We start from the raw sequence: 72,089 nt of genomic DNA on the forward strand, positions 1-72,089 counted from the left end.
TAGTAGCTAATTAAAAAAAATGTTTATGTACTGCTTTCACATGTTAAATGCAAATTGGTAACAGTGGGGATCAAACCAGGGAATGGTACATACATATATATAATAAAACACTGAATCCTCCAAACAGCAAATGCAAAAAGAGCAGTCTTTTTAGGGCATATCTAAAAAAGACTGAAAAAAATTGTTTTTTGCAGTGCCTTTTCTTTGTCTCCTCTCACCTCCTCCCTGGGAAAGGGCAAATTCCCAGATCCCACTGTACCACAGTCTCCCTTGCAAAGCAGCATGAAAATATGTAAAAAAAATAATAAATAATATCTAAAGACAAAATATCAACAGAAATTGAACACATCCAAAACCAGTTTTTGCAGGGGATGGGGACTTGCTCCATAATTCCTGTTACTTAAATATACCAACTCCAAGATCACACTACAGTGGAGAAAGGTCATATATCTTTCCCTGCTGTAACATTCATTTTGTTCATAGTTTGCTTTTTAGATTTTTTCATTAGATATTTTCATGTCATTATTATTATTATTATTATTATTATTATTATTATTATTATTATTAGATCAACTTAGGTAGGCCCATATATATATATAAAAGGTAGTATTTGGTATGCTATATGTGATATAAATAATGTAAAAAAAATGTTATGTTTGTAACTGTTTTGGTTTTAAAGCATTGCTAATATACTCTGTAATGTAAATATCATTGGAATAATAAAATACAAAAATATATAGTACAGAATTCTGTGGACATAAGACTGGTAGAATATATATAAATATATACGTAAATTGATCGGTGCCATAATCAGTTTTACTATATTTACACTGATCAACAGTAAACAAAAGCACTTCCAAATAAGAGAATAAACTGGAAAGATAAACAGAGAAGGGAAGGTAGATCTTAGGAGTAGACGAGGTAATGATGGCAGAAACAGTAAGTAGTAAATAAAGATACAGTTATGCACTATGTAGTGCAGTACAAGGTTGAGTAACAGTAGTCCATAAGTTGTTTACAGTGTTCTGTCCAAATGTACATCAAAGAACACAGATTCATTATTATGCAGATCATATAGTATATCTTGCATTCAACTGCCCAATGATTTTTAAACACTTCAGTGTTTCTTTATCCATGATTATTTTAAGGCAATTCCTTTCACAACATTACCATTGTTTGATTAAAATAATTACCTTGTGCATTTGTTCTTGATATCTCCTTTGTAGAATTTCACATAACTACTGTATATCTATACATGTTCATTATTGTATTTTTCCATATTTAATAAGATTTGTAGTACTGGATCTCTAAACCCTTGGTAAATCATAATTAATTTTCTTCTGATGTACCTATAATGAAGAATGTATGCATTTAAATGTTTATATCCATCCCCGAAACGTAAATCTTTAATTAATACATTTTTTGTGAATTTCCTTTGGACTCTTTCAAGACAGTGCCAATACTATTGTATTATGTACAACATGTGTTGTTATGCTCTATTGTGAGTGTTACATATGCTTTATATAAAGAAATAAATCATTGTTCATCTCTAGTAGACAGTTTCTTCAAGGGGTATCCTATTTCTTTCATTGCTTTGTGTTCCTAGCCATTATTGCATGCATACTAAAAGATAATGTAGATGTAATAGTAATTCCTAAAGCTCTGTATTCATTTACCTCTTCTAATGGTTGTGAGAGTAAATACACAATCTGATGATGTTAATACTCGTTATTCCTGACACATGGGTATCGGTTCCGACCTTGGAACCGAGCCGACCATTTCCCAAGCTCGCATCAGCCACAAACTCTCGAGCTAAACTCTTACCCATAATTCCCCTCTCCCTGTTACCTCAGATTTTGTTTGTCACATTGCAGTTAGGTCGTGTCAGGCTACTTCTGAGCTAAGTACACATTTTTGATCTTTTCAAAAATTTGACTAAACTTTTTGCGGAAAAAAAGTAGTTATTTAGTTATCTCTTACCTTATCACACCTAGCGACTACTCCTTGTGCTCTTATTTTGTTTTTTTCTTTCTCTTACTGGCGAGCTATTTTTTCCCTTTACCATCATTGGTAAATCTTTCTGGGCCTTACCTTTGGGTAATTCCTTTTTGGTAACCCTTCTTTCCCTTTCTTTACTATGACAGATAAAAAAGGCAGTCCAGGGTTTAAAAGATGTGTGGAATGTGGCCATAAATTGCCTGTCTCTGATGCACATTCTTTGTGTTTATTGTTTGGGTGTGCCTCATTTAACAGTTGACCCTCCTTGCAGGATTTGTAAGAATTTCACTAATAGGACTGTCATTGAAAGAAAGAATAAGTTGATTTTAAAGGGGCTATTTAAATCTTCCTTTTCAGAGGCTATTTCTGGAATGGAAGTCTCATCCCCTCCAAGCTCCCACAAGAAAAGGAGTGATGATTATAAAAAAATCTAAGTCTCTTCCATCCTCTCCGGCTGGAGGCCCTATGAAACCGAGACCAAAAAAACCTAAGCTTTCCACTACGGATTTGGCCTCTTCGGTGCCTCATACAGCATCAGAACCGAGGGGCTCCTCAGTTCAGACTCCTTCATCGGCACCGACAGTACAGTCCATGCAGTTTTTGTCGGCGCCGATAGGTGTGTCAACGGCAGTCTCCCTCTCGGTTCAGACCATCGATTCAGCACTGACTACTTGCTCTGCACTGATCATTCCCTTTCTGTTGCAGACTCTCTCAACACTGCCACTTACCACTTCAGTACTAACCTCGTCGGTGCAGACATTACCTTCGGCACCGATGATTCGCTCAGGGCACACTACTGTTGTTCAGGCCATGCCAACTCCTCTTTTTGAGGTACAGACTCCCACTGTTGTGGACACCGAACTTGTTCCGACTTTGAATAGACCTGATTCCCCTTCAGCTATGTCTGTGAGATCCACTAGAAGCATCTCTGAGTACGATGTGCTGCGTCTTGTGGATCAATTGCTTTTGGCTAGAGATATTCTTCCTCCCAGGACCTGTACTTCCTCGGGAGGTGACCATTCTTCATCAGAGCCCCTGTCACTGTCTTGGAAGCCCCTTACTATAACACAGTCTTCACCTGTGGTTCCCCTTTTGGATCTTACTAAGGAGCCTCAGTTGCATTTGTGGCAGGATTCTCTTGCCACTACCCAGGATGCTAACTGTGGTGCCTCTTCTTCAGCTTTCCACAGCCATCCAGGGACTCTGAATCAGGAGAAGACTATTGTGTCAGCTGACATTTCTATACTATTAGCACCTCCACTTTTTACACAAGAACACCGAGCACGAGAGCCTCAGGACTTACCCCCACAGGAGGCCCCTGTTGAGCTGTCTTCCCCAGTTCCTCCCTCTGATGAAGTTCATTGGAAGTGTTCGTGTAAGAGGAAACACATGGACTCCACTGAGGAGTCCCTCACCGAAGACACAGACTTGGATGATGGGGAAAGGTCCTCTAGGTCACCCTCTGAGGTATTCTTTGGAGATATCCTAGAAATCCTGAAACAGAGATGTGATTGGCAGCCCTCTGTACCTTTGCATCAGGGACTTTTGCAATCAGGGCTCTGAACTACATGGCACATTTTAGCAGGCTTCAAAGAGACTTAAGCTCTAAGCTCTCTGAAACTTTGGCTGGTGCTGGGTCTGATGAGGTCCGTGACAAAGTGGCCTCTCAATTAGCCACCATTGAATCTATTTCTAACTCCTCCATGCATCTCATTTCTCATGCATCAGAAGGAGCAGCTAGGGCAGCGGGTGCAGGCATTGTTCTGTGACGACTTGCTTGGATGCGCTTGTGCGATTTTGCAGAACCCTTCAAACCTTCCTTTATCAACGCTCCAAGTGTAGCCTTTTCGTTGTTTGGTCCCAAAGTTAAAAGTACACTGGCTAGATGTGAACAGGACAGTAAGACCCTTTCTGCCATGGGTGTCTGTTATTCTTCCCCTCAACGGGCTTTCTCCAGAAACCAAAAGAGTGGGAAGATATGGCACAAAAAATCTCAGGGCTCCTTCTGTGACACACAGGCCAATTTTCCCCTAGAGGTAGAGGGGAAAATTCTCAGGGAAGACGCCCCTTTCGGGGCAGAAGAGGTCTGCATAACCAGGGTTCCAGGGATTCTTTCACTGGCCAACCCTACCAGCGCTCCTGAGGAGCGGCCCAGCTGCTTTCCTCTGGAAGTGGTTGGGGGTCATTTCTCTTTGCACCCTTCTGCCTGGCTAACTGTCACCACCGATTCTTGGGTACAAAAGATAATAACCAGAGGTTACCATATCCCATTCGATCTTTATCCCACCACCTTAAGGAAATTAGCCGACGTGCCATCCAGTCAAAGGGTACAGGCAGCATTAGAGATTGCAAAACTGCTAAGCAAAAGAGTCATCCAAACAGTCCCACCAGACCAGATACAATCCGGATTCTACTCAAGACTATTTTTGGTGCCAAAAAGACCAGAGACTGGAGACCAGTTTTGGATCTCAGTGTGTTAAACAAATTCGTGAAGGTACAGAAATTCTGGATGGTCACGATACAGTCTATCCTCCCACTTTTGGAAAAAGACGATTGGATGTGCTCTATAGATCTTCAAGACACGTACTACCACATAAAAGTGGACAAACAGTCTAGGAGGTTCCTTCGCTTCCGTGCGGGAATCAGTCATTATCAGTTCCGAGTACTGCCCTTTGGACTCTCTACAGCCCCCAGAGTGTTCACAAAGTGCATGGCAGTCATCACAGCGTTCCTACGACTACAGGGATTCCAGGTTTTTCCATACTTAGACGACTGACACATCACCACCTCCACCAGTCATCTATTAGAAAAAGCCCTGGCTTTCTCTCTTCACATCGCAGAAAGGCCAGGCATAACCATAAATTGGCAAAAATCCAATCTCACCCCATCTCAATCCTCAGAGTTCATAGGGGTCCTCCTGAACACAAAGAACTGCAGAGCATCCATTCCGGAGCACAGAATTCAGAGATTGAGACAACAATTGATTCCAGTCCTCTCAAAGGAGAAATCCTCAGCTCACTCGATTCTACAGCTGTTGGGTTTCATGGCAGCCTCCATTACAATTGTGCCCCTGGCCAGGTTTCACATGAGGCTTCTGCAGTGGTTACTACTCACTCAGTGGTACCCTTTTCAGCTCCCTCCTTCAGCCGAGTTTCAGATAACTCACAGGTGCAAACAGGAATTAAATCGGTGGTTGTCTCGCAATCTGCTTCAATGGTCCTGTACCTTCTCCCCCCAATAGCCCATGGCCACACTGACCACGGATGCCTCCCTGATGGGGTGAGGGGCCTATTTCAGGGAAAGATTGTCCAAGGTACATGGCCCGAAATGGAGGCCCATCTGCATATAAATGTTCTGGAGTTGAGGGCTGTGCTTTTGGTCTTGCAAGCATTTCATCCCCTATTGCCATCTGGGACCATTGCGATTCAATCAGACAACATGGCGGTGGTCTGGTACATCAACAAGCAAGGTGGAACGAAGTCTTATCCCCTTTGCCAGGAGGCCATGAGATTATGGCAATGGGCGATGGCTACCAAACGCTTTCTTCTAGCAACGCACATTCCCGGGAGTTCCAATGTGATAGCAGACAGACTCAGCAGGTTCATTCTTCAACCTCACGAGTAGTCCCTGAATCCCTTGATAGTGGCGGAGATTTTCAACTGCTGGGGTCTTCCTTGGTGAGACCTCTTTGATTCCCCAATCAGCTACAGATACAGCAATTTTTTCGCCCTGATTTCCCCTCGGGAACAGTCATCCAGGGACGCTCTAGTCCACGATTGGCCCTCGGGTCTACTTTATGCATTTCCTCCTCTTTTCCTCATTCCCCAGGTCCTGAAGAAAGCCCGCTGGTTGAAGAGCAAATTAATCCTCATAGTGCCATTTTGGCCTTGTCAGATTTGGTTCCCCTTCATGTGACCTCACCTGCTAGATCAACCGTGGACTCTCGATCGAACCCCAGACTTGATCTTCTATCCGCAGAACCTGATTCACCCCAACCTAAACAGCCTAAAGCTCACAGCTTGGCTCCTCTACTTCCAGTGATTGCTAGGCAGAATGATCTATCCTTACCTGTACGTGACATTCTCATTGCATCTCATAAGCCGTCTACCAGAAATACATACCTCAGCAAGTGGAAGAGGTTTACTATCTGGCTAAAAGAAAAACAGATAGATCCTTTCTCAGCACCAATGCCTGTAATGCTAGAATATTTGTCTGATTTATTCCAGTCTGGTCTTTCTGCTTCCACGATCAGAGTTCACTTGGCCGCCATTTCTAATTTCCACAATGGGGTCCAGGATTCTTCTCTCATGTCTCACAAATTATGCAGGACTTTCATAAAAGATGTTTTTCATCTAAAACCTCCCTTTAGAGAACCCACTCAACCATGGGATTTGGCTTTATTCTTACAAGCTTTGACAACGTCACCCTTCAAACCTGCTTCTTCTTGCAACTTCAAATACTTGTCCTGGAAGACTTTATTCTTAGTTGCCATTACTTCTGCCAGACATCTCCATACTTCAAGCCTTGTTCATCAAGAAGCCATATCTGACCTTTCATAAGGACAGAGTGTCACTGAGAACTAATCCTACCTTTTTGCCCAAAGTGATTTCTATCATGTCCATTAACCAAACCATTGAATTGCCAGTTTTCTTTCCCGATCATTCAAACATAGGAAAGTACTGCCTACATACCCTAGACATTCACAGACAACTTTGTTTCTACTTGGACAGAACTAAAGTTCCTCTCAAGTCAGATCAGCTTTTTTGGCCTTTTCTGGACCTAGATTAGGATGTGCTGATTCCAAGGTCACATTAGCTAAGTGGTTGAAAGACTGCATGACCTTTATTTACAGCAAGCATAATGTTCAGTTAACTACCACTGTCAAGGCTCATTCTACTTGGTCAGTAGCAACCTCAGCTGTTTTCCATGCTAGGGCTTCTTTATATGACATTTGTGCAGCTGCTACGTGGGCTAGACCACATACCTTCATCAGCCATTACAAATTAGATCTGGCTTACAGGGGAAGAACATCATTTGGCTCTATGGTGCTCAGGGACATCCTTCCATGAGGGCCTCCCAAGAAATAAGGTATCTGGGGACTCTGTCCCATGTGTAAGGCATGAATAAGGATTAACATCATCAGATAAAGAAGTTATGTCTTACCATAACGTTTTTATGGGTAAGAGTTTAGCTCGAGAGTTTGTGGCCAACACGAGCTTGAAAAATGGCCGGCTCGGTACTGAGGTCGGAACTGATACCCATGTGTATTGACTGAACGAGGATCAACATCACAGATGGAATGTTATGGTAAGACGTAACTTCTTTTTTCCCTTATAGCATTTTTTCTAAAATGCATAACGTTCCATTTTTTAAAACTGATCCCATTATTTTTAGCCCATGTGCAAATTTATTCCATGAAATTATCTATATCTGTCTCTTTCTGTATCACAAATCTAATTTTGCACTCATCTGCATATTTTAAAATGCAAAATTTGTTATTCTTTGATATTGCTGCATAAGCTATGTTAAAAAAAATGTCGGTCCTAATACAGACCCCTGTGGTACTTCTTGTTTAATCAAAATGCATTCTAGTTGTATTCCTTAAATAATAGCACTTTGGCTTCTTTCATATAACCAAGACATAATCCATTTTGCTAAGAAGGGGTTGAGCTTAAATTGTGTTAGACATCTGTGAATAGTTTCATGAGGCTATGTGTTGAAAGCTTTTGGCCAAATCTAAATATATAACTGCTTGTGTTGACCCACGTTCTAATGCTAATGTGATTTGGTAGTAAAGGTTTATTAGATTGGTCAACATTGATCTGTCTTTTACAAGTCCATGTTTTGTTTCTAGGGTTATAATATTTGTACTTGTTCGATAAAACATTCATAACTTTTTCCAGTAATAGAAAATATGACTGATAGATCTATATTTTTATAGCATAGATGTTATCCTTTTTGCATACTAGGATAACATGAGATTGTTTCCATGAAGATGCTACCTTTTTTTTTTTTTTTTTTTTGCAATAGCATATCAGATGTTGGTAGAAATATAGGGACAGTTATGTCATTTATAGAAAGCAAAATATCCCTGGTATTCTATCTGGACCTACAGGTGCATTGTTTGTCTTATGCATGACTTTTTTAAAATCTGTAGAATCATAACTGGACATCTGTAAATTCTGTATATTCCATTGATATTTATTTATATGAATATTTTCCCCATTACCCGTATTACCAGTGTTAGTAAAATATTAAGTTCTTTAATTATTTTGATATTACTTATCAGGTGTAAATTAATGATATGTTAATGACTATGCGTCATGATCTGTTTTCCCCTCTGCTCAAGTGGATGTCATTATGCACCCAGACTACATTTCTTCATTTTATTGTGTGTTAAATTGCATAACCTTTTTTTCTTTGCATTTAGGGCAGTTGGCCCGTAGTGCTAGATGATTCTATGAATCAGCACCTAGCTACTTGTTCTGTTCTTTGGCACAAGAATGTACTGCAAACTTCACTGCTTGTATGTGAATACCCGCCCCCCATTTACTTTTGGTATCATTGTACGTCACTATATACACTACACATGATGAATGTCATTATTTGTTGTCTTTCTTCACATTATGTACATTGTACCTCTGCTCTTGTTGTTGCTTACATTTTATATCATTATGTACAGACATTAAAGTTATAGATGTCAGTAGGTAATTATTGTGTACACCAATGTTTTCAACTTTTGATTACTTTGTGTTGACATAGGTACCTGTTTTATTGCCATAGTGCTCCCTTTATATTGCAGGGTGATTAATCATTGTCTTTGTAGATGTATTTATATTGCAATTTATATATCTGTGTATGTTTTATAGATATATATATATGTGTGTGTGTACATATAATTAAAGAGTCAAAGATCTATATGTAACTAAGAATTATGTGAGGGTCTGAAGATTATTAAACATCTTGTACTGTAGATTTAGGAACACATTTTATGATGAGTGAGAAAATTCACTAGTTCTGAGCCAATTTCCTTAATCCTACAGTACAAGATATTTCATTTATGGCACAAATCACGGACCCATATGTTTGATTTCTGTTTCCATTTTTTTATTACTTACTGTCCATCCATTTATTTTCTAAACTACTTGTCCTGATGAGAGCTGTAGTGGTAGCAAGCTGGGCAGGGTATACCAGACTTCCCTATCTCCACCATTCTTTGAGATCCCAGGCATGCTGAAAATTATAATCCCTTTATCATATCCTAGGTATGCCTTGTGACCTCCTCCTGTTGGGTGAGAGGAGGTACATTTTCAGTGAGAGATGCCCAGCGAGCATCATTAGAATTTCCCAAGCCATCTCTACTAAATTCTTTCAACATGGAGGAGAAGTGCCCATATTAAGATCCTCTCAGATTGCTTAGCTCCTTACTCTCTGTTAGACAGTACAGAGTGAGGTCAATTACCTTGAGAAGGAATCTTATTTCTTTTGCTTGCACCCATGAGCTCATCCTTCCCCTCGCCTCCTTAAAAAAACTATAAATATAGTTGGAAATGGAGATACAGACTTCACTGTTAAACAAATAGCTTCCTAAGGCTCATACAGCATCTACTGTATTGTCACTATGTCCATATGCTGGACAATCTCCTGATCCCCTCTAGATTCACTCTTGAAAAAGACTGCAAATCCTTAAATTCCTCCATATGAGTTAGCTACAGCCCTCACCTGCAGTGAGTGAGCTAGCTTACCCAAGACACAACTAGAAGGAGGTGCTGAATTCCATTCTAGTATGTTTCAAACATAGCAGAAAACCACGGCAGTGCATGCTGTAGGTCACAGTCACTTATCTAACAGCAAAAATGCTATGCGTATATTCTCAAAGTAGATGTTTCCCAGGCCTTGGCTGTGCCTTGATATATTGCCTTACAAATTGTAAACATGAGGGGAGACAAGGCATATACTGATGGTGAGTTCCTATACCCACTTTGAACAGATCCACTGACAAGAATGTGGCCAAAACTCTTGTTCCCCAAATACATAGACCATAGTGCATGCAGCAGTGGAGAACCTGTGCATATGTCTTCTTTATGTCCACAAAACAAATGAAAAACCTTAAAAGAAAACTCACATTAACCACCCAATATGTGTGCAAGTACAAACAGCTGATCTACTGTTTCACAGCCAAGAAGGAAACCCCACTGCTTCTCTGCACCAGAGGTTCAGCTAATGGACAAAAGTCTCCTGTCCAGCACCCTGTGATAAGCTTTCCCAGAGAAGCTGATGGTTATGACCCCTCCATAACTGAACCATACCCTCGTGTTCCCTTTGCAAAAATGGAGAGCATTTCGCTAGTCAGCCAGTATAGAGGTATTGCCCCAGCATGTCATACAACATAAAATTTATTATTTATTTATTTATTTTACATTTGTTAACCGGGATGGTCCGACTGGATACATGTCCTTTTTCAGCGGAGGCCCGGGGAGAAAAGCTCCAACAGAGTTACATTGATAATTAGGTACAGTAAATGAGCTGAAAGAACTTAACAAAAACATAGGCTATTTACATACAAGTACAAGACTGCCATTACTATTTTTGAGATTACTACAAATGTAACATTAATAACATATTAGCAAGGACGGTAGGCAGTATAATGACATAGAGTTATACAGGATACATATTTCTTTATCACAGTATACAAAGTACTTATCATCTTAGCTAGTTGTTTATGTTTTAGTTAATGGCACAGAGCAAGTCTGGGTTTGAGCAAGGACATAGCCAGTGTGACTTGAAGTGGAGTTTTAGACTATTTTTGAATTGACTTAGAGAAGTTGCAAGTGTGATGTTATTTGGGAGAGAGTTCCATATTTTACCAGTGGTGTTGGCAAATAGCACGTCACCACCTAGTTTGAGAGATTTAGTTGTTTGGACAAGGAGTCTGTTTGCTGAGCGAAGGCAGCTTAGATTGGAGTAGGGAGTCATTAAGTTTTTTAGTGCTGGGGTATTCTCAGGTTTTTTAAGGGTTTTGAAGGCCTCTATGAGTTGGGACTGGTGAAGAAGGTGTGGGAATTCTATCCATCCAAGCTTTTTCAGGTTAGTACAGTGGTGTGTTCTGTAGGGTAGGCCTGTAACGAACCTGGCAATGTGATTATAGCAGGATGAGAGCTTGGCCAGATCAGATTTGTTAAGGTGGGTGAGGACAGGAGAGGCATATAGTAGGGTAGAGAGAAGGTGTGAACGGGCTGTGGCTGCCCTGGCATTCGGGGTAAGGAAGGCTTTAATTCTATATAGGGTCCCAAGTTTCTTGTTGACTGACTTAATGGCTTGGTTGATATGTATATCAAATCTGAGTTTATTGTCAATGTTTACTCCTAAACATTGAACATGTTAAAAAACATGTTAATCATGGCACCCCAACAATGTCTAGCACCACCAGCATTTCCAGATGGATTTTATCTTCTCTTATATCCTTGCCATAGTGTTCATTACTACGATGTCCTCAAGTACAGAAATAAATCAAATCTCACCATATGTTCTAGCAAGGAGTTCCTTAAATTGTTCCATCTATCTTTAAACAATGTTTTTTTTTTTTCAAAGTTACTGTGTTTCTTCATCTTTGGTGAGAACAATTTCAGCAATATTCTGATTTCCCTTTCTGAATTAACAGATGGTTTTCCAGAATATTTTTGAGGTAATCTGAAAGTCATTTTCCATGGGCTTACCAAACTCCTGCCATACCTTTCAACTGCCCAGATTTTGTGGGTCTGCCCATTACTTGTTTCTTGGACTTTTGTTCTTTCCCTCCTAAAATTGTAAATTATTTTGAGAAGTTCTAAGCTTATAGCACCACCCTTTAACAAATTTCCCTAGTTAGGGGCAAAGTAAAAAACTACATATGGTAAAGGCCACAAATTAGGGAAACTTTTTAAAAGGTGGTGCTATTAACTTAGAACGTCTCAAAATAACTTTTAAATATATGCCTCCCACACCCAAGCATGTGTTACACTGACTGCTACAGCTGCTGTCTTCCTGGCCTGTTGGCATCTATCAGTTAAGTCTGTAAACCACCTCCTGTTATTCTTTTAACCTACTGGTTTCCATCTTTCCTGGTATCCAACAGTGAATCCCTAGGTTGCTGCCATAACAAATTCCAACTAACTTTTAGCCACACCCTCTTTTACCACTTCTACTACTGACATCTTCAATAGGTTCCTTTCAAACTCCATGCCCCCTGGCTCCCCAAGAAATTGTGGGAGAAATTTTCTAGAAGCATAAAAGCTTTTGTTAGGCACTATACACATCTGGATTATCCATGTCTTACAAGTTACTGGCCAGCCTGCGTCCATCCACCCAATGCGATCAAAACACATCCAGCTCCTACAGCAACCCCATGAATAGCTTCCTCCATCCACAAAGTTTATTAGGAAAGTAGAGAATTGAAGGTGATTTGCAGGCCTTTCTTCTGTATTTCATACACATACACACTATGGACAGTTTAAATTTGCCAGTCCACCTCCTTCATCCTCTTGGGACGTGGGAGAAAACTCAACTACCTGGAGAAAACCTATAAGAAGACAGGACATGCAGACTGTACACAGAAGGACCTCAGCTGAGAAATGAACCAGATAACCTCTTGCTGTGAATTGACAATGCTACCTATTGTGTCACTCTACCATCTGCCTACTTGCCACCAAATGATAGTCGGTTGACGTTTCAATATCTCTCTTGACCTGAGTGTCCAAAGATATGACCTCAACTTTGATAACATGACTGCAAAGTCAGTCATTAACTTTTGGCTCTAAATTCTTTGGTATCAATTACTCTTATACCTGTCCTCCTACATGATATTTGTTATGGGCAATCCATAATTGGCACTGAAGTTCAGTAACAATTTACCACTCTATTTTAGATCTGATAAACTCCTCAAAACTCCAAAACATGGCCCGTTTATCTCCATAGTCTGTGTGGAGACCTACAGACTCAGTATTTGGTACCCTAACAAGCACTTGATCCCATTTTCTCTAAGAAAGCTAAGTGTTCTGAACAAATTTCAACCTCCCACCCAAACTCTACCTCCCTCTCCAGCAGAGAGGTGTTAGTCTGTGTCTCTAGAGTCAGCTTCTGTTGTCAGGGTCTATTCCATCTTAATTCATCTTTCTCATATCCGCCACTTTACTGGCATTCACACTTTGCTTTGCAATGCATGTGGTGAACCCAAAGAGTGGCTCCATGCAGCATTTTAGGGCATAACTCAAAATCACAACATGGGTTACATAGCCACCAGTTGCTATCCAGGGAGCACCTCCTCTGTGCTTGGCTCCAGGTGTGGGTCCATGTATCCTTGTTTTCAATGGGGTCCTGTTTGAATCATCATGGGGCACTATGAATCACTAACTGCCTGGACCCTCCTCTCAGACCAATCTGTTAATAGTGTCCCTGCACAGGAGCATAAGCTCCAGACCTTATAGCTCAATAGCATGCAAGCACCTCCAGTCTTACTGTAGATGGTGGATTTATTTCAGCCCATATAAATATAGGCTTCCCCCGTGTCCTCAGTATGTAGAGCTTGAGACCACTATGAGCTGTTATGGGAAGTTTCTCCCTTCTGCAATATTGTATGATGAAGTCTTTTATACACAGAGGGTAGTTTTTTAAGATGAAAGTGCTGATTTAATTGTTTATGACAGTGGAATAAAGTTGTATTCATCTCCATTGGCGTATTCCTGTTTGCATATTTCAGTAGACTTATTTGACGCGAATACTGTATTTTTGTTGAAAAAAAAACTTGTTTGAAATTGTCCCATTGCTTTGAATGTAATGGGTAGCTTTTAGCTTTTGAAGATTTGTAATTGAAAAAATATGAACTGAGCTCTTCCTTATTATCCGCTTAAAATATGTGATGTAATGTTATAATGTTCCCCTTTGATTATCGTTAGGAGAAAGGGGCACAATAATTGATAAAATACAGTGGACCGAATCTTAAATGGAACCTTGATGGAAATGTGATGCAAGAATGATTCTGAGGCAGGGTTCGTGGCACACAGTGCATGAGTTACAGTGACAGAATACTGATCAATAACAGTTATTTTAAGGTAGGGCTCTTGATATGCAGTGTATGAGTTATGACAGCAGAAGGCTGATCAAATAACCGTGATTTGAAGATCGGGTTCTTGTTACACAATGGATGAGTTGCAACAACTCAGTGCTGATTGATTGCTGAGATTGGGTTCTTTATACACAATGTATGAATTACAGCTCCACAATGCTAATCAATAGCAGTGATGTCAAGACAGTGTTCCTGGTACACAATGTGAGTTACACTGATTTAATGCTGATACACAAGAATGATTCAGAGAATGGGATTCTCAGTATACAGTCAGTAAGTGAGTTATGCCAGTGTAATTCAGATACAGGTCTCTTGGTCCTCAGTGTAATGTCAATCCATAAAAGGTAGTAAGAGACAGATAGTCAGATGGCAGTGTGTTCATGCAGACACTATAAGAATTTAGGGTGCAGAGTGCTGCCTTTTACATTGCTGTCCTGCTGTCTATGCTCAGTATATCATTCATTAACTTGTATGTTATTTGCATACAGGATATACACTTCTCCCTGTAGTGTACCACTCAGTATATACCCGAAGGTTGCTCTTCTACTTTAAACTTCTTTGTTGCACCCCCTGCACTCCACCCCCCCAAAGTTGTATATACTAACAGTGAGATCACCATATTTGAAGAAACAGGAATACTTTGAGAAATATCCATGCTGGACTTAGTATATTTAAGTCCATTTTTTTGGCCATTCAGTCTCCATTTTTTGTGATTCGCTCTAGTGGGTTTCAACATTTCAAATGGTTACCACACTGTAGGAGATAAATTCTCCCCCCAGATCCCTCCTTCCTGTTCAAGATGACCCCTCACTAATCTGTGATTTGATCATGTGACCGTATCACATTGTGCCCTCCATCCATTTCTAGTGAAAGGAGCACTGCGTCTTCAAATCTCTGGTCATATCCTCTCCCCTCTGGTGGCTTTCATATGGAAGTCTTTCAGCAGCCTAATGTTCCTTCTCTTGTATGGACTCCAGAACTGCAGACAATACCCAAAGTTTTGGCTGCAGGACCTGAAAGAATGGAAACGTTACCTTTTTGCTTCTTTAGTCTATCCTCTTGGAATACCCTAGTATTATAACTGCTGTTGCTGGAACTGCCCTTTCAGTCTGCTTTTGTTGGTCTATTCCCAGTGTGAGCAACGCTCTCACAACAAGTTCTTAGTCTATCGTTGCACTCTTCTAGCCAAGCCTGTCAACCTACAGAAACTAAAGACAGGAACAAAGACCCCTGAAAAAAAAGGAACATCCAGCTAAAAATCTGGACATCAAATTAGCATAAAATCGAATACCAAATAGCATATAATTCTTCCTGTTTCCAAGAGAAATATGGGGTACTACTCAGAAACACATTAAAAAAACAGAGTGACAAAATACAAGCACATTATCAATGACACAGTGTAAAATCTGTAGATTTTAATGAACTGTATTGTAAAATTCTATCATACAAGGTCATTTGTTTTAACTTCTGAAAAAGAGAGATATAAGACGTGTCTTTCTTTAAATAACTGATGGCACTAATGTGTTGGTCATGTAGTATGGTTTTCTGTGTACTAGACAGCTTCAGAAATCATGTCTGTTGAGGGGGATTCAGAAAAATGTCTGAATGGGTATGTCAAGCCTTAAAATAGGGAGATATCTCCAAAAATAGGCACATTATCTGTAAGGGTAAATCAAATCTGGAAATGGGTACATTCCTCCAAAACAGGGGCATTTGAGAGGTCTACTCCTAGCTGATACTGACCAGATTGTTGTGGACTAGGAACAGTACTTGGCATTTGCCTGCCCTGAACCTCAAATCTCACTTCTTTGAGCCCATTGTCAGCCTTTCCATATCCTTCCTTAGACTCTTCCTACCATCGTGTACTGCTGCACGACTGTGTCATCAGCAATAAGGTTGCACTTGTTCTTTAATCCATCACGTAGGTCTGAAACAAGCACACACACAGGAGTACGAGCCCTAAGACTAACACTTGAGATATACCACCAGTAAGTTGTTATTCCTGACAGTTACCCCTTCCCATAGCCCTTTGTGTCTTACCTTTAAAATAAAGTGATCCATTTCCTCAATCTTTGTCCTACCTACAACCCCTTCAGTTTTCCTATCAGTCACAAGTAACCTTGGTGAAGTCCAGTTAGACTTTACCAGTAGGGCCTTGTGAAGTCCACCCTTAAACTTAAAAAAAAACAGATCAATAGCGCCTTCCATCCATGAACACCTGTTGGCTACTAATTTAGAGATGATTTTCATTAGGAAAATAACCATCTAACCATCCTTTCCTTCAGGTTTCTCTCTGTGAATTTCTCTGCTATTGTTATGCTAATAGGCCTATAGTTCCCTCAGTTTGTCTGGATCTCCCTGCCTTTGTAGGATGGAACTACACTTGCTGTCTTGTGACCTTCAGACACTTCAGCACTGGACTATGTTCTGCAGAAAACTATAGATTCTTGATAACTCCAGGAGGCAGCCCATCTGGTTGGTCCTTGTACTTTGTATTCACAAAAGGCAGTCAGTTCCCTGTCCAGCTCCTCCTTCTTTATGCTGGTGTCTGCCTACTGCTATCCCATGTGTGTCCTGCCCCACTTCCAGCATGACACCCATCCCTTGTTTTCCTTTATGAGGCATGCAATAGTGTGTGCATTCATTCTGTCTGCTTTTTCTCTAGTCATGTATGAGTTCAGTCTTACCTTTACTCACTCTGGCTGGCTGTCCCTCCCCCTCATTTCTACAGTATACCAAAATTCAGTGTTCCCCTTTCTGATATCTACTACCAGCTGTCATTTACCATGTCCCTTTGCTGCCCTCACCACCTTTGTGGACATTCTGTGATCCTCCTAATACTAAGCCTCATCCTTCTCTCAACACTCACCTTATTACATCTTGTATGCACTAGTTTTGACTTATTAGACAGCCTCATGTTCCTACATAGCCACATGGGTATCCTCCTTTTGTTGCTCCTTCCTCAAACCCTGCCCACAGCCCTGAGTCCTCCATCCCAGACACATCCCCATGTCTTAATACTCTATTTATTACTCATTTTATTACTCTGTTTATTTGATCTCAGTTTTCTAAGTCATCTTTAAACTTCTGTCTGAAGTCTGCATAATTCACTCTTGTAAAGCCTCGTTGCATCTGTTATTTATACCCTTCCTGATTGGCTAATAGTAACTTCACATGGAGATCCATGACTCCCCTTTGCCTTACTTAGAGCCACATTCAGAATCCTATCCTTTTGGGTACAGTATGCACTAGTTGGCTGAACCCTTCATGGCCCAAGATCCCATTCACCTCCCACTCCCTTGTCTATTCTGAAGTTTGGAATCTAACAGTCAGCCATGTATACACTAGTTAACTCAACACTGTAGTCAACTTTTACAAAAATCGAGCTATGTCTGGAAGACCTTTTTCTCATAATGGCTGGGTCAATTGGATTGCAAATTGACACCTCATTTTACATACATTTTAGCTAATGCCTCGTAATCGAGCAGCTTTTTGTGAAACAAGCAAAGAAATGAAAGCAAGGGGAAATGTATTTGTTCTCAGCTAACTTATGTAATGATGTTCTGAAAATAATGTTTCATTTTACTAAGCTACTTTTCAAAGAAACCAAGTGAATAAATGGCTGAAAGATATGTTTCCATTCCACCTAACAAATAATGTTTTCATCATTACCAATTGCATCATCGTATGCAATGTGTACTGGGAAGAGTAGTACAATTTCCTGTCAAGTCACTGCATTTTCCTTTGCACCAAGACCGCCCTCCAAATTCTTTTTGCTTTGAAACATGCTTTCTTTTAAGTTACTAATATCTTACACATTTCCAAATACTGTGCCTGCGCACAGGTGCAGCTAATCCTATAATTCTCCTAAACATGTTATCCTTTCTTACTTTATGAAATTATAGTTCTTATACAGTACTATTCAGAATGCAACACTTATTTGACATTTGTTCACTAGGAAAGTCCAACTGGACAAAAAGTCCATTTTCAGTGGAGGCCCAAGAAGAAAAGCTCCACTTACTACAAAAATTAATAAGTACATGTATACAGTTTTTTTTTTTTAATATAAAGACAAAAAATGTGTATAACACAGTGAGATGAGCAGTAGAGAAGTAAGCGGCATATATAGTAGAGCATGTGTAATAGTATAAGTCAACAGTATTCAAGTACAAGGAATAAGTAACGTATGAAGCAGTTCAATTAGATGATAATGTTTTAATCAGGAATTTGTGAACAAAGTTTATCCTGGGAGAGACCAAAAACACAGAAGGCTTATTTCCTTAATATGAGACATATTTTATTGGTAAAATGATGAAACCCTAAATATATAAAACACCAGTAAGCACTTTCATTCTGAGAACTTCAACAGATTGTTGCTACTGTTCTCTGCAACAACTTTTAAGGTGGTAAGTATTACCATATGAACCAGTCAGCAAGAATAACTTGTTAAAACAACTTAAACCTAAAAGTTCCTAAAAATTGTATTCTTTTCATTTAAATCTAGCAAAATGTAAAAGCTCTGTATGCTTAAAATATAATTAGCAATAAACTTTCAACCACTATGAATAAATAAGCATAAAAGAGAACTATGTTAAAATATAAATTAATGTCAATAGTTATTTAAAAATAAGATATGATAAAATGAATGGTTAAAGGATTGTCTCTGAGCACTCATTTGAAATTGTGTTTCATTATATGGCTATGTATTCATTGTCTTAAAAGTTTAGGTCTGCCGGCTTGTCTTTGACATTTTTCAATGTATATTCTGTGCATTTGGTTTCTACATTTGGGAGGTTTATTTTTCTTTGAGATAAGTCCTTTGTGTCTGAGGGTACCAGATTATGGGTTCATTGTTCAATTTGAAGCTATTGGGCTGCTGATCCAAATTATGTCCATTCATATTTCTAAAGTCACATGCCCTTGTAACACTGCCTTCTGTTTAGGTCTTTGCTGTGGCTGAGGGACATGTTTCAAACTGGATAGAATTGGATGACCTTGTGATGAGACTGGTTTATTTTTCCTAACTTGAGTTGAGCCTGCATAAACAAAAAAAATAACACTTCAGAAAACCATGCAATCAAATGTCACTTTTAACATTACTGAAATACATACACTCATGTCTTAGTAGCTTCCATTAAAACCCCACTTATGTGATATCTTTGCAAAGATCAAAATGGCTAAGTACACAGTTTGCCTGTGTCTGTAGATTGTCAGATGCACTGGGTTATCACAATATCTTCAGTGACATTAATTCTCCTATCAGTCTTCATGTGAGGTACCCAGCTTTAATAATTTCAGTTGTCTCATACATGGCAGAAAATACACATCATCAATACTGTCTGCAGGTTAAGAAATAGACACGAATACACATCAACTTTTCTGTAGGGTTGCCACCTTTTCAAGTGCCCTAAGTGGGACATTTTTTGTAGAAACATGAGATTTTGCAGGATAAATCATACCCGCGGCCAGTACAAAGGACAGAACTTCACTTTTTTGCCAAAATAAAAGCTTATTTTTATAACATTTACATTGTTTATGCTATTGCATATAATATTTATGTTTCAGATACAAAATAATCGGTTTATGCAACTATTTTAGAAAATTTAAGAAATATATTTTGTCTTAAAAATCTCACAACATTTGTCATTTTTTTAGTTTTTTTCACAGGACACAATTCCCCAAAGTGGGACTGTCCCTCGCAAAGAGAGACAGGTGCTAACCCTACTTTTCTGCACAAGGAAAAAATTGTTCCACAGGCTTGCTTCCTAACAGATTTTCCAAACAAAAGTGGATGGTCTCAAATGAGCCACCAACATAATCTGCATTGAAACTTGTATGCAACAGCATGCAATTGCATCATAACTGTGGACATCATACCCGCTTTCATCATTGATGAAGCAGCAAATGTTGCTCCATGCAACAGCTGGGATTATCATCTTGGGGTTGTTGTACTGCAGTGATTTAATATAGTTTTGTGGTGCTGGTGTTTAGTTATACGTAATCTGTTCTGGGTTTTCCATATTCCTGATCTGAATAAGTAGATTATCCAAAAATAAATAAACCTTGTTATAGTATTGTCCCTTTTGTCCGTTAAAAGAATAGTCTTTTTCTCCATGATTGTGTCTCCAAGCAGTTAGGGTATTGGGGAGCAAGGAGGTTTACCATCCTGTAAATACGCTGAATTGTGTCTAGAACACTGGTGCAGCAAAATGGAGTTTGGACTGCAACTCAGAGGGTACAGGGTTTGATTAGAGGCCCTGACACTGGAGGAGCTGGGCAAGAATGGGCATATCCTATGTGCTTCTCTCAGGATGCATGGAAACACTCACTGTCACAAAGAGTGATCTAGATGAAGGAAACCACTGCTCATGCTTTAAGGGGAGAGACAGGGCATCTTACAAGTCAGTGGACAACCTCACTGGTCAGCCCACTGCATATCCCTCCTTGGTGCTTCCTCAGGGGTGTACAGGGGATCAGGCTACAATACAGAAAAACTTGAACCACTTCTAATGACTGTCTATATGATAGCTCCTCCTAACTGATTCTTTCCCCAGTGATAGGGAACAAATAGACATATGGTGCTAATGATTACCAGACAGAGGGGACAAAGAGTGCAAAAGAATGCTAATTTACTGTTTTGCTGGATGTCAGTATTTCAGCCAGCTGCAGCAGTACTGATGTTACATTGCGCTAACATACAGATAATCGGGGTCTAGTACATGTAACTCTAGTGCATCATTCCGGAACATTATTTTAGTGTCCGTTAGGCTGATATGAATTCCCTTCTTATCAATTTCCTCATATGAAATAATTATCACATTTGGTTTCAGAGTCTTCCAGTCGTCTTTCATGTGTAGGGGCAGCTGGTCACTCTACAGAAAGATGGGGTTGTGTGCAACAGCTGACAGAGTAGAACTAACTGGAATGGAGTGGGTTAACTTTGAGCAGGGTTAACGTTTTATATAAATAATTAACCATATACCATGCACATGCTCAGTAGCTATCCTGAAACTGCAGTCTTTAGTCTCCATGCTAGACGTATACACAATTTGTCCTTCAAATCATAATGCCTGACTTAAAATTGACATAAGGTCATCCACTTACATACCTTCATGAGCAACCAGAAATTGTCACAGACAGTGACATTCTTATTGTACATGCTGTGCATATTATGAACACCTAATGCTCCAAAATGTCATAGTTACAGTAATAACAATTGTAAATATATTGTCAGATGTAGATTCTCATGTAGACAGCTTAAGAATTACAAATGCATTTGTACCTTTGATCTCAGATGTGGTTAAAAGGAATCCACAAACTAGTCCCCTTTTGTTGGTTAATCAACGTTAAACTGATTTGCAGACGTTTTTAAATGTACCTTAGCACCACAGAATGCAATGCATAAACTCCTGAACAGCACTTTCCCCCCATCAGGAATTGTTTTGTTCATCCCATTCCTATACAAAATTAATTTTAAAATTTGTAGTTTCCTTGCACTGACATAATTAAAATCAAGGAAGTTTAACCTCAGTGATGTACATACAGGCAAAGTGTCTGCTGTACAATAGACTTGAATGGGCACGCCAAGTTGCCCTATTAAAGTCAACTGATGTAGCTCACATATCCTATAGTAATGTCAGAACTACAAAAACTAAATTTTTTTGTAAACATTTTATTAAACCATGGTCCAAAGCTTTTAATTAAATTGGCCCAAAAAAGTAACAAAAGACAGGCTGCAAACTAAACTGCAGTACTTAACTCATCAAAATCTGCAAAGTATCTTGAAATGTTGGCAAATCACTTTAAATAAAAAAATATATAAAGTGTATCTTTGCAGTTATGTAATTCTCCCTCATTTTATATTATGTATGTGTGTGTGTGTGTATATATATATATATATATATATATATATATATATATATATATAAAATGTATATTATATATGTATACATACACACGTGTGTAAGGACACTTCTGTTATAAAATAATCTGTTACTGGAACTGTGTTACAACACTGAGCAATTCAGATAATGAAACAATGAAGCAACTAAAGTAAAGAAAAACTAATGTTAAGAACTTTAAAACTATTAAAGCTATTTAAAAAGGAACTGAACTAAAATAAGTGAGAGTTACTTGATAGTTAGCAAAGTGAATCAGTAATCTTATATAAACTCATTTGCCATTTACACTCCTAATCCATTTCGTTGTTATGGGAAAGCTAAAGACTGAACCTACAAGTAATCTGTGCAAGAAAACGAAACTAATCCTAGATGAGGCACAGAGGTGCACACACACATGTATGCGTGTCATACCTCTCAGCCTCTTAAGCAAGAAATCTGGACAAAGCCATAAGTAAAAGTGGGACAAAGGACCAAAAATGCAGACAATTTTTAGATAGTGCTCTTACAAACTTAGAAAGTTGATAGAGTAACAGGTTTTTGTATTAGCATGAATTTTCTGAAGGGTATGAAGTCTGAAATTCAAATGTCTCATTATTTTCCAACTTCAGTCTTTAATGATTGGCCAATAATTTGCCAGGAAACCATAATGGGTGCTATTGAATATATCAGGTATGTGGTCAACACCTATGTATTCAAATGGTTGACTAGCAGTTGAACAACAGGTATAGGAGATTGCACAAACTGAGGGTTTGGGAAATTTGCCCCTACCCCAAATTTGTGCAATCTCAGAGTTAGTAAATATAATTATCAAGGGATGTAGGGAGTGCAGATATACATAGTATCATGTCGGTTATCTTGTTTTCCACCTTTTTCAGTCGATATTTTTGCAGTCACTGTTGAGTGTTGTAGACTAAATGTGGTACATATATATATATATATATATATATATATATATATATATATATATATATATATATGTATGTAAAATATGTATACACACACACATATGTATATTTATAGATGGTTAGAGATGGTACTTATGAAAGTACTTAGTACTTATACAGTAATTTGCAGGATTGCCAAGTCACCTATAGTTTTTTTTTTTTTAATCTGTAGAAAGAAATTGGAGCACCCAGCAAAAACCCATGTAGACACAGGTAGAAAACGGATTCCACACAGAAGGCATCACAACTGAGAAGTAAATTGAAGAATCACATAGATCAAACTAACAATGCTAACCAATGTATCATCTATTGAGTTTAGTAGGCAACATGTCCATGTGTCACCATTGATTTTATCCCTGCTCTCTGTGAGCTTTCATCAATGTGGCCATGTAGAAGATGTCCTTAAGCTTTGGAAGATGGCCAGCTATTATATTGTTTTCAATAACTGCGCTAAACATGCATGCGTATATATATATATATATATATATATATATATGTGTGTGTGTGTGTGTGTGTGTGTGTGTGTGTGTGTGTGTGTGTGTTGCTTATCTGAGCCTGCCTTAAGAGGGAGACTATTTTGTTGAAAGTGCACAGTAAATAGATAGTCCCTGTGTGAAGTCTGTTGGGGGACAAGTCCCATACTATTGTTGCATGGAGCTTCACCCCCCCCTTCCCCGAACTTTTACTTAATATAATCTTTTCTGAGGTCATGTTTGAAACAATGGTCTACCACTGAAGATGGACTTAAATACATGTGCAGACACTTGTTGCAAACTATGAAGGATCAGTCAAGAAGTGGCAACCTGGGGCTTCAGTTGCTTCTTTCCCAAGGTAAAGTGATTTTTACTCATTGAAAAGAACTCTGACCATTTAGGATGTGAATTGATAGAACAGAACTTAGCCTGAAAATGGCCGCTGGGCTCAGAACTCTACAGTCACTGTATAATTTCACATACACGTATCTTCAAATTTGGCAATGAAACAGGAAGAGAGAAAATGGAAGAAGTGCTGCAAATTGTTAAAATAATCCATTATACTTTGAATGTACTTCTTTTGATTCGGTCACTACCAAAATTCTGGAATGTTCTTAAGGAAGAGGTTGATCCATCTCTTTATTCTCACTGATCCCATCCCGTCATATAAATAATATATAAGGAAGCCTCCTTATGCATGATAAAGTTTTATGCAGAAATATGCAGAGAGTCAAACCACTTCATCTGATAGGTCATGGGAGACTAGCAAATGAATTATCTTCAGGTGGGGAGAGAACTGCGAAAAAAAAGGAAATAAAACTATTCTACTGAATATTTCAGATGAAAACATTCAGGTTTTGACATTTTAATAGATAAAGTGTTTATAGTTGCTGAACTTGATGAACAATCACCTGCAAGATATCAGGGATTATCATTTATATTTTATCCTGCAAAAACAATATTTATAGTATAGTGAAATACTATTATAGACAACTTACAAAGCTGTGCACTGTGGAAGCATGTCAGACCATTGTAACGCAGGACAGTAACGGTTGCTTGAGTGATGAGTCATTAGTGAATTTTAATGTTAATACGATATAGCTGAAAGATGTCTGAACATTTGAAATTCCTGCAAAAGCCAGATTTTCATTCTTACTCTGGCATGCAGTACACTTAAGAGTTGATTATTTTATACAGTGGTCCTCATGACAGGGAAGAAAAATATGCACTTGTGTATTGTGGTGAGTATCAGGTAAAACAGCATCTGCAGAAGTAGTTTTTGATTATATACCATGGTTCTTGATATAGGCAGTGGACAGATTTACCTGGAATATTTCAGTCACCTAATGAGGATGCCGTTATTCCAGAATTAGAGTATAATTCAGGAACACCATTATAGGAATAACAAAAGGAAATCACTGTGTGAACACTGAATCTATATGATTGTCACTGTTGAAGTAACACCCTAAACTGGATTGTGAATGGATGGATGGATAACTTAATATAGTATTCAAATGTGCCGCAGTGCAAAACAGAACTAGAAAACAACAACATTGCTCATTGCATCTGATAGAGACCTTTTTATTAAATAATGATAAGCTTTTGCCCCACATGGGAGACCAGAAAAAGCTTTAGTGTTGCAGGAACATCGGTGAATATTAAAATGAAAGATGTAGAGGAAACTCAAAAAAATGAAAGAAATGTATCATATTCAGCAAGATACATTTTTAAGTGCGCAAACGTTATTCTTTCTGGTTAACTCTTGAAACTAATAACATTCCAATTGATGTAATACTCTTCCTGTACCTAGCAGAGGGTCCTTACCTGAACGGTTGCATGATGATACTTTGTCACTTTGGGGACAAGATGGTGCACTGTCAGAACACAGGGTAGTGGCTTTGAGAGATGATAAACTTGAAGGGTTTTCTTTGTTCTTAGGAAGAGTAGCTGCAAAATATTAAAAATGTATATACATTTTTTTAATTCCAGGTATGCTGTAACACTTCCTAATCCATATAAACTGATGGTGATATACAATCTACCTGATAGTACAGAATGAAGTAAGAACAGATAGTAGGAACATTAAAGCAATATGTATGCCTCACTGCTATATACTGCATAAACAGTTTTATCTTATTACTGTTTTAAATGTACACATTCTGACTACTGTTAAATACCAAGGGTTTGTGAAGAATAAAGTTCTCACCCACCTGATAACTTTAACTTTTCTTCAAGCCAGTGGACATTTTCTACAAGCAAGTGGGTATTTTTTCTAAGTCTACTGTAATTCATTGCAGAACCCACACCAGCCAATATATAAGCCTGGAACCCTCAAAATGTAGTAGCAAGCTTTTTCCCCATTGCTTTTGTAACTACACACAGTCTTATATTAGTCAGCAGAGAGATAGATAGATAGATAGATAGATAGATAGATAGATAGATAGATAGATAGATAGATAGATAGATAGATAGACAGACAGACAGACAGACAGATAGATAGATAGATAGATAGATAGATAGATAGATAGATAGATAGATATAGACTCTATTTGTTAACTCCCTTGCATCTAGTATGCTTTAAAGATGGTGAGTAAAGCATTGTGGAACCCCAGTCCCCCATTTACAAATGAAATTTATTTCAAACCCTACATCACGTTGGGTTTTTATTTTTACTGCTTGACTAATCCCAGCACCTGCCCAGTGATACATCTGTCAAACTATGCTAGTGCTGTATCATTTTTGTCAGGTACAGGAAAAAAAAAAAATAGTCCAGCGGTAATGCTGAGTTCATAGGTTGGTACTAGGCTATCGGCCCTAGGGCCTATACAAGCCTAGCCATAAAAATTCCCTGAACTTTCTTCCCAAAATGTTTACTTCCCTGGACCCCTGTCTAGCAGGGCAACTGACATGATCCCCGGGGTGAATTTCCTATCTTCCATCCTATCATCAAGGTTTCTTTTGAAGAGGGCCAAGGAGGCACTCTGCTTGACATGTATGGGCAGTCTATTATAGAGTATAGAGAGTCCCTGGGTTAGGAACCTATCCCTCCAGCATGTTTTGTTCATTGTGATGACAAGGTTTAGATCCCTGGAGCATGTGGCTCTGAGGGATTGGGATTTCTTTAAGTGGAGCATGTCCAACAGCTCAGGGTCTGACATGGCCTTGTATGTTAAGCAGAGATCGCATCTGAGTAGACGATATGCCACAGAGTATAGCTGGAGTTTTTTTTAGATGGTCAGCGTATGGTACCTGCTTTAGGCCTGTGATTCTTTTAGTGAAGTATTTCTGCGTCCTTTCCAGCTGTTGCAGATGTCTTGTGAGGTACATACCAAATGAGGTGTTATACTCTTATAATGGGTCTAATGAGGGATGTGTACAGTGGGACAATGACCTCCTTTTTCCTGGATGAAAAGCTCTTAGTGATGAGGTGTGCCACATAGAAGGATTTCCTGACTGTTGTGGCAATGTGGTTATCGAAGGTGAGACCACTGTCCACCTGTGTCCCTAAGTCTCTCATCACACTTTCAGTGTTTAGTGTACTGCCACCTATGTGGTAATTCATGGGTACATGTTTTTGCCCAAAGGGGATAACTATACATTTCTTGGCATTAAGCTTGAGCCCATGGCTCTGGTACCAAACATCTGTTTTTGTCAGGCCCTTTTGTAGAATATCCACATCATTTGGGGATTCAATAATGGCTCCCAGTTTGCAGTCATCTGTGAACTTTGTTAGCCAGAGTCCCTTAGTGTTGGCCTGTACTTCAGAGAAGACAAGAGCGGTCCCAGGACTGAACCCTGAGGTATTTTACTTGTCTGGAGCTGGATTTGGAGTTGGCTACTTTTACAGTCTGGATTCTGTCAGTAAGCCAGTTGGCAACCCATCAAGTGACGTAGGGATTTATGCCCAGCTTAGTAAGTTTATCTATGATTCCAGAGTGGGGGTGGTGTCGAAGGCCTTGGCGAGGTCCAGATAGGCTGTGTGGACCACCTTACCCTCGTCCACAGCTCTGGAGACTGATTTGAAGAAGTCAATCAGGTTCAGGAGACAAGATCGGCCCTTCATGAACCCAAACTGGGTGGGGTCCAGTGTTTGAAGGTTGCCAATGTCTTTGTTTATAAGTTCCATGATAATGCATTCCATGCCCTTGCAGATCAGGCTCATCAGACTGATGGGACAGTAGTTACTGGGATCCAAGGTGGATCCCCTCCTTGTGGAGTGGGATAACTGTAGCTGTGCGCCACTCAGTGGGCACGAAGCCTGAGGTGAGACTATGATTAAACATGACACTTAGGTGAGGTGCCAGTTCATTTTGTAGTTCATGTAGTACACAGCCCGGGATGTCATCTGGTCCCATGGATGCTGTATTCTTAGCTTTGGATAGTGCGGTTTCTACCTGTGTGGCCGTGATTACCGGGATATGGCAATCTTTTGGTATTGAGATGGGCCCTTTAGGGGGTGAGAGGGGGGTGAAGTTGGCACTAAATTCATCTGCCAGGATACTGGCAATATCCTTGGGATCAGTATATTTAATGCCATTCTGTTGTAGCTCAGAGCAGATCTGAGAATTGCCATTTAGATTCTTGACATAGTTATAGAATGCCTTGTGGTTGTCTTTGGAATCTTTGGCAATTTTATTTTCATAACTAGCTTTTGAGGATTTTATGAGGGATCTCAGCTTCTTACTGAGGCTGGTAAGGGAGTTTTTTGCATCCTGGGATTTTTCACTTTTCTGCAACAATTTCTTCCTTCTGTTGTATAGTTTGTTTATGGCAGGGGACCACCAGACTGGCTCCCTTTTTTTGGAGGAGAGCATCTTGGTTCTATTTGGAAGTCAGTTCACTCACAAAGTTATCAGATGGAGGGATGGATGGATGGATAGATAGATAAATAATTAAATAAGAAAGACTCTGACTCTCCCCTGAACAAACCTCCTTTGGTTAGTAGCCTCACCATATACTCACTGCAGCATCAAATAACAGTACAAGTTTTCCTTCTGTTTTCACAGGTCATGCACCTTCTTGCTCACCACTGCTCAGGTCCAATGTCTCCTGACCTCAGTATGGAACAATGTGCTCAGTGACTCATGGTCTTACTACAGTCTACCAAAGTACCCAGCTACAAGTACTGCCCTTCTCACACAAAGCCAGCAGATAGCAAAATTCTAAGTGAAAAACAAAGGAAGACAATAGTGACTCTGAAAAAAATATTCTGCTGGTTTGTGGATAAAGATATCAAAACTAACCAGGATTAAGACTATGAGATTCAGTGATGAGAGAACAGTATGATTAGGAATCAGTAGTAGTAGGGAGAAAGACATTTGAAGTCATCAAACACTTATCTGTTTCTCTTAAAGATTTGTCCTACATTTGTTCACTGCTAGCACTTTGAGGTTACAGCAGATTTCTGCTCAACATCATCTTTTCCACTTGACTTGCAAGCTTCATACAGGTGATAAAGTATCAACTATTCATGGGCCCAGAGCATGGAATTTAATTTCTTACCACTTTCAAGAATCTAAAAATATGATAATTTACTAAAACCTTTTCCCTTATGTACAAAGATAGATGTACTTGCTAAAGTTCTCAGTCACATAAATGTCTTTGTACTATATTGGACCACACTGTATTTAACATTATAATATGCCTTATGTAATTAGTACTGCTCAGTCTGTGGTTCCCATTTATACTTTTCTGGAATATATTTTTGCCATGTGTGATAAGCACTCAGTCTGTGGTTCTCATTTATGGTTTTGTATGTCTGAGGTAATGACTGAAAGTGGTCAGAAGCAATCAGCTGTTTATCCCTGCACTCAGATACAAAACATTACAAATAATGAGCCATAATGAGACTTTTTATAGGCCCACCAATGATAGAATGCTGTGATAATGGAGCAGTATTAATGTTAAGAAAGATCTCATCTGATGGGCAAAATAGGCCAATTACTTTCCATTTGATATGGAAGAATGAACCTGATAGGTGGCTGGAGATGTGAGTCAACTGATCCCGTTGCACATCTCCACAGCCAGCTGCTGACTGAGAATGTAAGAGCAAGTGCTAATATACGTATATACACATACAAAACAGCTTGCATTTGTTCAGTCACTGAATGGCTGTGAAAGACAGTAAAGGGCTGTACCAGCCACTGACTAAATGGAGGAAGAGTTGGAAACCTTAAGAAGTTTTACCGTCATTTTACATTCCTATTTAATGTTCCCTATGCCTACAGATATTGTGCATATGCTGTGGCCCCGAATATTATGTTAACTTGAGATGACGTCTCCTACACTGGAAGTAGAAAAAAAAACTTTTTTTTTCTATTGAAGAAATGCTAGATGAAATCATCCCAATTGAATGTTATGCCAGCAAATTCTTGCCAATGAACATGACTACAGCTAAAAAGGAAAAGTCTTATTTTTATAAAAATGCAAAGGAAAGGGTAAAAAAGGTCTCACAGATGAGCCTTTCAGTAAAAACTGCAAGGAAACAACGGGCAAGCTAGGGAATCCACTGTGTGATACCTTAAACCTTTTGTAATGCAGGCCTACTGGATATATGCACATGACCCCTTAAGGAGACCCGTTCTCAGAGGAAAGGTTGTGACTGACTACAAAGTGTGTATAACCATCACTATCTGTTAGCCCTTTCAATGTGAATTAAAAAAAAACATTCACTGACAACAAAGAAACACACTCTCATGACAGTCATATTATAGAAAGCATGCCTATTATTTTTCCCATAATCTATAGTATGACATCACCAGCAATGCAGCATAAGTAATCCATTTAAAAAATACTAGAACTCTGATACCTGTATTACATTATTGATGGCTTGCTTGTTGTGGGTGATACATGGAGTTATAACAACGTAGACAACTCCCCTTTGTTACTGGAATGTTTATTATTACTGATAGAGTAATATTCTCCCTCCATTTACATTTTATCACCCAAAACACATCCTTTGTAGTATTGTTGCTGCTTGACACTGAAGCCTGACTGTATGCTGAAGTACAGGATCATAGAAAGTTACTAGGCTAATGGCCCTAGGGCCCTTACAAGCCTAGCCAAGTTTTACCCCAATTTCCATGATCAGCACCTATCACCCTGTCCAGAAGGGACAGAGGTGCAATCTCAGGAGTGAATTTACAGTTACCCATCCAGTCATCCAGATTGCATTTGAAGAGGACCAATGAGGTGCCTTGCTTGACATGAAATGGGAGTCTGTTCCAAAGGTATGGTAACCTCTAGGAGACAAATCTGTCCCTCCAGCAGGTTCTATTAATGTCACATAGCAGGTTAAGGCCATTAGAGTGAGTAACCAGTGTACCATTTCACTTACGGATACAGTTTACTGAAAATGATAGACACTTATGCAAAACTCAGAGAATTTGCTGTTCATAGGTTGCTATTTTACAGAACTAGGTGATCCTTGGTAATTCAGTGTCTGTGACTGTCACCTGCGTTCATTATGAACAAGTGTGTGATTAATGAGTTCATACAGCTATTCAAAAGGCAAGTTCATCTTAGAGGGTTACTACAATAGGACTTTACCTTTATCATCAAAAGGCAGTGATTCAGGACAATAAATTAGCAAAAAAAGTAAGCAGAGGATGTAGTCCTCTATATGCTGATATGTGTGTTTCCAAATTTGCTAACTGCCATTTTGGCAAGTTTTTAGTAAAAAAAAAAAAAAAATCTGACAAATTATTTACTGAAAAATTGATAAGGACTCATTGTTCACTGTATCCCTGAGATCAACACAGTTTTCAGTGATATAAGAGCTTACTCAGATCTGTTTTTTATTATTATTTTTTGTCAAGTACCCTTCCTGCTACAAAAGTCTGATTTACACATTGGTATATGCCTTCAGGTAGAACTGTATAGCTTTATCATACATCATGAAGTGGGACAATGTGCTAACAGGAATGCAGCAAATAACATTACTTTCAGTTAAGCCTGTATCATTCACGATTAAGTCTGTTGTGGCTGGAGAACTGAGTCCACATACCTTTTTCTTCTGGAATAGCTGGAAGCTTTAATCCAATCCTTCCTTTGTAAATGTGACTGTCAGTACCTAGGATGTCTATTGCGTCTTCCTGTAAATCAGACAGAACATGGTGAATACTTATTTTATCATAAATGGTCAGATATCAGCCTTCTGAATGATAAAATCAGAGTCGGAGCTAGAGTAAGCATATTTTGACAGGCCACAGCTGTCATTACATACACATACACTAGTATACCCATCATGAATATATCTTTGCTTGAGTTGCAGGGCTGAAAATAAACAGGTGGTGGATTTTAAATGGTGTGAAACAATGGATTTATGTCAGATTATCGAACTTCCATAAATTCAAGTTGCAACCATATGATCGAATTTTTGGAACTTCGAACATCAAACAAAAATCTTTTTTTTTTTTTTTTTTTTTACATTTTTGCAGGGGAATAAGCTCCTCTGCACCCCCACAGCCCCTGCTAATTAAATATATCAACTCTGAGATTGCACTACAGTGAGGAAAATGGTAAATTTTCCATTCTGCGCTGTATGGCGATCGCCATTCAAAACATTCAAAGTTTCAAAACTTCGATCATATGGTCTTGGCTGTATGAATTTCGAGTTTTGATACCGATAATCTGATAGGGATCCAAAACAACTGCTGTAGGTGGGTATCTGCTGCCTCACTTAAATGTGAAGCAGGAGTTTTGAAAACACTGCAGTGATCATGCCATAGATAGCACTTCTCAGATTACAAGATATCTAATCCATGACAATATGTGTAAAATCATTTAGTTAAATAAACTCCACTGAAACCCACTTTTAACAAACTGGACCTTACCATTACTGAAAGTGCTTTTCAGCAGAGTGTATTCATTTAAATGGTTTTCACACATATTGCCATCACTGAGTTGACACAAAGCCCTTCTGACTATTGTTCTAATTCCACAACAGGCTGCCAGCTTCAGTGGTAAGCTTCACCTGGGATATGTGCGAATAATATACTTAATGGGCGAATACATTTTAATCTTCCACCAGTGCTGGGTGATCTAGTCTGAACTTTGCAGCGGTCTCATTGGCCGTAACCTCATTAAGAGCCTATAAACTTATGTCTGCAGGCAATGAGGGTGTTCCAAGAATGTGGAAAGTGCAGCTGTTATACTGATGATCTGCTACAGGAATTAAGCTCCCATGAGGGTGAGGGTGATCAGCTTGATAACAAATACATGTATCCAGTGCCTGCCTAAAGGAGCCAGCTTTAATAACAATGCTGCACGCAGTACACCCCACTGCAGAGTGACGTTTAGTAGTGATAGACACCCCACACCTCCACAGAACATGGAGATAAACTAGTACTACCTTCTACTATCTTCAGTATAATACTCAGTCAGTCTAAGGGCACTGAGGTAATTCAGTATATTAGTACTGCCTGTGACTGCAGCTGTCATCAATGTACTCTATTTGCACCATGACCACTGACAATCTGAGTGCTGTCATTGGCATCTTCTGTATCAAATTTAAAGGGAAGTTGTTGAAACTAGCTTAAGTATGTATTTGTGCAAGCATATATGAATTAGGTGTACTGTGTGTTACTTACTTCTGCAGTTGCGCATACAGTTACTGTTGCATAGCTTCAAAGAAGTAGAAAGAAGAAAAAACATTTGACCGCAACAGTCAAATAAACCTCATTTTTTTTACATGTAATTTGTAATACATTTTTCACAGTAACTTCTCTACTTGAGTACACCTCTTTCAAGAGATTGAGAAGCTCAGCATTGTTTCCCATAGTTCAAGTGCTCTATTCTGATCTGCTGTTGTGGTATTTAACCCTGTTGTCAGCATGTACCTGAGTCCTACTCAGCCAACTTTTTTCACTTAACAACTGAAAAACACTGCTAACGAAAAAAAAAAAACTACACAGGAGCAAATATTTTTGTCTGTGAAAACCAAGTTAACAGATGTCTTAGCTTTCCATAGAAATAGTGCTTTAAGGATAAACAATGCATACTGTATTTAGGATTTCAGAATCCAGCCAAATCTACTGAGATTAAACTGTACAACCTTCTCTAATCCTTTCATATGAACTAAGACTGTGTATCTTTGCTGATTGTCAGTGCTTCTATGCAGACCACTGAATACAGAATTGTTTTCCACATCTTTCCTCTACTTCATGATACAATGCTATAACGTTACTGTTTGGCTATTAAATGTAGTACACTTTCTCCACCTTAGCTGGTTACACTGCATTCACTAAGGAATTATATTTATTCAGTTCACTGTGTATTTTTTTAATGAAATTTAGCTCTGAGGTTTTCACAACTTTGGAGAAATGAAATACTTTTTATAACACACCTGAACATTTGCCAAGTGGTGTGTAATCTGTATTGCATGGCCATCTTCATCATTAAACCAGCCCCTTACTTTACAATCCCACCCATTTGATCTTTGCATAATCACATATTTATCCATCTACACTATAGAAATGTCTCATGTATCTAGATATGTATGAGTTACATCAGGTCTTAGATTGCCTGGCCAACATCAGGTCTCAGATTGCCTGGCCAAAGGTGAGCTATGGGTCTGTGGAGACCTTAACACTAATTATCTCCAAAGTGAAGCTAAAGTGTATGTCTATGCACAGGCAGCCCAGTTCTCACAGCAGTCCTGGAATCAATCTACCTAATGGTGGGGGTAGGAGTGCTAGATCCCCATTTTCCTGGCATAAAAGGGTTTGTATGTGGAAGGGGGTAAAAAGGTGCTGCAACAGCACCTCTTCACAGACTCTGGGGAGGAACTGCCTTTGGGCCTCCCAGTAAAATCAAGGAACAGGGCAAGGCACACTGTGGGATGAGCCATGAGTGGAATTCTGCATACTCTGTCTATATTTAGAACAGTGTATATAGGCTGTCCTGGGGGTGAGTATTGAAGAGTTTGTTGGAAAAAAAAGACAATCCAACCCCATCATAGTAGGATAGCCATGGGTGACAGTTACCTACATACCATCTCTGTAGGGAATGAATGAGTGGCATTGGTCCTACTGCCCAGTGACTGATTCCAGTGTGTGTGTGTGTGTGTGTGTGTGTGTGTGTGTGTGTGTGTGTGTGTGTGTGTGTGTGTGTGTGTGTGACACAGGGACTCCTCCACATATACACACACACGTCTATATCTATGTATCTATATGTATATATTATATATTTATATATAGATATATATATATATATAGAGAGAGAGAGAGAGAGAGATAAATAACTTAAAATAACAAGCATTTCCACACTGACTTGAATATGAGACCTGCGTTTGATGCCAAATATTAGATTTGCAAATGTGAAAACTGAAAATAAGTCCACCAGTGTGCCATTAAATTGAAGTAATATACTCTTAAAAAACTGTTTTAGATATTTAGGAGTATTTGCCTATAAGGATGGAATTCGGCTACTTTTGGTATAATCTATTTAGTGCACATCTGTTATCTATTACAGAAGTCTAGTAGTTTTAAAATACTGCCTAAATCATGACACTAAATATGAATTTATGATTAGCACCTTTTTAGACAGCTAGTGGAACATATAGACATATATTTCTGAGGGGTCTATATTAAAAGACCAAAGAGGTGTTTCATCGAACACCTCTTGGTCGACACATAAAGAGCGAATGCACTAAAGCACGAAAGCTCAAAAAAGCAATTTCTTTCCCTGGGAAAGAAATCACTAGCACAAACACACACACACACTTTCAAACATCACAACGTGGGGGGCTTCGCCGCCCCAGCTAAATATACCAACTCTGAGATCGCACTACAGTGAGGAAAGGGGCAAACACACAGGGATGGCCAAGTGACTTCTTTCCCAGGGAAAGAAATCGCTGTTTTGTGCGTTAGCTCTTTGTGTGTTGACCAAGAGGTGTTTGATGAAACACCTCTTCAGTCTTTTAATATAGACCCATTTATGAGAAACAGAAACACATATGAAAATCTGTTTTGAACTGCTGAGGATACCGCTTTCATGCGCTGACTAATACGCCATCAAAGAAAGCTAGCTTCCCCTGTCCCAGTTGCCACTACTGATAAACTCGCAGAGGATGTTTCAAATAGTTTTAACCGATTCTTTACAAAGACAATTCAAGCCCTGCCCAGCTGCCTTCTAGCTCCCTTTGCCCAGAAAGTACCACCTCTAGAAACCTGCTCATTTAGTTTTCAACCTGTCACCACATCACTTAACCGTACCCTAATCAAAAAACTAAAACCCACCACACTATCGACTGGCCAACTTCCTGCTGAATACCTACAAAAATCAGCTGATGCTATTGCATACCCGGTATCGATACTTATCAAACCATAGAAGAAGCTAAAATTCCCATTATCTGGAAAATATCCTATGTAATCTCACTCCATAAAGGAGGTAGCTCTATTGAATTCTTCAACTATAGCCTATAGCTATACTCTCTCCACTTGCAAAGATTATGGAAAAATGTATTCAGAGACAGTTCATGCACCACCTAATCCATAACCACCTCATGGGAGATACCTAGCATGGTTTCAGACCTCACCACAGTACTACCTCAGCCCTACTAGCCTTTACCAACACCATACACCATAATCAAAACAATAAACATATTTCTTCAGCCCTCTTCTTGGATCTCTCCAAGGCATTTGATATGGTTGACCACCAGCTTTTAATCCACACCCTGCAAACACTCAGTCTAGATCCTAAAGCCCTTCAGTGGTTTAAATCCTATCGAAGTGGTAGACAGCAGGCTGTTCTTTGGCAGAATAAACTCTAACCTACTACCTAACACCCTATACTAGGTGCCCTGTTATCTTCCATTTTCATCAATGATAAGAATACTGTCATCCCAAAAGTCAGCTGTATCCAATATGCTGACTACTCTACCCTGATTTGCTCGGCCACATCCCCAATAGAGTTAGCCATCCAGACCACCTTTAACGCAATAAAAAACTGGCTTTCCCAACGACGTCTGATTCTAAATCCTAAAAAAAACTAAAATGCTGTTGTTATTACCTACACAAAGGTCTACTGCCGTTAACTTTATAATAAAAGCAAATGATGGAGCAATAATCTCCCCTGACCTCTCCACTAAACTGTTAGGTGTCATTGTAGGTAATAATCTAAAATTCGACCTACATATTAACCAATTGATCAAAACCATCAATAAAAACCTAGGATCACTTTACAGAATAAAAGCCTTTCTAACCCCCCCCAGCCAAAGTTGCCATAGCTCGATCTCACCTTCTCTCTTCTCTTCTGTATGCATCCCCTTTTCTCTCTAATGTTAACAAGACTGTCCTGAACAAACTCTCAGTCTGTAATAACCACATTGCCAGGTTTGCCACTGGGGCTGCCTTTTAGGACACATCACTGCATCAATCTAATCCAGCTTGGATGACTTGAACTACCCAGTCTAATACTATATAACCAATTGGTTATGGCCCATAAATTCATATATAACCCTAACAATACCCCTGCACTTAAAGATCTTGTCACCCTCTATAATAATCCTAGACCGCTGCGCTCCTCCAACAGACTACTTATTCAGATATGTAAAACTAATAACTCAGCCGGTGACTCACTCTGTGATTTCTGTAGGTAGATCGTGGAACTCTCTACCAGCTGATATTACCTTACTCTCTTCACTTGGTCAGTACAAAACTAGGCTCAAACACCACCTGGGAACAAACTGGCTATGTCACTGTATCAAGCCTGGTTAGCCTGTCTCTGGAATGTGTAAATCTGCTAGGTAGCTATGTAATTTTATCAGATTCTCTCGCTGAATAACACTACCTTACGATTTGTTATAATGCTTGCTCTTCTATAATCATAAAAATATTCTATATGTAATTTGTATTGTCTGCCCATCTAATCTCTGTAAATAATATATTTGCTATTTGTAATATGTGACATGTTATGATGATTTGTTATTCCATGGAGCTTTTCTCCCTGGGCTTCCGCTGAAAATGGACATGCATCCAGTCGGACTATCCCAGTCAACAAATGTAAAATAAAATAAATAAATTAAATGTGTTATTTAGTTTTAATAAGTTATACACTGTAAAAAGTAACCCAGTTTTATATATTAAGACCGGGATGAAAATGAATGTTCTGCTAAGATATTAGCAGTATCAAGTTGTATAACATCTGCTTGTGTTTTTTTTTTTGCATTAAACTAAGCAGCCCTTATGTAATACCATTCCTGAGATACACAGTAACAGAAGTAATGAAGTAATCCTGTCTCACTTTCTGTACCAAATGCATTTCCGAGTTTCACTTCTGTCTTGTAACAGAAATTCATAACTAAGATTTGCTACTAGCTTACCTGTTGGATTAGTGGGGTCACTGTTTCATCCTCTATCTGGTACTCTGTGAGTGGCTGAAGTTTGTTGTGACGTTGCGAACTATTTACAGTGTGGCTCCCACCACAACTCCGAGCCAAAGTCAAGAAGTTCCGATCAGTAATTTCAGGAAATCTGACACTTAAAGCAGCAGTAAAAAGGTAACATATATAGTGTAAGTAAAAGCATTTGCATGTATCTATGCACATTCACATTAAACTACACACCGGTAAATGAAATAACAATGATCTGTATGTAATCACAAAAATAAATCAAAATGGGGAGCATTTGGAGTTGTGTTGCAGAAAAAAAACAGTTGTATCCAACGGATTTGAAACTTTATTTTATCAAACTGATTGTCAGAGAGTAAGGCTGTCTCACATTCTTACATTATTACATTAAATGTTATTAATCTACATCTTATCCAAAAGCTATGCTAACCATGATTCCAATTTTTCCATCCATGTTTTGACATTGTAAACTGCTTCTTGAACTAAGTTGTTGTTGTATCTTTCGGCTTTTCCCGGTTAGGGTCGCCACAGAGGAACTCCGGTCCGCTAATGATTGGTAGCAGATTTTTACATACCGAGTTGCCAGCCCTGATGTACAACCTTCAACGAAGGTACGCCCATTCATTGCATCTGTAAATATGTATATTTTTAGAATATCTTGTGTCTGTAAATATGTTGTGTTTATTTCTTAAATGATCCTATTCACCCAGGCTGTGCCTACAAATAGACCACTGTGATCATTAACTACCCTGGTAAACAAATGTAAGTAAATAAATAAATAAATTATATTAGCTGTATCTGTATACTGCATTGTCACAATTATACACATATCATTTTACACTAGTGGGGGGAATGGATGTGGGCTTGCAATGATACCCTATTTCAAAACAGTCATTCTGCATCAAACACAAGTCATAGCCTTACAGACAGGGGACATCTGTCAAGTATTGGCTTGCAGCTTAGGACTGACATTGCCATGGGGACCAACCGAGCGTCTGAAGAATGGATGGTAGAGGAAAGTTAGGTGCATAAAGGATGGCTGTAACACTTACATGGATGTAGCAAATTATAGATATTCTGTTAGCATCTTCATATATTTATGTGATTAGATATGGATACACATATTTGGCCGAAGGAGGATAAGAGGCGGAAGGCATGGCCGAAGGCAGGAAGAGAGGAGAAAGGCTAGGACTGTGGTAGTGAGGGTAGGAACTTTGAATGTTGGCAGTGTAACTGGTATAGGAGAGAGCTAGCCGATACTATAGACAGAAGTAAGGTTGGTATATTGTGCGTTCAAGAGTCCAGATGGAAGGGGAGCAAGGCTATGTGTATCGGAGGTGGGTTCAAATTGTTTTATCATGCTGTGAATGGGAGGAGAAATAGCATAAGAATTATCCTGAAGGAACAGTATGCTAAGAGTGTTTTGGAGGTGAAAAGAGTGTCGGATAGAGTGATGTTTATGAAGCTGTAAATTGATGGTGTAATGATGATGCTCCACAAGTTGGGTGTGCGATAGATGAGAAAGAAAAATTTTGGAGTGAGTTGGATGAAGTGGTGATGACTGTACCCAAGGGTGAGAGAGTGGTGATTGGAATAGATTTCAATGGGCATGTTGGTGAAGGGAACAGAGGGGATGAGGAAGTGATGGGTAGGTATGGTGTTAAACAAAGGAATGCAGAAGGTCAGATGGTAGTGGATTTTGCGAAAAGGATGGACATGGCTGTGGTGAATACATATTTTAACAAGAGGGAGGAGCATAGGGTGACATACAAGAATGGAGGAAGATGCACACAGGTGGATTATATCTTATGTAGGAGGGCCAGTTTGAAGGAGATTGGAGTCTGTAGAGTGGTGACCAGGGAAAGTGTAGTTAGACAGCATAGGATGGTGGTTTGTAGGATGACGTTGGTGATCAAGGAGAGGAGGAGGAGTGTGAGGGTAGATCCAAGGATCAAATGGTGGAAATTGGAAAAGGGTAATTGTGAGGTGGAGTTCAGGGATGAGTTAAGACAGGCACTGGGTGGCAGTGAAGAGTTACCAAATAGCTGGGTAACAACAGCAAAGCTAGTAAGTGAGACGGCTAGAAAGGTGCTTGGTATGACATCTGGACAGACGGAGGATGACAAGGAGACATGGTGGTGGAATGAGGAAGTACAGGAGAGTATACAGAGAAAGAGATTGGCAAAGAAGAAGTGGGATTGTCAGAGTGATGAAGAAAGTAGACAGGAGTATAAGGAGATGAGGTGCATGGCAAAGAGAGAGGTGGCGAAGGATAAGGCATATGAAGAGTTGTATGAAAGGTTGGACACTAAGGAGAGAGAAAAGGACCTGTACCAATTGGCTAGACAGAGGGATTGAGCTAGGAAAGTTGTGCAGCAGGTAAAGGTGGTAAAGGATACCATGTCTCCTTGTCATCCTTCGTCTGTCCAGATGTCATACCAAGCACATTTCTAGCCGTCTCCCTTACATCATGGAACTTATAAACAAAGACATTGGTAATCTCCAAACTCTGGATCCCACCCAGTTCGGGTTTGTAAAAGGCAGATCATGTCTCCTAAACCTGATAGACTTCTTTGAAGCAGTCACCAAAGCCGTAGACAAGGGTAAGGTGATTCACACAGCCTATCTAGATCTTGCCAAGGCTTTTGGCACCATCCCCCACTCTGGAATTATAGATAAACTCACTAAACTAGGTATAAATCCCTATGTCACAAGATGGGTTGCCAACTGGCTCACTGACAGAACCCACACTGTGAAAGTAGCAGACTCCAAATCCGACTTCAGACCAGTGACAAGTGGAGTACCACAGGGTTCAGTCCTGGGTCCTCTCCTGTTTGGTATCTACTACTCTAAAGTACAGGCTAACACAGAAGGTCTTTGGTTAATGAAGTTCACAGATGACTGCAAACTAGGAGCCATAATCAAAACTCCTAACGATGTGGACATCCTACAAAAGGGCCTCACTGAGACAGATGCCTGGTGTTAAAGCCATGGCCTCAAGCTCAGTGCTAAAAAGTGCATTGTCATCCCCTTTGATAAAAACTCTGTACCCATGAACTACAACATAGGCGGTAGTATACTTGACACCAAAAGTGTGATAAGAGACCTTGGGACACAGGTGGACAGTAGTCTCTCCTTTGATAATCACATCGCCACAGTAGTCAGGAAATCCTTCTACGTGGCACACCTCATCACAAAAGGTTTCTCATCCAGAAAAAAAGAGGTCATTGTTCCCCTCTACTCATCACTCATTAGACCCATTATAGAGTACAACGCCCCTTTTGGTATGTACCTCACAAGATCACAAGACATCTACAACAACTGGAAAGGCAGCAGAAATACCTCACAAAGAGGATTACCTGCCTCAAACAGATGCCCTACACAGACCGTCACAAAAAACTCCAGCTTTACTCCATCACATATCGCCTGCTCAGAGGTGATCTCTGCCTAACATACAAAGATATGTCAAACCCAGAGCTGTTGGACATGCTCCACTTAAAGAAATCCCAATCCCTCCGAGCTACACACTCTAGGGACCTAAACCTTGTCACCACAATAAACAGAACATGCCGGAGGGATAGATTCCTGTCCCAGAGACTTCCCATACTCTGGAATAAACTACCTATCTATATCAAACAAAGCTCCTCATTAGCACTCTTCAAGAAAAATCTTGATGATTGGATGTGAAATAGGAAATCCACCCTGGGGATCACCTCTGTGGCTCTGCTCGACAGTGGCACAGGAAAATAATTTTCTTGGGTGGCAAAAGCCAGGGTACCTTTTTGGCTGGGCTTGTATAGGCCCCAGGGCCAATAGCCTAGTACCTATCTATGAACCTATGAGGGAAACATACTTACAAGTGAGGAGAGTGTATCGAGCAGATGGAAAGAGTACTTTGAGGGGTTGATGAATGAAGAGAATGAGAGGGATAGAAGGTTGGATGATGTGGGGATAGTGAATCATGAAGTACAATGGATTAGCAAGGAGGAAGTAAGGATGGCTATGAAGAGGATAAAGAATGGAAAGGCTGTTGGTCCAGATGACATTCCTGTAGAAGCATGGAGGTGTTTAGGTGAAATGGCAGTGGAGTTTTTAACCAGATTGTTTAATGAAATCTTGGAAAGCGAGAGGATGCCTGAGGAATGGAAGAAAAAGTGTTTTGGTACCAGTTTTTACGAATAAGGGTGATGTGCAGAGCTGTAGTAACTACAGAGGGATTAAATTGATCAGTCACAGCACAAAGGTATGGGAAAGAGTAGTGGAAGCTAGGTTAAGAAGGGACGTGATGATTAGTGATCAGCAGTATGGTTTCATGCCAGGAAAGAGCACTACAGATGCAATGTTTGCACTGAGAGTGTTGATGGAGAAGTACAGAGAAGGTTAGAAGGAGTTGCATTGTGTTTTTGTAGACTTAGAGAAAGCATATGACAGGGTGCCTAGAGAAGAATTGCGGTATTGTATGAGGACGTCAGGAGTGACAGAGAAGTATGCAAAAGTGGTACAGGATATGTACGAGGGTAGTGTGACAGCGGTGAGGTCTGCGGTGGGAGTGATAGATGTGTTTAAGGTGGAGGTGGGATTACATCTAGGATCAGCTCTGAGCCCTTTCTTATTTGCAATGGTGATGGACAGGTTGACAGACAAGATCAGACAGGAGTCCCTGTGGACTATGATGTTTGCAGATGACATTGTGATCTGTAGTGAGAGTAGGGAACAGGTGGAGGAGACCCTAGAGAGAAGAGGAATGAAGGTCAGCAGGACTAAGACAGAATATATGTGTGTGAATGAGAGGGAGGATAAAGGAATGGTGAGGATGCAAGGAGTAGAGGTGGCAAAGGTGGATGAGTTTAAATACTTGGGATCAATAGTTCAGAGTAATGGTGAGTGTGGAAGAGAGGTGAAGAAGAGAGTACAGGCAGGATGGAGTGGGTGGAGAAGAGTGTCAGGAGTGTTTTGTGACAGACGAGTACCAGTAAGAGTGAAAGGGAAGGTCTACAAGAGAGTAGTGAGACCAGCTATGTTATATGGGTTGGAGACAGTGACATTGACAAAAAGGCATGAGTTTGAGCTGGATGTGGCAGAATTAAAGATGTTAAGATTTGCACTGGGAGTGATGACTGTGGACAGGATTAGGAATAAGTATATTAGAGGGTCAGTCCAGTTTGGAAGGTTTGGAGACAAAACCAGAGAGGCAAGATTACGTTGGTTTGGACATGTGCTGAAGAGGGATGCTGAGTATATTGGGAAAAAGATGCTAAGGATGAAGCTACCAGGTAACAGGAAAAGAGGAAGGCCTAAGATAAGCTTTATGGATGTGGTGAGAGAGGTCATGCAGGTGGTTGGTGTGACAGAGCATGATGCAGAGGACAGGAAGAAATGGAAACAGATGATCCGCTGTGGCAACCCCTAATGGGAACAGCTTAAAAAAGATGATGATGATGAGATATGGATACACATATACTGAAAGAAGAAACATTTTTACATTTCTCTCCTACAACTGTAGCAGTAGGGCGAGTGACAGCGGTCAAGAGTTCCATGAGTCACTGTATACAACCAAGTAAATCACAGCAGCTCTTAAAGGCAATTTTATTGTAGCAATATGTGTTCCATCTTTTTTTTATACCATATCCAAAATGCATTCAGACATGTACATATGTGTCTGTGCTGGGTAGAACAACTTCTGTGGTCTGTGATACAAGTTCCACTTAATATAACAAGTGCCTTCAACAATGGGATCCTTTAAAACTAATAAAGTATTTCAAAAGAGTTCATTGTATATTAGGAATAATCACTGTGAGGCTTAAGGAAATGGTGGGTTTATGCACAGATGGTGGTATTTAGTTGCTTTTGTAAAAACCCACAACAGATACGGATCCAACACTGCAAATGGTCAAGTGGAGATTATTGACTGCACATACATAGTGTGATAGTTCATTGTGGTTAAATCAAAACAAGTTTAACTGACAAACAAAGACTGAAATTTTTGGTATCGTGCATGCGTGAATAGGTGTGCCTTCTTTGAAGGTTGGGTGTTGGGCTGGCAACTTGGTACTGTTAAAATCCACTGCCAATCATTAGCAGACACAGTTCTGCTGTGGCGATCCCTAAGTGGGAAAAGCCGAAAGACAATGTATTAGCTGACAAAAATGTATGGGGATCACCCATTTCCCTAGCAAATATGATTAATATTACAGATAGCCGAAAATAAATGCTGAACTATCAGGTCTGTCAAATTATGGGCAGTTGTTCTACTGACCCATTTTTGCCTAAATATCAGTATCCTAATTTCAGAGAATCAAACCACTGTAGTATGCTAAAGTTTGTAAACATGACAGTGCCTGCAGAATATCCCACAAACATCCAACCTAAAGGGTAGAATAGTCACACAGAGAGAAAATGGCATGTCTACAGTTAGTGGCCTAAATACATCAGTAAAAACATAAAAAGTAAAAAGTCATGGGCACTGAGAAGCCATATAGCTTAAAGACTGGTACATCCTTAAGGGCCAGGGGTGATTTGCATATATCCCATGGGCCTCTACTACACATGGTTTAAGGTATTACAAAGTGAGGACTCTAGCTTGGCAAGGTATTTCTTATTGTTTTTGCTTAAAGCATTCTAATTCCTGACCCATAGCAATTGTTCTCAGTTAAATCACAGATAAGCAATACATTAGAAAGAGGTATATCACAACCCTGAAGTACCTTACTGCACATAATACGTGATATCTGAGATGTCTTTAAATTATAGTTTAAATTAAGCAGTTAAGGCAAGAGGATCATATGCCTGATAATGCTGCATTTTGATGTAAAGCAATCCCTTCACTAAAGGTTACACAAGCTTTTGCGGTAACAGAGAATTTTTTTGGCGGGGGTTCAAATGTACATGCAGATTACTGAGGATGTTATTCAGAGAAATGGGCATTTTGTAAGATTTTTATCAAAATACTAGAAAGAACAGAAGTTACAAGTGAGCATCCAAGAAAGCATAGATTCCCTGCCTAGGGCGGCCCAACATCCAGCCAGTATACTAAAGAATTTTACTACCTACGGTGTGCTGTACATCACACGTATGCTCCTTGCATACATACGGCATAAAAGCAATGCCTGGATGTACCATCCTCAGAACTGAATGCCCCAGTAGGAACACCAGTGAAAGGAAAATAAAAGAAAAAAGGTTAACAGTACCTCCAGAAGAGAGAAAAGAGAGAAAGTGAAGTTAATTTACATCACTATTGATGTTGTAGACTTATTTTCGTGTATTCCTAGAGATCAAGGATTGGAAGATTTCTGTAGTAGCCTGAGAAAATACTCCAATATGAGTTGGGACCGGATAAATCTTGTTACTGATATGATGGGTATTGGCTTAGACAATTTTATGTACTTTGAAGGGGAATACTTTAAACAAATGAGAGGTGTAGCTATGGGGGCTTCTTGTGCCCCCACTTTTGCAAATATGGTTATGCTGGAATGGGAAAATCAGTATTTATTTAATAGTGAGTATTACAAACATATATCCTATTATACCAGATTTTTGGATGATATGTTTGTTTTATGGAATGGGCCAGAGGAAATTATAATTGATTTCATCGAATATATTAATCACACTAGTGATTTTTTAAAATTCACATATATTAGTACTGAAGGCATACCATACTTAGACACGTTTATAAGTCTCACTAATAGTGAATACACAACCAAAAAACCACAAACTTGTATAACAGGAAGTGTTGCCACTAGACCTTGCTCCAGCAGAAAAAAGTCTCTCCGTACACAGAGAAAAACCTTAACGCAAATTTTATTAGTAAGCGTTTTCGCCTTGCTAAAAAGCTTGGCTTCTTCAGAGATCCAATACAAAGCATAAAATGCAATCAATGAAGCTTAAATACTCGAAAGGAAATGATGTCACTGACTTTTTAAACTTTTAAAGCAAAACATGTTTAAAACCTTTTTGTATATATAAAATAGTGTTAGTGTGCAATAAAGTATATACACCATGCCATACTATAAATACTAAAAGTAAGGACCTAGAAGTCTAATCACCTACCTCACAAATAACAGTATTAATATAAAATTGTAGATACTTATAAATGTATAAAATGTATAAATCATATACGTAATAAACAGAATATTTTCACAACATTAAAAAACTTCAATAAAGGGCTACAATATTAACATATAAATTTATAATGTCAAAATTCACGAATGGTAACTCCTTAATTTTAAGACAGGTGTGATATTACAATTGTCATTTAACCCTGGGGCATGGAAGGCATCCGTTCTAAACTGCCATTCCAATTCCTTCAATTCCAATAATAATGGAAAGGGGCCCCCTCTAATAGATGGAACAATTTGATCGATAGCCATGAAAGAAAAACTATGACCCACAAAGTCTATTGTATGCTTAGCGAGAGCATTAGTCTCATTATTTGTTCTTATAGCATATAGATGCTCATAGATTCGATCCCGTAATCTGCGGTCCGTCTTTCCAATATAGAACGACGGGCAGCAGTTACAAAGGGCAATATAAACAACTGCTTTGCTCTCACAGTTAAGGTGCATTCTAATAGTGAATTTCCTGTCCCTCACCAGGAAGGTTTGACCAACCTTTATTACTTTACATCTATTGCAAAACCCACATAGGTACATCCCCGGTTTTCTATTAAAACTGTGGTGTGGGTTATTAGTCTGCAATAGTTCCTTTAGATTCTTGTTCCTCTTAAACACAAACTTGGGGGTAGTGCCAAACATCTTAACTAGTAAAGGATTGTCCAAAATAAAAATCCAATTTTTCTTAATAATAGAAACTATCTCACTTGAATCAAAACTAAATGTAGTGATATAACTAATGTATGGGTCAAGTCTAGTTCCTTCAAAAGGTGTATTAAGGTCATTATCAGGCATTATTTCATGTAGTGAAGTATTTGTCAAATGCCCTTCAATCAAATCTATTGATAAAATAGCTCTGTAAAAACCAGTCTCCCTTTTTATGGTGACCTCCTCCAGAATATCCTGAACAAATTTAAAAGGATAATTACGTCTTAAAAACATATCAGACAGAACACTACATTCAGCATAAAAGAAGTCCAACGTACTGCACATTCTCGCTGCCCTAACAAATTGGCCTTTGACAATGGCCTTCTTTTGACCATAAGGGTGTTGGCTAAGAAAATGCAGGAAAGAATTGCAGTACGTTGGCTTCCTATAAATTCTTGAACAATACACTCCATTTTGTAAATCTTTCTCAAGTTTCACATCAAGGTAATCAATACCTACTACTGCAAAAGTGTAAGTGAATTTCAAGAATTCAGTAGTCAGGTTAATTTCTGACACAAAGTTATCCGCTGCTGTTTCATCTCCCTCAAATAAAATAAAGATATCGTCCAGGTATCTCGTGTAATATTTAATAAACCTAGACAGATCTTGTGAACTAAAAAGGAAATGTTTTTCCCAATAACTCATAAACAAGTTCGCTACCACCGCACCGCATGGGGAGCCCATGGCAACGCCTTTTTTTTGTAAAAAGAATTTTTGGTCAAACATAAAATAATTAGAAGACAACACTATGTCCAACATTCCAATGATTGTATCTATTTCACCATTAGGTGCCCCTACTTCCAATAACAACAAGGATAACCATTCAAGTGCTTCATTATGGGGGATAGAGGTGTATAAATCAACTACATCAACAGTGAGAAAATTAAACTCACTGTTGAAGGGTTGATTACTAATTTCCTCTAAAAAACGCCACGAGTCCTTACAAATAAATGGGAAGTGCCCTAAATATTTAGACAACATTTCATCAATCACTTTAGCTAAAAAATAAGTGATGGAAGTCCTCCCATCTATTAGTGCTCTCATTGGGGGGTTCAACAAGTTTTTATGTATCTTTGGAATCCCGAACATCACCGGTATTTTTGGTAATGTTCTATCAATGTAATTGTATGTGTCATGATTAATTTTGTTTTCAAGGAAAAAGTCACGATAATACCCTCTTATCCTATTGTAGGTACTATGAACTTCATTAAGGGATGCTTCAGTGTAAGCTTCCGTTTCCAAAATTTCTAGCATCTTTTCTTTATAAGTACTGTCATTAAATACCACAAGACCTCCCCCTTTATCCGGTTTTAGCAGTCTTATGGATTTATTACACAGATTACGTAACATGTCCGTTTGGGCTCTAGTAATATTGTGTTCAAATTTAAGTCTGTTTTTAAAGTTATTAGCAAATAAATGCCTCAAATCAACTTCACATACTTGTTCAAAGGTTAGTAAGGCGGGGTGGAGAGGTGGATTAAACACACTTAACATTTTTAAAGAAGACACATTACTAGAATAATCAGACTCGTTATTGAAAAATAACCTCAAATTCAACTTCCTAATAAAACATTTTAAATTAATCAGCTCCGCAGATACATCTCCGAACCTGCTAGGGACAAAAGTATAACCATATGCTAATAATTCAATCAGTTCTTTTTCAAATGTACAGTCCGTGAAATTGTAAATTGTAAAGTCTCCTGTTGAATTAGTCAGAATAACAGGGCCTCTAGGCCCACAAGAGGGACCCCCGTCCATGTCCTCCATTGGATTACTCTGTGGTAAGTATTCTTCCAAAATGTCAGTAGGTGGACTAGCTAGTTGGGATTCTACCTCCTGTTGGATCTTTGGCGTGGATTCCGTTGTTCTAAAAAATTGTTGTTGTTATTATTATGCCAATTATTGTTACCTCGTTTATTATTTGTATAGTAGTTCTTTAATCTATTACTACGTCTGGGTCCAGTCACAGTAGTGTATTCCCCCTGGTCAGATGCTTCATTATTTGAGGTAACATCCACTGAATTATTAACTTCCAAGTCATTGCTAGAATCAATTCCAGCTGCTCCTCGACCATCTCGTTCTGACCAATTAAGTTTAGGGTAGGCTAAATCAGATTGATAAGCCTGTCTGTCCCTAGCAAGCTTCTTGACCTTATTTTGTTTTAATTTAACAAGCATTGCCTCAATACTTGTTAAAGTCCGCTCATAATCGATTTTAAATGCAGGAAAATTTAAATCATCTTTTAACTGCTTGTCAAGCACCTCAATATCTAGTAAAAGCTGCTCAACTTGTTGTTCATAATGCTTAATAATAAGACTAAGCAATTGTATACCTTGTGTCTGGAACAATTCTTTCAGGTCTTTAAAAAATGTAGCTGTATTAATTAGACCTGAAGGTGCAAAAGAATTGCGAAGGCCCTTAGGAATAATGCCTTCTTGTATGCACTGTTTAAAATAAGATGATTCCAATTGCAGTTTCTTTAATTTTAAAACGTGTCCGTCAAATAACTTTAACTTGTCTGATAAAGTAATAGTAGACCCCCCATTCATGGGATTGACATTATTTGGTCCTGGGTCAGTAAACAAAAATGCCCCAGTATCGGACATCCAATTTGCTATATTAATTGAAGAACTTACTTGATTTAATGTCCGCACAGCCGAAAATGCTCCATTTGTTTGAAAATTAGGATCATTAGGACGGCCGTTGACTCTCACAGCATTTTGCACGTCAGCAGCAGCAACCGAAGAGGTAATTCCACTCATCCCTGCACGGGAATAAGGAAACCCGTTGTTTTCACCTCTAGCTGTAGTTTGAGGCACTTGCGCTGCTGGTATGGAGTCGCCCCTGTCGTTAGTGACTCCATTTGTGAAAGGCATAGACAGTAATGTAGGTGAACTCCTGGGTTCCGGAACGGAACTACCTGTAGGGACATCCTTCCTTTCTAGAGCATCCAATCTGGTGTTAAGGCTGTCTAGTTTACCAGCCAGAATCTCAAGCATGGATGCCATCCGATTAACATTAGCAGAGATAGTTTCCGTGTTTTCTTCATTTCGCCCATTTGAAGTAAAAATGTGCGGTGTGCTGGGGCTATCAGGTCCATCAGTGGCCATAACAGCAAACCAACGAATACACAACCAAAAAACCACAAACTTGTATAACAGGAAGTGTTGCCACTAGACCTTGCTCCAGCAGAAAAAAGTCTCTCCGTACACAGAGAAAAACCTTAACGCAAATTTTATTAGTAAGCGTTTTCGCCTTGCTAAAAAGCTTGGCTTCTTCAGAGATCCAATACAAAGCATAAAATGCAATCAATGAAGCTTAAATACTCGAAAGGAAATGATGTCACTGACTTTTTAAACTTTTAAAGCAAAACATGTTTAAAACCTTTTTGTATATATAAAATAGTGTTAGTGTGCAATAAAGTATATACACCATGCCATACTATAAATACTAAAAGTAAGGACCTAGAAGTCTAATCACCTACCTCACAAATAACAGTATTAATATAAAATTGTAGATACTTATAAATGTATAAAATGTATAAATCATATACGTAATAAACAGAATATTTTCACAACATTAAAAAACTTCAATAAAGGGCTACAATATTAACATATAAATTTATAATGTCAAAATTCACGAATGGTAACTCCTTAATTTTAAGACAGGTGTGATATTACAATTGTCATTTAACCCTGGGGCATGGAAGGCATCCGTTCTAAACTGCCATTCCAATTCTTTTATGCTGAATGTAGTGTTCTGTCTGATATGTTTTTAAGACGTAATTATCCTTTTAAATTTGTTCAGGATATTCTGGAGGAGGTCACCATAAAAAGGGAGACTGGTTTTTACAGAGCTATTTTATCAATAGATTTGATTGAAGGGCATTTGACAAATACTTCACTACATGAAATAATGCCTGATAATGACCTTAATACACCTTTTGAAGGAACTAGACTTGACCCATACATTAGTTATATCACTACATTTAGTTTTGATTCAAGTGAGATAGTTTCTATTATTAAGAAAAATTGGATTTTTATTTTGGACAATCCTTTACTAGTTAAGATGTTTGGCACTACCCCCAAGTTTGTGTTTAAGAGGAACAAGAATCTAAAGGAACTATTGCAGACTAATAACCCACACCACAGTTTTAATAGAAAACCGGGGATGTACCTATGTGGGTTTTGCAATAGATGTAAAGTAATAAAGGTTGGTCAAACCTTCCTGGTGAGGGACAGGAAATTCACTATTAGAATGCACCTTAACTGTGAGAGTAAAGCAGTTGTTTATATTGCCCTTTGTAACTGCTGCCCGTCGTTCTATATTGGAAAGACGGACCGCAGATTACGGGATCGAATCTATGAGCATCTATATGCTATAAGAACAAATAATGAGACTAATGCTCTCGCTAAGCATACAATAGACTTTGTGGGTCATAGTTTTTCTTTCATGGCTATCGATCAAATTGTTCCATCTATTAGAGGGGGCCCCTTTCCATTATTATTGGAATTGAAGGAATTGGAATGGCAGTTTAGAACGGATGCCTTCCATGCCCCAGGGTTAAATGACAATTGTAATATCACACCTGTCTTAAAATTAAGGAGTTACCATTCGTGAATTTTGACATTATAAATTTATATGTTAATATTGTAGCCCTTTATTGAAGTTTTTTAATGTTGTGAAAATATTCTGTTTATTACGTATATGATTTATACATTTTATACATTTATAAGTATCTACAATTTTATATTAATACTGTTATTTGTGAGGTAGGTGATTAGACTTCTAGGTCCTTACTTTTAGTATTTATAGTATGGCATGGTGTATATACTTTATTGCACACTAACACTATTTTATATATACAAAAAGGTTTTAAACATGTTTTGCTTTAAAAGTTTAAAAAGTCAGTGACATCATTTCCTTTCGAGTATTTAAGCTTCATTGATTGCATTTTATGCTTTGTATTGGATCTCTGAAGAAGCCAAGCTTTTTAGCAAGGCGAAAACGCTTACTAATAAAATTTGCGTTAAGGTTTTTCTCTGTGTACGGAGAGACTTTTTTCTGCTGGAGCAAGGTCTAGTGGCAACACTTCCTCTCACTAATAGTGGCTTTCAATCAGAAATTTATCAGAAGGACACTTTTTCGAATGGGTATTTGGAATATTCTAGCAATCACCCCAAACATATGTTAAAAAATATATTTAAAAGACAATGTATACGGGCAGCGAGAATGTCTTCAAAATTTGAGGTTATGGAAAAGGAAATTGATTTTATTACTACTATGTTTGCTAACAGAGGCTATCCTGGATGGTTACTAGATGACGTTTCTAAATACGTTAAAAATTAATGGGGTAAAAAGTATCGTCCCATATTGGGTATTGAAATGAATAATATTAAAGAAACGGATGGCCGTAGTGATAGTATTTCCTTTAATAGAGTGTGCACCTTGATGTATTCACCATATGTTAATGAAATTGAAAACATTATCATAAGACATTGGAATACATTAATAGTAGAAGGTGAAGCTAAAGAGGTAGTGGATGTGAGACCTAGGTTTGTGCACAAGATGGGTAAAAAACATCAAACAATTTTTGCAACAAGGCACATTAGATACAAAAAGTAGTAATATAAATGTAGCTACTAGGAGATGTGGAGCATGTAATCAGTGTTCAGCTATAAATGAAAATGAAGGGTGTAGATTGGATGATATAAATAAAACTTATGTAAAATTCAAGAGGGGTAATTTTAATATTAGGAATATTATTTATTTGGCCAAATGTATATCATGCCCAGCCTTTTATATAGGCAAGACGGAAAGACAATTCCGGAAACGCATATATGATCATTTATATAAAATAAAGGTTAAAGATACAAAGAATGCACTTTATAGGAATATTAATAAAGAGGGTGAGAAACATAGTTTTAAATTTGCAATAACAGATCAGGTCAATAGTACTACCCGTGGAGGTAATTTAAAAGCCATGTTAAGTAAAAGGGAGAGTATTTGGCAGATACGGACTGACGCATCTAGGGAATCTGGTATTAATGATTATATACCCATTAAACCCTTCTTGATCTTGTAACAAAGAATTATAGTATACATGTATAAGACTATATATTAGTGAAACGCTGTGCACATGAGTTATCTGCAGCATCAAATGGTGCAAATATTGTATGTATTTTTAACCAATTTCTTTTAAGCTAGTATAGTAATTAGGCTGTATTTTATTATGTATGCAAAATGTGATTTTATGATAATTTTAGAATTTAAATTGTGATAATTTAGTAGTATAGTATTATGTTTTGTAACAGATTGAGTTATATTATAGCAAGTATATTTTTAAACATTTGAAATAATTGTAGTATCATTCTATGGAAATAGAATAGAACTAAAGGCACTAGCTCTTTAAATTTCAGGAAGTAAAAATGTGGTGCCAAAAAGTTTTTAAAAGGATGAATTGTAACTGTGTTTATTGTTCTGAAGAAGTCTGCATTTAGCAGATGAAAGAGCTTAACATATTTGTTACTATCGAGTAGTTTTGGATGTTTGTATAATAAAAGTTTTGTCTTGTTCAAGCCGTGGTCATCTCGTTACTTTTTATTAACATAGCTGACGGTGGGTTGACGTCCGTTATTTGAAATTCATGTATTCAGAGAAATGGGCATTTTGTAAGATTTTTATAAAAATACTAGAAACAACAGAAGTTACAAGTGAGCATCCAAGAAAGCATAGATTCCCTGCCTAGGGTGGCCCAACATACAGCCAGTATACTAAAGAATTTTACTACCTACGGTGTGCTGTACATCACACGTATGCTCTTTGCATACATATGGCATAAAAGCAATGCCCGGATGTACCATCCTCAGAACTGAATGCCCCAGTAGGAACACCAGTGAAAGGAAAAGAAAAGAAAAGAAAAAAAGGTTAACAGTACCTCCAGAAGAGAGAAAAGACCAGGGGGTAGGAGGGAGGGATTGAATACTGCAACAGTGAAGAGAAAGACATCTGTCTTTATGGTAAGATTTTACACAGCTATACTATATCCTTCTATTTTACTGTTGCAGTATTCTTAACATAAGGGAGAGTGCCAAGGCTTAGGAAGACACTTGGGAGGAGGAAGGACCAGTAGGGCTCTCTAGAAAGCCATGAAGGATGACCCCAGCAAAACCAGCTCCAGCTCTATCTCTGCAAATCCCATCCAACTTGCAGTGTTTAGTAAAACTATGCACTGATGTTCAGGTAGCTGCTTCAAGAATGGAGCTATGTCCAACCCCTTGAAAAAAGCACCAGTAGAAGCCATAGCCCTAGTAGAGTGAGCCTTAACAGAGAAAGGAAGAGTTTTACCATGATAAACATAAGAAAAATAAATTGGTTTAGAAATCCAAGAAGAAATAGAATGCTAGGAAACAGCCAATCCCAAAGACCTGGGATGAAAAGAAACAAATAGCTGATCAGATTTTCTGATAGCCTTACTGTTATCGAACTAAAGTTATCTATGCATGTCCAAGGTGTGCAGTACCTTCTCACTAGCAGATTGTGGAGAAGGGAAAAAACGTTGGTAAATGAATAGACTTTTTAATGACAACTCATTCACTACCTTGGACATAAAAGAAGGACTGGTACACAAGGGCATCCTGTTCTTATGAAAAACCAAAAAAGGAGGACAACCCATAGGGGCTTGAAGCTCAGACACCCATTTGGCTGAAGTAAGGGTTAACAACAAAACAGTCTTTCAAGAGCATTGTTGCAAGGAAGCTGAAACCACTTGCTCAAAAGAAGCTTGAGTCAATTTTTCCAAAACAAAATTAAGATTTCAGGGAGGAGGAATAGGCTCCCTGGAAAGTCTAATATGAAGGACTCCTTTAAGGAATTGTTTGGCTTCAAGTCTAGAAGCTAAAGGAGGAGATAAAGGCAAACAAGCAGAGACAGCTGATAAGTGTGACTTGACAGAGGAATAAGCCAGCACTGAGCAATTTACACAAATAAGAAGGAACCACAGGAACATCCACAGAAAGTGGATCCAGGTTACTTGAAAGACACCAGAGAGAAAACCTCTTCCATTTGGATATGTAGTAGTCCTAGTACTGGATTTCCTGGCCTCCTGCAGAACCCTAAGCATCCCCTCAGAAAAAAAAGAGGTCTATAAGGAATCAAGGTGGTAATAGATCCTTTGCCTTGTGTGAGTAGGTCCACCCCTGTGAGGTGACTTGTGATGACTGCCCCTGGCTAAATGCAGAAGAGGGAACCAGTGTGCCTTGGCCAAAATGGAGTCACCAACAAGATTTTGGGTTTTTCCTGTTGAATCTTGAACAGAACTTTTTGGAATGAGAGGAAGGGGGAATTGCATGTAGAAACATCCCCTTCCAAGAGAAAAAGAGGGCATCCACCTTCCAAACCAGAGGACCTGGGACTCAGGCACAAAATTGTGGAAGTTGTCTGTTCAGAGGGGAGGCAAAAATGATCTATTTGAGGAGTACCTCACATGTGGACAATGTCCAGAAACACATCCTTGTAAAGCACCTATTCATGGGATTGAGTCAAGGACCTTCTCAGAGTGTCTGCCACATAATGTTGAGCTGAGGTAATATAAAGTATTTGAGGAGTCACATGATGCTGAACTGCAAACTCCCATATCATGAGAGCAAGCATGCAGATAAGGTAAGATTTCTTCCCCCCCCCTGTTTGTTTAGATACCAGAGGACTGTGGTGTTGTCTGTAAACAGTTTGAGAGGACCAGGAGATAAAAGAGGATGGAAGGCCTGAAGAGCCAGCAGGAGCACTCTCATATCTTTGATGTTGATGTGCTCCTTTTGTTGAAGAAGAGGCCGGACCCCTGCACTCTCATTGTGCCAAAGGCTGCTCCCCACCCTCCCTCTGAGGTGTCTGTAAACAGTTTTGACATGGAAGAGGTGGATGAATGGGAATGCCTGGGTTCAGAGACAATTGCTGACTCCACTATTGAAGCTCCTTCTTTAGACAGGAATGAAGAGGAACTGCAAATTCTAGGGGATGCACTTATTGCCAGACTGATTTCAGGAACCACTTAAATTTTCTCAGTGGAGATTGCTAAAGGTAACATAGGGATGGTGGATGCCACAAATCCCAGAAGTGTCAGAAACTTTCTGGCTGTGACAGAGGTCAGAGGAATAAGAGTTTGAAAGAAGGCAATGAGAGTCAAAGGCTTTGGTAGAGCCATGGATGCCAGCATAGGCACTGTCTGAATCCTGCAACCTATGAAGATATGATCTTCAGAAGGTGTTAGAGATTACTTTTTGTAGCATACCCCAGACTTTTCAAAAGAGAAATTATGAAGTGAAGGTTTTGCCGTAAGGTCTCTAGATAGGATGCTTGAAACAGTTCAGACTACACCATTTTTGTTCGTCGGTCTGCTCACCCAAGTTGTCTGCTGGTGTATCAAGCGATTCGGATTAGTGGCCCAGTGGGGTTTTCTTATTTACTTTGTGTGCAACTTACAGCGTACCATAGGTAGTAAAAGGCTTTGGTATCATACCCCTCAACCTCTTTGCACAAGAAATCTGGACAAAGCCTGACATAATGGGGGGGGAGTCAGGGGCCCAAAAATAGGAACACGTTTAAAATATTGCCCTTATAAACTTGCTAGAATAACAAGATTTCTGTTAGCATGAATTTTCTGAAGGATATGAAGTCTGAAATGCAAATGCCTGTCATTATTTAGTGACTTTAATCCTTGGATCATTTCAGTGATTTCTCAAAAAAACTATTTTTATGAGTAACAGAACAAAAAAATATGAGGCAAAAAACTGAACATTTTGCAAAAATCTGTATAGTTGAGAGGTATGTTTGGTATACTGGCCGGACATTGGGCTGCCCTAGGCGGAGAATCCCTCACATTAAGAATACTGCCACAATAGAATAGGACATGTTGAAAATACTCCTGTTGACTCAGCTGTATCTTTCTATAGACATTTACAACATAATCATCTCATGGTATACCATACAATATAATGACAATCTTTCCACAATTTCACCAAAACGCTGCCTGAAGGACAAACTGAATGATATCTTCTCTTAGTCTGATGATGAAGGCAGAGCTACTGGGACATAGGATCAATGATGTTGGAAACTGAATCTATCATATCATCCACTATCGCATATGTATGTGTATGTCATAGAGATGCATACAGAAAAACAATAAGTGTTGCTGATGGGAATGCAGTGTGCATAAAACAAATTCAGTAATGATGAATTCAAGTAGCTAAATACAGAATACAGTTATTTCAAAGGGTGACTTCCTCTCAAACAGGCGGCACAAACCCTTGCATGACAGATGTAAAAAGATTTGTTTCCATAGAAAATATAGTTGATTGAAGTTTTGTAAAATGTATATCTCACTGTCTTAGCTTTGAGAATTCTTCATTATGAATTACCATTGTCTAATCATAGTCAACACCTTGCAGATCATTTCACTTCTAAGCTCTTGTGCAGACTAGCTGCATTCTAGTATATCTACCAATTAGGCTATTGCCCCTCCCCCACATACCCCCTTTCTCCTAAGAGAAGGGACATGCCAGGTGAGAGATAAGCTAGGAACAGGTGTGTATACACACACACACACACTCACACACACACACACACACACAAAAACAGGCAAGTATTACTCACATGTTCTTCAGAGCAGCTACCCCTCTGGTGCAGTAGTGCAGGCCGATCCTTGGTGGGCAGTGCATGTGCATCTGACTGTTGCCCCTGACTGATCCCACAAAATGGGTCTGCACCCTTTCTATCTGATTCCGCAGCAAAAAGTGAATCTTCCGCAAGTGTCTGATGTTCTTCTCCAACACTGCTGCTTCATAATTAAGTGAGCTGCAACCTGGCTTCAGGCTGTAGCAATGACAATAAGATTGACATAATTTATACTTTTCTCTAGTTCTGTTTCATGTTCTTTTCTGCTTTATTAATGTAACTTTTTTTTTTTATTATTTTTAATTGAGAAAATAACTGTAACCACTGGCGTTTCTATGCAAAAGCTTACTGGTACTCTGTATCACATTACATCAACACTGGCTGCTTCTCTCAGAGTTTTGTAGCCGCTTTCACTACAGTATGTCGGTGGCACACACACATACACACACACACACATACACACACTTCAAACTGGAAAATGGCTAGTTACTATGGGAAGACAATGCTATGAATGTCCTGCATTTTTAGGGTCAGTTTTCTATTTTGACATTAATTCATCTTCTAGAAATAGGCTAAACTGTATGTGAGAAAAGAGATTTTTAAGATCATGTGACCACTGCCAAATTTTTTCCATAGTGAGGAATCACTGACCTCAGAAGTATGAATTTAATTACTTGCATATTAGGGACTACTTAAAATGGATCACCATTTCATGTTTTTCTTGTTGATGAGGAGATATCCTCAGTGATGAACATTTTTTGTTTTTGCACCAGGCACTATCCACTACATCTGTCTGTAACAGTAAACTACCAGTTCTGCAGTGGTTACTTTCAAAGGGAGGCGCTTCAGGTGAATTCTAATGACTCAAACTTTTTTTTCTTTTTTATGAATTGAAAGAGAAACATCTGAATGACATTACAACCTAGGTATTTATGGTAACTGTTCCCTAAACACATTAAGTGTGTTTGGTCCTTGCTAGCAGTGGATACATAATCTGTGGGCATTTTGACATAGCCTAGGCTTTGGCATCTGAAATCGACTGTGTATTTTGCACCCTTGCTACTTCATAACTGCTGTAATAAAGCATGTCTGATGGGTGCTGTTAGAGTACCTAAGAGGAGTAGATGAATTTCTTTCCCTTCTACCCCCCCCCCATTCCATATGGGCAGGAAAGTGGATGCCTTGTCATTCTTAGTTATCAGGATGCTGGACAGGAGTTGGGGTTTAGAATATAATAAATTTATCTTAACTAAACAATAGCGTTAATGGTCAGTAACCAGTTTTACTTATGCTATCCTATTTTTAAATGCATGTTAGCTTTGTGTCAAGGCACTTGTGGTCACAGACAGTGGACACTTTTTTGCTTTGATATCCCTGAGTATTAGGTCTCCCATTAGGATATGCAAATGCATCATTTGTTGCCCCAAAATGACAACTTTCAGCCCATTCATTGCTCACAAGGGGAGAAACATGTACCAGGAGTGGTGCTGTTATTTTCAGGAATTAGGGTTTTCTGTTTGATTGTAAAAACCCTACTCTGCATGCCCATACATATGCAAGGGTTGAATATGCAATAGTCCTTAGAGACTTGATATAATTCCACAGAAGGCATGATTCTCTTGCAAGCAAATATATCTTTATAATCTCCAGTTCCAGTGAGGGAGTCTAGAGCTGAGTGTAATGTCTGGACATGTATAAAAAGGAACAGGCACAAACACGGAGGAGAGGACACACTGTTGTACCAAAAACGAAACGATCCTTTTTTACTGTGGTTTTTGGTGCTGTATATTCATCTGGACATGCATGTCTAACTGTTACCACCCTGAGAGGGCTGAGCACATACTGCCCTAACCCCCCTGTCCCTCATCCTGCTGGCTCCTCTAGCACCTAGGGAGGCAGTTGAACCCAGGATGTCTAAGTCATCATCTAGGTTTTGTCCCTCTATTCCTCAGAGCTGACTAGTTAATGATGTGAAGTTGTTCTAGCTCACCTTTCATTCTTACTGATGGGTTCAGAGCCAACTCGGTCTAATGCAAAAGCTCAAGGTCTTCAACCAGCTCAAGGCCTACTCCCTATCCCATGATGCACTGGTGCTTCCTTCAGATCTCGTTTGCCGCTGCAACAGATCAGGAGTGATTCACCAGCATGGCCAGTGAATTTGATTTTTCTAAGTATTTAGCTTATGTATATATATATATATATATATATATATATATATATATATATACATAGATATATATATATATATATATATATATATATATATATATATATATATATATATATATATATATATATATATATATATATATATATAATATATATATATAGATATATATATATATATATATATATATATATATATATATATTATGTTTTCTTTTCTTGGTATTGTAAATTAGCGCTACCGCTAGTATCTATACATTCTTAGCTATCTTTCTTCTTCTTCCTTGTGGCCGTTTTTCTATCTAGGCCGTGTAAATCTCCCTATCCCTTAGCTAGTTAGTGTGAAAATTCATACCTTACTAAACTGTGTTTTATATTTATATATATATATATATATATATATATATATATATATATATATATATATATATATATATATATATAGATAGATCCTTTTGCTTAGTGTGTAGTGTGTATATATATATATATATATATATATATATATATATATATATATAGTTATACATATAGCTTACTTGGTTAATTAGCCTGTTTAAATTAGAAGGCTAATTTTCTCTTTGGCTGAAGCTCGTTGTTCTGTGAGCTTTCTGTGTGTGTATGTTGTTGTATAGGAGAAATGTTTCAGGATAAGGATAAAGAGGCTAAGCAATCCAAGTCAGAATTTAAGAAATGTAAATGTAGACAGAAAATGTCCATTACAGATGGGAACACGGAGTGTGTGTATTGTTTAGGTGCATTACACCTTCAGGAGACTTGTTTTGCATGAGAGAAGGAACAAACTAGTGGTTAGAGGTTAAATAAAGTCTTCCTTTCAGGAACAATTGGATGAAGGTTAGTCCAGTCATTCTGAGTCCTCAAAAAAGTCTTCTACTACTGGATCTTCAGATCCAGCAAAATCTACCAGCTCATCTAAGCCTGACAAACAAACAACTTCAGCGCCATTGACTACAGAGCCAGTAGTTGTCATTGTAAGGAGCCAGTCCCCAGTACTGGAACTGGTAACTCCAATATTGAAATCACCAATACTACAATCTGTAGGTTCATCAGTCCCATCTTCTCAGTCCTCAAGAAGCTTGTCTGACATGGACGTGGATTGTATGGTGCAGAAGCTACTTTAGACACCGGCATTAGCCAAACTTTTGTCGGCTCTAACCCCTCGAGCCTTGGAACTGACTAAAATCCCCCTGGCTACTTCTGTTCCTCCTCCGATCCAACTTGAAGTTTCGGAGCCGGAGTGCTCAGAGTTGATGATAGTGGAGCCATTAGGTACTGACACCTGCTCCAGGACTTTCGGAGCTGATATCCTGGACTACTTCGGTGCTGACTGAGGAGTCTAGAAGCCGACACTCACAGGTCGGGTCCGGGGAGGATAGTCAAACCAATATTTCAGGTCTAACTTTACCTCTCGGGGCTTCGGCACAGGTGAGTTCGCGCCTACCTCTGGCTCGAAACCCACTGTTTTGGTGCCAAGGGTACCCACTGAGTCTTCAGATCCAGGGGTTTCTTCACATCAGGACCATGGTGCCTTTGATGCCATGAGGAGAATATTGTCCCCACAGATAGCCACTTTATCAAGACTGGCAACTTCCTCCCCTAAAGCACTGGCATCTACTTCTGCATCACAGATTCCACAGAAGCGTAGAGACCCAGAGACCCAGGAAGCCCCATTGGGTGAGCCCTGCTCTTCCGAGACCTCTCCAGAAGTTCCCACTGAGGAGGTACCTTGGAAGAGGTTATGCAAGAGGAAGCATTTGGACTCCCCTCAGGAATGTGTTACTTCAGACACTGATGTAGATGAGTCAGAAGGGTCCCCACGATCACCCTCTGAAGATACCTCTTTCGCAGATATCTTGGAGATTCTTAAACAGAGTGGTGGCTGGCAGCCCTACTGATAATGAATCAGTCTACCTGAAGGCATTTGGGTCTCAGCCCTCCACCACTTGGGTGACTCCTCCTTTTGATGAACTTATAGACCTAGTTTGTCAAAAGGCATTGGAGTATCCAGCTACAGTGGAACCTGCCCCTAGGAGGCCCAACAAGTTTATTACTTCTCCACAGGACAAGGCATTTCTTACTAAAGGAGTCCCTGTTCATGCCATGGTGATGGCGGCCACCAAGAAGGAGTTATCCAAAACTTCGATGTCTATCCACCCCCCCGAATAAAGATTCTAAGGTCATGGACAGATATGGAAAGCACATTTACTTCAGTGACTTTTGCCATTACGTCACTGAATTATCTCATGCATTTCACTAGGCTACAAAGAGATCTCATTAAAGAGCTAGGAGATACTCTTCAGGGTTCAGTAGCTGTGGGGGACAAAGTATCCTCCCAGCTCTGTACCCTTAATTCCATAGTAAACTCATCCATGCATCTGATCTTGTACGCAGCTGATGAACCAAGTGGAGCAGTGGCTTCAGGCATTGCTCTTAGGAGACATTCCTGGGTGCACTTATGTCCATTTGTGGAGCCATTTAAGTCATCATTTATAAACACCCCTTTCGATGGCTTGTCCCTTTTTGGACCAAAAGTGAAAGAAACACTTACCAGGAGTGAAGAAGACAGAAAGACTCTGTCTGCCATCGGAGTCCATTTTTCCACACCTACTAGACCTTATCCCAAAGGTCAGAAAGGAGGAAAGATGTGGATCCGTAAAACTCAAGGAGCTTTTCAGGACACTTGTGGTGATCACTCCTCCATAGGCAGAGGAGGGGGCAATAATGGAAGATGCCATCCATGCGGCAGAGAGGGTCCACAGAACCAGGGTGACAATGGTCAGTTCTTTGGGAAGCCCTATCAACGCTCCTGAGAGGAGGCAGTCAGGGGATGCTTATCTTTGTACCCAGATGCCTGGCAAGAAATTTCAAAAGACAGCTGGGTACAAGGAATCATTTCCAGAGGTTACTCTATTCCCCTTCTTACCTGTCCCCCCTGTAAACAAGATCCCGGACATTCCACCAAGTCACTGGGAACAAGCAACCATAGAAATCCAAAGGTTGCTAGAAAAAAAAGAGTAATCCATCCGGTCCCCACAGACCAGATAGGATCCGGAACTTACTTAGTTCCAAAAAAAACAGGGGACTGGAGACCTATTTTGGATCTCAGCAGACTGAACAAATCTTTAAAAAAGACAAAGTTCCAGATGATCACGTTGCAATCGATACTCCCTTTTCTAGGGAAAGACAATTGGATGTGGTCAATCGATCTCCAGGATGCATACTACTGTATAAAAATGGTCAGGCCATCCAGGGATTACCTGCGCTTTTGGCTGGGAGCCAGTCATTACCAATTTCGAGCTCTGCCCTTTGGTCTCACTACAGCCCCCAAAGTATTCACCAAATGTGTGGCAGTAGTCACAGCTCACTTGAGACGCCTAGGATTCCACGTGTTTCCATATCTAGATGACTGGCTCCTAACTGCCACCACCAGGCAACAACTCATACAAGCGAGGGACATGACCATGAATCTTTGCTGTCAGCTGGGGATTACCATAAATTTAGAAAAGTCTGCCTTATCACCATCGCAGCATACCGTGTTTATAGCAGCAAACTCAGAAACCACCACAATGTCTGTGAAACTTCCACCAGAAAGGGTCCATGTTCTTCTTCAGCAAGTTCTAACACTTATTTCAAAAAGAAAAGCCCCGGCATCTCTAGTTCTCAAAATACTGGGTACAATGGCAGCAGCAATCATTGCAATTCCACTAAGTCAAATGCACATGCCCATACTCCAATGGCTCCTCTTCACACAGTGGTCTTTTCAAAATCTACCAATGTCTCATCAGATTATAATCATGGAGACCTGCAAAAAGGACCTGCAGTGATGGCTAATGTCACATTCAGTAATGATAGGCCGACCTTTTGTGTTCATCCATTTCTTCAGTCCCTCACATTGACAGATTGGCTCCAATTCCAAACATAGCCAGGTTTCAAAATATTTTAGATGCAACCCAGCATATTTTAACATCCTCTCACAAGTCATCTACTAGGAAGTTATATCTCAGTAAATGGAAATATCCTCAATATGGGCATTGAAAAATCACATTGATCCCTATTTATCTCCTATATCTACTGTTTTGGAATTTTTAACTGAACTTTTTTATGAGGGGGCAGCTGCCGCAACCATTCAGGTCCAACTAGCTGCAATGTCTAACTTTCACACCTTGGTATTCAAGGGTCTAATGTTATGTCACTTAGACTTTCCCAAAGGCACATTACATTTGAGACCACTCATTAAATCTCTGATTACCCCATGGGATTTAAATTTTGTTCTTTTTCGAATCATCCTGCCAACTTTTGAACCAGCCTCTTCATGTGACTTGAAGTATCTTACATGGAAAACCATATTTCTAGTAGCCATTACTTCTGCTAGAAGGGTTTCAGAGTTACAGGCCTTGTCCATTAAACCTTCCTTCATATATGATATTTCATAATGACAGAGTTTCTCTTCAGACAAATCCCTCATTTTTACCGAATGTATGTTCAGAGGCGAATCTCAATCAGTCTATAGAGTTACCTGTCTTCTTCCCTAACTATGGGAGTAACATGGAGTATATGCTGCACAAGCTTGATGTTCATAGGTAACTTTGACATTATTTAGACAGGACCAGAGATTGTCAGGAAAAGAGAACAGCTCTTTGTTGCTTTCTCAGATTCCAAAAAAGGTGCACCTGTGATGAAAACTACTTTATCAAAATGGTTATCAGACTGTATTTCTTTCACTTACAGTTCAGTAAATACACCATTACATCAAAAGATAAGGGCCATTCTACTAGGGCTCTCTCCACCTCATTGGCCTTTACTGCCAGATTACCAATAGATAGTATTTGTGCAGCAGCTACTTGGTCAAGGCCTCATACCTTCATCACTCATTACAAAGTAGATATGGCCTCCAGGAACAGGGCTTCCTTTGGTTCCACTGTCCTGAAGAATATACTCCAGTGATTCACCCAAGAAAGATGGTGCGTGGGACACTAACTCATCAGTAAGAATGAAAGGCGAGACAGAACTTCACATAAAGAAGTTATGTACTCACCATAACATTCCATGTGAGTTGTTCATCTCGCCTTCATTCTTACGTCCCACCCTCCAACCCCCATCTAAGTGTCTTGGGGACTGAGTATTCACCTAAGACATGGTTGTACTGACCTTTATTTAGTTTTCCTCTGTTATTGGTATATCAAGGGTGGCATGGAGTTTATTAGCAGCAAACAAGATCTGAGGGAAGCACCAGTGCATCATGGGATAGGGAGTAGGCCTCGAGTTGGTTGAAGACCTCAAGCTTTTGCATTAGGCCAAGTCGGAGCCAAAGACTGGCTCTGAACCCACCATTAAGAATGAAGGTGAGATGAACAACTCACATGGAACATTATGGTGAGTACATAATTTCTTTTTATCTAACATGAAGTAATAACTGTTCGGTAGCAGATATACTTGGCCCTGTCTTGTGCTTCACACATTTTGTAGTAAGCCATTACTTCAGTGAAGCATATCCTGTGCCCTGCTGGTTAACTAAGATAATGCAAACAACCAAATAGGAGCTATGTACTCTGATGTCCAGCAGTATGATATGGAGTCTCCATCAGTATAATACAGAAACGGTGAGCTGCTAATAACCTTCTTCTTGTAGCCCTAAGGTTTCATTCCCCTTAGACTCCATTTGCCTACTGTGTGACTTTGACAGTGCTCCTTCCCAGAAAAGAAGCATGTGCCAAGTGTGTGTACATGGTTTAGAAATGAATATTTAAAAATTGGTAGTCTGACGAAGGCCAGTCTTGGCCAATAGGGGTAATTAAACTTTTATAATGTACCATCTTCTTCTGCTAGAAATAAACTTGAATCAATCTGTGGAAACAGTATTTGCATGAAAACAGACTAAAATGCCATTCATTATCCAGCTTCACCCCCCCCCCCCCTTCTTACCTCCTTGTTTGATGTCTGATCTGGCTATGCTTGTATATAGTATGAGGGCGTATGGACTTCTGTGAGGAGAATGCTGGGACTTCTGGGATTGTTGCAAGCTTGCTGTTAAAAATGAAGGGAAGGAGTAATCAAGAAAGCAACAAAATAAAAAAAGTTAGTCCTCAGTGATATTTTACATTATAATTATTAATTTACTAGCCTTCTATTCACAGCTGTAGCACCAGACTAAATAGCAATAGGTAACAGGAGAAAAATGAACAGAGTACCATGAAACACTGCACTTTAGTTAGTAATAAGCATGCTTTCATTAATACTGCATGCAGTGTGGGTGAATCTTGTGTTTGTATGGTCCTTTCGTTATTCAACTGATTGCAGATTAACTTATCAAATTCCATTCTGTAAAGAGATATAAACCAAATGGACTTTTACTGAAAACATTATGTTGTCCTGAGGTTTGTTGACTTTGGAAGTAATCAACTGACGGATAGAAGTACACGGGCAGTAGCCCCATGTATGGGAGATATGGGAAGCTTTACCCCATGTGAACCACTTAGTCCTGGTTAGTCCATCAGAATCAGCTGAACAGACTTGGATAGAGTCATCTAAATTTAGATGAACCATGTCCTATCGTGCCCAAAGTATAGATTAAATGCTTCCACTTTGCCTTCAATTTCTGAGTATCCATTTAGTGGGTGTGCAGCATGAGAGGTAGAAGGGCTGATGAATCCTCATACCTTTACAAAATTATACATAAAGACATTTATTGAATTTCTACAATTTATTAATGAATGCCTTTTTGAGGAAAACTGCAGCTAAAGGCTCTATAGATGCTTGCAGTTTGTGAATTGTCAGTAACATAGAACTAATGAAACACAACAGCAGTGTTTTATCTGCAGTTCAGGATGTGTAGCAAATGTTAATACTTTTGCAATTAATTAGCTTTGAATAGTGCTTTTTTGCATTTTATAGCAATCTGTCATTCCTGTATACTACTGTCAGACAATGGTCTAATTGATGGAGGATGAGAAGTCAGAATAATGAGGGGTGATAAGTCAACTACATCATGAGCAAGTGCATGCAAACCAGTGCATGAACTATAAGAGAGTAGTCTGTCCAGGTTTACCAGGCGCTATTAGCTGCTGTGTTGACTATTCTTCAGTCCATACTTTCCTTTCATTTTACTCAAACAACAGACTGCATACCCATAAGACAATCAACATCCATAATGGCATATGCCCCTGTTTATTCCTACTATTACCCCAGGTACACCAAATGCTATCTACCTCTGACCTGCTGACACAGAGGACAGTAATGTTCCGTGGGCAAGAAGGGCATGAAAGAAGTCTATTGAGAACCACAGAGGGAATGTTTTACTTTTTTGCATAACTAAATTCTTGCAGAAAGTGAGGGCATGCGTTTGTAAGCCTGTATTTTTTATATCTGGTACTGGTGAACATACATAAACCTGTATACTATTGTAATAGGAATGCTGTTAAACAGTGCTAAGGGAAAGTTCATAGTACTTGGCCTGAAATTCAGACACTCTATTCCACCCCCTTGGTCAATATCTCCATTGCCAAGGTCCAAAGATATTTCTCATCAGTGCTGTAGTCAGGGTAGCAACCTTAGCATCCATGGGGACCAAACTATTCAATCATTTTTTATTCCATTAAATTTATAGCATAGTGGCAAATTGGCTCATGAAAGCGAACTAGTTACTTTAATTGAAGCATATACCAATGAAATAAAAAATCTGAGCTGATATCGCTTTCACCTTGAAGATGATTTAAAGTGTATGGTTCAGAAACTTTGGCTTGGTTTTTTACCTGCACGTTGCCAACTGTCCAGAATTTTTCTGGACAGTCCAGACTTAAGGGACACTGTCACTGACATTGAAGAACACAAGAATATGTTTGACTGAGCACCATAATATTGTATGACAAGCCCCTCAAGGGGAGGTTAAATGTACACTTCTATCTGCACACATTTTGCTTTCACATACATGTCTAGAATTGTTGACATGAAAAGTTGGCGATCCTACCTGCCTGGCTGTTTCTTCTCAGCGCAGCACCTCCTAAAGGCAATATGAGAATTACCCATATTCTGAGAATATCATCCATAACATGGCACTGTACTTACTTGCAGTAGTGCTGAATCAGTTATTTTTAAGTCACACGCCATTTCTGTAGATATTATTAAATAACGGCTTCACTACTGCTAACCTCAATGCCAGGTCATATGTTTAAGCTATCTTCGGTTATTGTTAAAAAAACTTAACCCAGGCTACACTATGTCACATTTCAAGGCTGATTTGTAAAATTAAACCTCATAGTTAGTCACATTTGCAATTCTTCTGTTATTTACAGTTATGCCAGATGTTCATAGGTTAATAGGTTCACAGGTACTTACTAGGCTATTGATCCATGAGGATCTTGCCTAGCCAGGTATTCCCATGTAGTTTTTACCCCTTATATTTTAAGTACAAGTAACCCAGAGATGAACACAGCATTTACATACTGCCCCTATTTATGAGAGACAAGGGTGCTAAACCATGGGTGAATTTCTGCTTACCCATCCATTCATCCACATCACTTATGAATAGTGTGAGAAGTACTTTGCTTTATGTAGAGAGGAAGACTATTCCAAAAAAGTGGTATTATCTGTAAATATGTACTATTTATGTTCTAAAAGAGACTGAAATCTCTTAACCCCTCCTCAGACTCCAGTCCTAACTGGATTCTCCTAAAATTTCCAGTTCACAAAGGCAAACTACCACTGAACACTACACCCTATCTACTACCCCTGCTTCCCTAAATAAATTCAAATCACTCATCACTAACATCCTTAAAATCTGTACCAAAAATAATATAATCATTATACATGACTTCAAGCTTAATTATCTTGGCCCTCTTTCATCTGATATGGGTACAAGACTTAGGTCTCCTTCAGCTCATAAAAGAACCAACAAGACCTAACCTCAAGTCCTCTGAACACTCCACACTTAACCTAATTATTATAAACATACCAAACTCCATCATTAACATAAACATTCTGCCACCATTACTACGTGACCACTGCCCAATCACCTTTACAATTGTCAAACATCCTATATCCATTTTTCTAGTAATCATTCTTTGTTCATTAAGAAGAATATTGCTAGAGGTCCGTCATTAGGGCCTCTAAGATGACATCTAGTGATTGTAGGTTTGAACAAGAAATCCAGTTTATCATGTCCTTGTTCACAGATACAGGATACAAGCCAGAGTTACTAAATAGAATAGCCAATGAAATTAGATCTAGGAAACCTACAGATTTTCCCCCTATTCTTTTAAAACCTTTGAAGAACAATCATGGTTTGTATAAGGAACATGTTACTGCTTGTTGTTTAGATATGACAGTAGATTATTATGATATATGCAACATCATTAAGAGAAATTGGAAAATTATTGAAGGGAATGCTGAGTTATTTAGTTTGGTTGGTGACACCCCAAAGTTTGTTTACAGGAATAATTTTAATATTAAAAGGATGTTGAAGAATGACACCACTAAAGTCCCATGTCAGAAGACTATGTCTAATAAAACCAAGGGAATGTAGAAATGTGGCTATTGTTCTGTTTGCAGGTTTCTTTTGGAAGGGCCCCTTTTATATTTAGCTCATTTGGATACATCTATACCTATTACAGGGGTTTATAATTGTAACACCAAGAGGATTGTATATACTGGTGTTTGTTCAGATTGTGATTGTTTCTATATAAGGATGACCAAGAGAAGTTTGCAAAAAAAGCGTGAAAGAACATCTTTATGCTATAAAAAATAATGATAGTAACAATGCCCTTTTTAAACACAAATCAAAACGGGATTGTAAGAAATTTAGGTTTACTATACTTTAGCATGCTACTAAGGATTTAAGGATGGGGGATTATAGAAATAAAACTGAACAAAGAGAGATGTTGTAGCAGGTAAAAATGGGAGCAGACACTTATCCAGGTTTAAATGATTCAATTAATATTAAATGCTTCATATGGACAAGAGGTTAAAAATACAAAAGAATACATATATTTCATATAGTTGATAATTAACGTTTTGAATATATAAATTTTATTTTTATTTAGATTTTGTGGTTTATTATGTCTTTCATTAGGGCTAATTTATTTAATTGATGCTGATTAAGTAATTTAATTGGTAAAACAACCTAATAGGAGTGTATATTTAAGTGTGTTATTTTATATTCAGTGTGTTTTCTGAAGAAGTCTGCAGCAGACGAAAGCAAACATTTTTTACGCTAAAGTTCTTCAAATTCCTAGGACTATAGCTTGATTAGTCGCTAAACTTTCTTTTCAATATAGACAAAGTGAGAACCAAAATAAATTCCCTCATCTTCTATGTCAAAAAGACCTCCCTTTTTCCATCCCAAACAGGCAGAGCAACCATTGGCAACTGAGTTCTCTTTTTCTCAGCTTGAATATGGGCTCCTGGTTTTTGTTTCTGTCTCCAATAAAAACATGGCCACACTCCAGACTATCTCTGACAACATCTGCAAACTCACCTGTCTGTGAACATCACTGTATCACCCTAGAAAAAGCCAAATGGCTACCCAAAAAACAAATATCTAACCTAGTTTTAGGATCCCATCTCTACCAACTATTCCAGCATCACACATTAAATCCCCTTCTGGCTAGACTTCATTAAAAAACCTCCTCAAACAACCTGAGGCACTACTTACAAGCCACACAAACTCTCAATACCCCTAGAACCAAACTCCACGGTACTGAACATGCTTTCTCCTCTCAGGCACCTACTCTTTGGCAAGCTCTCCTCATGGACATTAAGGAAATCAACACTTATTACAAACTCAGAAAAGCTCTGCTTCAAACCAAATGCTCCTGCTTCGACACAGGACATATCGTCTAACCTATCTGATTTCTGAGTCTCTTGTCCTCTCTCGAGTCACTGAGGATTGACCCATGTTAGAAGCTAACGTATATGTTGCACATGACACTGCTTGAGTGTATATTGCACTGAGCTTGTTCACTAGAATGCATATACACGTACACTGCGGTGGTGGTGCTGCGGTAGCATTGTCGCCTCACAGTTAGACGTTGCACGTTCGATTCTCAGTTAGAGCGTCTTCTGTGTTTCGACATGCATGAATGGGCGTTCCTTCGTTGAAGGTTGTGCGTTAGGCCCAACAAGCCAGCACGTAAAAATCTACTGCCAATCATTAGCGGACCGGAGTTCCGCTGTGGCGACCCCTAACCGGGAAAAGCCGAAAGAAAGCCTGAACTACTCTGTTATTGCCTATATTATTCTAGTTTTTTTCTGAAATTGATCAGTACTGATCAGTGCACTACCCTGGTAAACACATGTAAATGAATGAATAAAATAAATACATTTAACAATTATCTTTTAGCTTGCTGCACAGTATGCTTCTTTAGGTCTATGTGTTCATTAAATATTGCCTATTTCAGTCCTACGACTGATTACATAATAAAGAACCTCAGTGTCTCTCCTTATAAATTGTTGTTCATTGAAAGAACTGAAATAAGTGTCTTTATCCTTTCATTACATGGTGCTGTACTGGACAAGTGCCAAATATCTAATTTTTCTCCTTTATGTGCCAAATCTTCTTGTACCTTTCAGAAAAAAGTCTTTACTTATTAGAGCTTTGATAAAGGTGGTTTATTTTATAGTAGCAGCATACAGTGGAGGTACAGGTAGTAATCCAACAAGATACAAACAAGACTTAACTGGCTCAAGTAACAGTGCTGATGAACTGAACCCAACAATAGCTAAAGATTACTCTGACTTCTGCAGCTCTGAAGAACAAATTATACTGCTCGTTGTAACACTGAACTCTAAATTGGTTCTCTCCTCTGTAATGGCAGAATCAAGACAAGCTGCAATGTTTTCTGTACTTTCTGAACTTTTATTGACTTTTGAATATCTAAACTGCTGAGCATTTGACCTGACTTCTGTACTGTAATCCATCTCCTGAGTATCCAAACTAAAGTGACTTCAGACTAGAAGTCTCTCTCATAATACTAAAACCCTGTAAATTTTCTAGATGTTCTACATGCCTCTTTAACCTTGATTACCAGCTTAAGCCTTGTGCCATCTGTTTTTGTACCAAATGTTCCGTACACCCTGTTAGGAATGTTCCATACACCCTGTTAGGAATGTTCCATACACCCTGTTAGGAATGTTCCGTACACCCTGTTAGGAATGTTCCATACACCCTGTTAGGAATGTTCCGTACACCCTGTTAGGAATGTTCCATACACCCTGTTAGGAATGTTCCGTACACCCTGTTAGGAGGTCTCATCCTTTTCACTGTTTTGGCCTGAAGGTTATTTCACTGAACTCATTTGTGTCCATCATTGAAACGTTCCTTTCAACTGAAACTGCACTTTCTGAAACAGCACATAGAATGTGAAATATTTATATAGGATTTATTCTTGCAAAACTATATTTATGTCAGGCTTATACTTACATACATCACATCTCACATCTGTAGTCTCAACAAGCAGTTCTTATTTTAGAGCATCGTGGTTGATATTCAAAATATCCCAAACATTACTGTGTGTGAAGTTTTTTACAAAATATCTCCAATAATACTGTGGCACTAAGCATATCTCCCAGGTGTTGCCAGTCATCTACCATTGGATGTTATAATGTCATGTGATGATTAATTGTTCATTGTATTTCCAATCTACAAAAATACATTTTTTTTTCA

At 38.9% G+C, this 72,089-nt stretch overlaps 1 protein-coding gene and 1 long non-coding RNA gene across 2 annotated transcripts in view; both read right to left on the bottom strand.

Annotated features, from left to right (window-relative positions):
* Positions 1-18,765: 18,765 nt before the first annotated feature.
* On the bottom strand, positions 18,766-37,892 carry LOC122788617. Its single transcript, XR_006362725.1, has 4 exons — positions 37,740-37,892; positions 31,422-31,509; positions 25,241-25,363; positions 18,766-19,134 (listed from the first exon to the last, which is right to left on the bottom strand). It is a non-coding gene; the product is annotated as an uncharacterized LOC122788617 (long non-coding RNA).
* A 19,333-nt stretch (positions 37,893-57,225) lies between these two features.
* The window catches only part of LOC122789134 (glutamine-rich protein 2-like), a 137,384-nt gene continuing 122,520 nt past the window's right edge, over positions 57,226-72,089 (bottom strand). Inside the window, exons 16-17 of the mRNA XM_044056358.1 lie at positions 65,357-65,458; positions 57,226-57,448 (exon numbers count right to left, since the gene is read on the bottom strand). Coding sequence (XP_043912293.1) covers positions 57,226-57,448; positions 65,357-65,458 — 325 coding nt within the window. The remainder of the gene's footprint in view (positions 57,449-65,356; positions 65,459-72,089) is intronic.

Source organism: Protopterus annectens, chromosome 14.part0 (assembly GCF_019279795.1).
Source record: "Protopterus annectens isolate FY-2018-M chromosome 14.part0, PAN1.0, whole genome shotgun sequence".
Classification (NCBI taxonomy): Eukaryota; Metazoa; Chordata; order Ceratodontiformes; family Protopteridae; genus Protopterus; species Protopterus annectens.